General features: G+C 45.6%; 1 protein-coding gene across 17 annotated transcripts; it reads right to left on the bottom strand.

The window, feature by feature from the left end:
• Positions 1 to 32035: 32035 nt before the first annotated feature.
• On the bottom strand, positions 32036 to 69391 carry TPM1 (tropomyosin 1). Of its 17 annotated transcripts, none has more exons than XM_038746293.1 (10): positions 69125 to 69384; positions 67712 to 67837; positions 67367 to 67492; positions 50871 to 51004; positions 47764 to 47881; positions 45477 to 45547; positions 44582 to 44657; positions 43969 to 44031; positions 43559 to 43628; positions 32036 to 32933 (listed from the first exon to the last, which is right to left on the bottom strand). In XM_038746293.1, exons 1-10 carry the CDS (start codon positions 69236 to 69238, stop codon positions 32851 to 32853), a joined length of 981 nt encoding a protein of 326 aa, XP_038602221.1. In that variant the 5' UTR covers positions 69239 to 69384; the 3' UTR covers positions 32036 to 32850. The 17 variants fall into 17 exon arrangements, with proteins under 17 accessions (XP_038602221.1, XP_038602212.1, XP_038602209.1 ...); XM_038746278.1 differs by lacking the exons at positions 32036 to 32933; positions 67367 to 67492 and adding exons at positions 39979 to 40206; positions 41838 to 41916; XM_038746279.1 differs by lacking the exons at positions 32036 to 32933; positions 44582 to 44657; positions 67712 to 67837 and adding exons at positions 39979 to 40206; positions 41838 to 41916; positions 45124 to 45199 and having other exon boundaries at positions 69125 to 69380.
• Positions 69392 to 71667: the final 2276 nt, after the last annotated feature.

The following is a 71667-nucleotide window of genomic DNA, read 5'->3' as shown; positions in this document are numbered from 1 at the left end:
TACTCTCCAAAACTCCTGGGGGAATAAAACAAGACTGTGAGCCCACTGTTGGGTAGGGACTGTCTCTATATGTTGCCAACTTGTACTTCCCAAGCGCTTAGTACACTGCTCTGCACACAGTAAGCGCTCAATAAATACGATTGATGATGAACCCTAGAAAATCATTCATAAATTCATTTAGGTAGTGCTCAATCACATTTTATTCACTATCAACAAAGGGAAAATTGTATTTACTAACATCGATGTTAGCAAATGTGTTCAGATCTAAACTATCAGAGTCATTGACTTTTTCACATGGCTTTTATTCTGGTAAAGTTGAAAAAAGTTGATATTTGTTTAGATGGTACAGCTGCAAACGGAATTGCTTATTTAGGAGACTGAAATAAAACCATTCCAAACCTGACCATTTCAATGGCATCGATCATACAAATTGGTCTGGTGAGTGAGAAAGGATTGGCAGTGAGAGAGGAAATTGTGGATCAAAATCCTGAACTAATTTTCTCTTGTTTTGGCTGTGTTCTCAGAAAGGTAGGGGTGACAGCTCCCAAGTAACGAAATAATATCATACCAATATCCTAAAGGAGCAACAGGCCCAAGTAGGGCTGCTTTATTCACTCAATTAGTGGTATTTATTAAGTGCCTGTGAGGGATAGAGCCCTACGTAGAGAGATACAACTGAGTAAAAGATACGGTCTGGCCCCTAATGAACTTCCAATCTTATCTCTAGGTTGGAAAGATAGCTTCCCGATGCCCTTGTCATTAGAAGCAGTGTGGCTTAGTGGCAAGAGCACGGGCTTGGAAGTCAGAGGACTTGGGTTCTAATCCTGGCTCCGCCACTTGTCTGCTGTGCCTCAGTTACCTCGTCTGTAAAATGGGGATTAAGAGTGTGAGCCCCATGTGGGACAACCTGATTACTCTGTATCTATCCCAGAGCTTAGAGCAGTGCTTGCCACATGATATCCCAGTGCTCAACAAATGCCACAATTATTATTATAATTATTATCCAGCAACTGTGCTTTGCACATAGTAAGCACCTAATAAATACCATTATTATTATTATTGTCATTGGAGAACCCCACCTGAGGAACCCCTGCAGTCTCCCCAAGATTAATAATAATTGTGGTATTTGCCAGCACTTAGAACAGTGCTTTGCACATAGTAAGTGCTTAATAAATGCCATCATCATTATTATTATTATTAAGCACCTTACTATGTGTCAAGCACTGTCTAAGCACTTGGGAAGATACAAGATACCTCCTCCAGGAGGCCTTCCCAGACTGAGCCCCCTCCTTCCTCTCCCCCTCCTCCCCCTCCCTATCCCCCCGCCTTACCTCCTTCCCCTTCCCACAGCACCTGTATATATGTATATATGTTTGTAAGTACTTATTACTCTATTTATTTTATTTGTACATGCTTATTCTATTTATTTTATTTTGTTAATATGTTTTGTTTTGTTCTCTGTCTCCCCCTTCTATACTGTGAGCCCACTGTTGGGTAGAGACCATCTCTATACGTTGCCAACTTGTACTTCCCAAGCGCTTAGTACAGTGCTCTGCACACAGTAAGCGCTCAATAAATACTACTGAATGAATGAATGAATGAATACTGGAGAATCAGGTCAGTCCCTGTCCCACACAAGGCTCACAATCTGAGTAGAAGGGAGAACAAGTATTGAGTCCCCATTTTGCAGATGAGGGAACTGAGGCACAGCCTAGTTAAGTGACCCACCCAAGGTCACATAGCAGGCACTGGGTGGAGTCAGGATTAGAACCCAGGTCTTTCGACTCCCAAGCCTTTCTACTAGGTCATGCTGAGCCTCTCTCTGCCCCCCAGTCTCTTATTTTTGCACAGAGTGCCTTAGAGCTAAAAATAACCCCAGTGGTGGGGTTTAATGGGTTTGGATCTTTTTGGGTTTTCATCCTGAGACCTGTTCTGGAGCCCTATTCCCTCTGAGCCAAGCTCTGGCACATCTTATGGATAAAGCCAAGGTGGGAGTGCCGACTGGAGCTTGGCGGGAGTGAGAGCTGGAGCACCTGAGTGACCTGAGGAAGACACAAGGCAGGGCAAAATGGTGCAATTTATCCTCTGCAAACTTGGCATTTTGGTAAAACCAAATGTCCTTGGCAATGGAAATGCTGTTGGTTTGCTAGTGTTTTGTGCCCTGGCACCTCTCTTGGTATAAATTATAAGAAACTGGTGGGGTTGGGGTGGGGAATTTGTGCTCGGAGATGTCCTTGGGGAGGGAGAAAAGGAGTCAATGTCTGAAAAGGGTCTCCCAGATTTCTTCTGTCCTGGACCTCCAGACCCTTAATCTAGCTCTGGATAAGGATGCATTTTCAGAAATTACTAGTTGATGCTTTCCTCAAATTGTTCCCATCATCTAAGAAAACAACCCATCCCAATTTGATTTGAGAACCATCTTGGCTTAGTGGATACAGCGCAGGCCTGGGTGTCAGAAGGACCTGGGTTCTAATTCTGACTCTGCAGCTTGTCAGCTGCAGATGACCTTTGGCAATCACTTAACTTCTCTGTGCCTCAGTTACCTCATCTGTAATCAATCCATCAATCGTATTTATTGAGGTTTTACTGTTTGTGGACCACTGCACTAACTGCTTGGGAAAGTACAATATAACAGAGTTGGTAGACACATTCCCTGTCATTCATTCATTCATTCAATCATATTTATTGAGCGCTTACTGTGTGCAGAGCACTGTACTAAGCACTTGGGAAGTACAAGTTGGCAACATATAGAGACAGTCCCTACCCAACAACAGGCTCACCCTGTCCACAACAAGCTTAAAGTCTAGATGGGGGCGACAGACTTTAATAGAAAATAAATAAATTACAGATATGTACATAAGTGCTGAGGGACTGAGGAAGCGGTGAATAAAGGGAGCAAATCGGGGCAACACAGAAGGGAGTGAGAGAAGAGGAAACAAGGGCTGTAAAATGGGGATTAATACCATGAGCCTTGTGTGGGATATGGACCATGTCCAACATGATTAGTTTAATCACCCCAGAGCTTAATACAGTGCCTGGCACATAGTAAGTGCTTAACAAATACCATTAAAAAAAAATCCTTGTTGAAAGTATATTTTCTATGTTGCCACAAAGAGTCTTCATAAGCTTAGATGACCTATTCTTCATTCCATTTCTTTCTCCTGCCAGCGGTGAGGCAGTCAGTTTGTTCCTGGAAAACACCCCTCCCCACTACAGAGAAGCGCCACAACTTTCAACAACTTACATGGTTCTGAAACGAAGGGTTGTCTACTCAGCTTCCTCCACTTTCCAATTGGAAACTACAGAATTTGAAAGCTATTTATTTTTGGGAACTTTCACAACCTGATTAGCAGATGACTTGAGAAAGCAGGAACCATCCAAGAAACTGCTTGAGTGGCTACTTCCTGATTTTGAGAGGAGAATATCCACATGCGGTAAGGCCAGACAATTTGACTTCGAAGTCTGAGGTCTACTTTTAGGAAGGGTGATTTTCAAGAACTCCTCTTAGATGAGAAGTTCCTTTAGCTTCCTGAGCATCTTTTACACCAAAGACTCTCTTGAGGTTCAACTACCATCTCTATCCGGACGATTCCCAAATCTATTTCTCCAGCTCTGACCGCTCTCCTCTCTGCAGTCTATCATTTCCTCCTGCCTTCAGTTCATCTTGTACTTAGATTTCCTGTTGACACTTCAAACTTATCATGTCCAAAACAGAACTCCTTGTCTTCCTACCCTAATCCTGTCCTCCCCAAGACTTCCACCACTGAAGAAAACACCACGATCCTCCCTGTCTCACAAGTCTGTAACAGTCAATCAATCAATAAATCAGTTGTATTTATTGAGCGCTTACCGTGTGCAGAGCACTGTACTAAGTCCTTGGGGGAGTACAACAGAGTTGGTAAACACATTCCCTGCTTACCTTGAGCTCACAGTCTAGAGGGGGAGATGGACATTAATATAAATAAATAAAATGTGGATGTGGATGTGCTGTAGGGTTGAGAGAGGGGTGAATAAAGGGAGCAAGTCAGGGCAACGCAGAAGGGAGTGGGAAAATAGGAAATGAGGGCTTAGTCAGGGAAGGCCTTTTGGAGGAGATATGCCTTAAATACGGTTTTGAAGGTGTAGAGAGTAAATGTCTGTTGGATATGAAGAGGAAGGGTGTTCCAGGCTGGAGGCAGGAGATGAACGAGAGGTCGGCGGAAAGATAGATGAGATTGAGGTACAGTGAGAAGGGTAGCATTAGATGAGAAAAGTGTGCCGGCTGGGTTGTAGTAGGAGAGCTGTTGATCCCTTGCCCAAGTATTCCCTCTGGCTTGGAACTCCTTCTCCCTCATTTTTGGCAGCCCCATCTTCAGAACTCTACTAAAATCAAATCTCCTCCAAGAAACCTTCCCTGACTTAAGTCTTCACTTCCTCTATTTTCCCTCCCTTCTGCATCACCTAGTAATAATAGCAATAGTATTTATTAAGTAGTTACGTATTTGTACTCGCCTGAGTGCTTAGTACAGTGAGAAGTAGCATGGCATAGTGGAAAGAGCACGGGCTTGGGAGTCAGAGGATCTGGGTTCTAATTCCGGTTCTGCAGTTGCCTGCTGTTTGACCTTTGGCAAGTCATTTAACTTATCTATGCCTCAGTTTCCGCAACTCTGAAATGGGGATGAAATACCTGTTCACTCTCCTCCTTAGACTGTGAGCCCTGTGTGGGACAGGGACTATATCCCACCTGATTATCTTGTATCTACACTGGCACTTAGAACAGAGTTTGACACATAATAAATGCTTAGAGAAGTAGCATGGCCTTGTGGATAGAGCATGGGAGTCAGAAGGTCTTGGGTTCTAATCCCGGCTCTGCCATTTGTCTGTTGTGTGACCTCAGACAAGTCACTTAACTTCTCTGTGTCTCAGTTGCCTCATCTGTAAAATGAAGATTAAAACTGTGAGCCCTATGTGGGACAGGGACAACTGTGCATGTACCCTAGTGCTTTGAACAGAGTCTGGCACGTAGTAAGTGCTTAACAAATACCATAATTATTATTTATTATTATTAATAAATGCCATCATAATCATCACAGTGCTCTGGACACAGTAAATGCTCATTAAATACCATTGCTTGCAAAGTACTATTCTAAGTGCTGGGAAAGGGTAAACAAGTGGGAATTAGACATGGGCCTTATCCCTCAAGGAGTTCACCCTAGAAAAAAGGGTTGGAAGAATATTTCTCCTACCAAAAACACATATCTCCTCACTTCCCCCGATTGCCGGAGCAGTCACAGAGTTCCCCTTGTGGCAGGGCTACCAGATTAATGCCTCTTTTCCCGGTGGGCAAGTCCAACCCCCAATAATGGTGCAATTTTGATAGATTCAAGCAAGGGGAAGAGACCCAATCAGCATTATGAGCAATGTAAGCTCACCGGTGGGCAGGGAACTTGTTTACCAACTCTGTTATATTGTATTCTCCCAAGTGCTTAGTATAGTGTTCTGCCCACAGTGAGTGATTGATGATAACTCTGGTCCTATCTCTAGATCACCTCTGTAACCTCCAGTCTCAAATGCACAATGAAAATCCATGCTACGGGAAAACTGACTGCATTTTGAAGAATATCCTGCGATCCCCACATGGAAGTTCAGACTGTCTTCACTTTTTCTGATTCACTCTGAAAATAAATTCTTCTTGTTGACAAATGCCCTTTTCCACCCTCACATTCTGACCTGAGATATTCTTAGTATGTCCTAAGAAAACATAAATGGGAATTTATTTCTTATTTTGGCAATGTCCATGTTCTTTCACTTTTCTCCACCACATTTGGGAGAAAAATACAACTGGAACATTTTCCCAATGTTTTTTTTTTCCTGTGTAAAATAACCAAATGATTATTATTTATAATAATTGCACTTGTTAAGCGCTCACTATGTGTCAAACACTGTTCTAAGCCCTGGGGTAGGTACAAGTCAATCAGGTGGGACACAGTCCCTGTCCCAAATGGGGCTCACAGACTTAGTAGGAGGGAGGACAAATATTTAATCCCCATTTTGCAGTTGAGGAAACTGAAGCAAGGACACGTTAAGTGACTTGCCCGAGGTCACACAACAGACAAGTCGTGGAACTGGGATCAGAACCCAGGTCCTTTGACGCCCAGACCCAGGCTTTTTCCACTAGACCACACTGCTTCTCAGATCTGCTAATGGGTCAAGAGAGCATTAACCACTTGGGACTGCTTTAATCATTACCTATTGTATTAACACATTAAATGTTAAATATTTTACCCATTTCTTGTTGGTGGGTGGTTGTAGGAGCTGATGGAAAATGCAGACACCCTTCCTTCTTGAAGCCAAAATTTTGGAGGAAAGATCTGTGGACTAATAACTCCTCTCAGTTTGTACTTCAAATGGCCTGGAGCAGAAAGGCTACCCAGGCAAAGTACAGTGTTATGTGAAAAGGAAGTGAGAGAAAGTTTTGGGCCCTTGAATGACTATACAGTAGGTGGCAGCAATGACTTTACAGTTTTATTAAAATGCTTGAGGAAAGCAATTTTTTCTGGCAGCCTCCAAGTAGTACTACGACCCCATTTCACTGGAGCCACCGAATAGCATTTGCCATTTTCTTTATTTTGAGGGGGGTGGGTGGCCGGGGGAATAGATGCCGTTAAAAGTCTGGTCATGTGATCGGCCCCACAGAGGGTTTCTGGAGGACGGAGGGCAAAGCTGAAGAGGAAAGCCAGCCAACCATGGTAGGCCCAGCTGCCAGGCTTCACGCTTGGAAACACGGCCGGGGCAGAAATTTGACTCTTTCTGGATAGAAAAAAAAAAACCAAAGGTGTTTTCGTTTCTCCCTGGGGTCAGTTACGGAGGAAGACTAGGGCAGTTTGAACGGCCTTGGATCGTTATCGTGGGGTTAGACGTTTCCTTCTTCCTTGGTGGACTTTTAACCATATGCTCCGGTAATTAGATCTACTTTGTACAGTATTGCCGACCATTATTTTCTTGACTTCAAGGGGCTGAAAGAGAGCTGGTTTCTGAATTCTACGAAGGTGGCCTGGTTGGGCTGCATTTGTTTCAGAAATCCCAATTGGCCTTCATCTATGTAAGAGGAGGCTTTTATGTTGATGACTACTTTAGTAGTATTGGTTTAGCACTAATGCTATGTGCTATGCATTCTACTAAATATTGAGGTAGACACGGGGTGCACAGTCTAAGTAAGAGGGAGCATGGGTATCTTAATCCTATTTTACAGAGGAGGAAAGCGAGGCACAAAGAAAAATTAAGTGACTTGCCCAAAGTCACAGAGCAAGTAAGTTTTTTTCTTTTTCAAATTTTATGGCATTTGTTAAGTGCTTACTAGGTGCCAGGCACTGTACTAAGTGCTGGGGTAGATACAAGTGAATCATGTTGGGCACAGTCCACGTCTCACTCTTAATCCCCATTTTACAGATGAGGAAATTGAGGCACAGAGAAGTAAAGAAACTTGTCAAAGGTCACACAGCAGACAGGAGGTGGAGCCAGGATTAGAACCTAGGTCCTTCTGTCTCCCAGGCCTGGGCTTTATCTACTGGGTCATGTTGACAGAGTTAGGATTGGATCCCGGTTCTCCTGACTCCCAGCACTAAGCCATGCTGCTTCTCATAAAATAAAAATGGATAAAAGCACAAGATTGACAAAACTCTTAATTGCTCTTTAGCATACAGAGAGGATTGGATTTTTGTGTAGGATAGAAGGGTGGGGAAGAACGTCGAAGGAATAGAATAATAAATTTAGTTTTTCAGTCCAGAGGAAATCTGGAAGATAAGACATACCTTTGTAGCAAGGGATTATATGAAACTTCAGCTATTCTTGACAGATTTCAAGCAAATGAGCAAGTTGCGAAGTTTCTTATTTGATTAAACTTTTGAAAGAAAATTGGAGATGGGGATGAAAGATTGCGAGGGAGAAGAGGAAGGCAAAAGACCATATTCTGAAGGCGCACCAAGGCATGAAGTCATATTATCCCCTCAGCCAACTCAATTAATTGATCGGTCCATGGCATTTATTTAACACTTCTCGTGGGCAGAATATTGTACTAAGCATTTGGCTCTAGGACTTAATTTATTTCCATCCTCTTCAGCTCTCATTTATTTTATTTATTTTATTCTATGGTGTTTGTTAAGCACTTACTATGTGCCAGGCACTAGTCTAAGTGCTGGGGTAGAGGCAAGCTAATCAGGTTGGGCACAGTCCATGTCCCACTTGGGGTTCAAAGTCTTAATCCCCATTTCACAGGTGAGATCATTGAGACGGAAGTGAAGTGACTTGCCCAAGGTCACTCAGCAGACAAGTGGCAGAGCTGGGATTAGAACTCAGGTCCTTTTGACTCCTAGGCCCAGGTTCTATCCATTAAGCAATGTTTCTTCTCATTTATATAGGTTTTATTAATTGTGGCCACTCTGTTTGAAAATATTTTGTATCTGCCTTCCATGATAGATTGTAAATTCCTTGCGGGCAGCACCCATGTCTGTTTGCTATTCCATACTTCCCAGTACCCAATACAGTGTACCTTACAAAGTTGGTGCTCAATAAATGCTTCTACTACTACTATTACTGCTAGACTAAAATACTGTAAAACAGTATTACAGAGCAGTACTGGCTGCTTTCAGATAGGCAGTGTGATCTAGTGGAAAAGAGCACGGAACTGAGTGCCAGGAGACTCGGATTCTAATCCCAGATCAGCTACTGCTCTGCTGGGTGACCTTGGCCAAGTCAGTTAATCTCTCTGTGCCTCCTTTCATCCTATGTAATATACAGAAAGTTAATACTTGCCTCTCCCTCCCACACAGAAGTATTGGGAGAATAAAGTGAGGTATTTGATGGGGAAGTGATTTGGGAATAATAATAATCATGTACATACCGATAATTCCACTTATTTATATTAGTGCCTATATACTTGTTCTGTTGGGTATATGTGCCTTCTAGACTGTGAGCCCATTGTTGGGTAGGGATTGTCTCTCTTTATTGCTGAATTGTACCTTCCAAACACTTAGTACAGTGCTCTGCACACAGTAAGCACTCAATAAATACGATTGAGTGAATAATCATAATAATAGTAATTATGTTATTTGTTAAGTGCTTATTATGTGTCAGGCACTGTTCTATGTGCTGGGATGGGTACCAGCAAATTCGGTTGGGACACAGTCCCTGTCCCACATGGGACTAACAGTCTTAATCACCATTTTACAGATGAGATAACTGAGGCACAGAGAAGTTAAGACATGTGGCAGACATTCAGCAGAGCAGGGATTAGAACCCAGGAACTTCTGACTCCCAAACCTGTGCTCTATCCACTAGTCCATGCTGCTTCTAAAAAAATATGTGTCAAACAATTGAAGGTATTATGGAAGCCATGAATGCATTTAAAGCAAGTGTAGTATAATTCCCTCATTCTACCTGGGAATGTAATTCCATGGTGAGATCCCTGTACATTAATCCAGTGATTTTATTTAGGATTTGGTAACTATTAGTCCAACTAAATCCAGGAGAAAACTTGAGACTTTTTGGCTGAAACTAGCTCCGCCATTAGATTTTAAGATCTGTGAGGGGAGGGACCAGGTCTTCTGTTTTAACAGTTTGCTAATGAGTGCCTAGTACAGTGTTCCGCAGACACTTAGGGGCTCAATAAATCCTCATGAGGCTGAGGATGATGAGGCGAAGGCAAGAGATGGTCCAAGGCTCAAGCCAGGGACAGAGCTGGAAAGAGAGCACTCATCTTCTCTTCCTTCATGGTCTCCCTCAGATCATAGAGTGCAGTGGATGCTTGAGCTTGCTAAGTCTTGCTAGCTGATGAGCTGCTCAGAGAATGTGGTGACAAGATAACTTTGTTTTTAGCTGCTTTCCCTCCTTTGCCCAATGAAGGTCTAAATCAGGGATTCTCAAATTTCTTCTTCCAATTATCCTCCAACTGGATTTTTAAGTACTGTTCAAGAACCCTCCCCATTTTCATTAGGGCTGACCCTCGCTAAACCATTTTGAGCATCATATGCAGAGGTGACTTACAAACTGTTTGAGAGCACAGGGGAATCTCCTGCTGTTGAGTCTCAGAATTATTATGTTCCATGACTACAGTCTACCTCATTTTTTTTTGCCAACCATTTTGAAATTTGTACCGCTGACCACTGGAGAACGAGGCGAGAGAGTGTGGATGGTTGGGTGCAAACCATCACCACAACTGCAAAACCCACTGCTGCCTGAGCAATGATGAAGCAGAATGACGAGGGGGCAGAAAAGATACACTACTGCAATTCCATTAACATAGTATGCAAGAGAGTCTTTCAAATATTACGTTCACGGATACTGTCTGGCCAACAGCTGTGTTATCTCTGAACCGAAGGATATCTCTATAAGTGCACTACGTTTCTGAAACAATTATACGTGCTCAATTGTCAACATTTTCAGAGCCGAGAAATTCTGAACAGCCCATTTGTTTCTCAGAAATAACTTGACTTGTGGTGAAGAGCTAAGAGGAAAAGTAGACCTAGATAAATAGAAGGGAAAGCATGCAAGAGTGTACTCACACTCCTGAATACAAAGGTCACCTTCAGTAGTGTGGTCTTGGAGCCAAAGGCAGCTCTACTAGGGACAGGTAAAGGGAATGGTTACTTGGGTGCTGAAGGGGACATCAATGCATCAGTCTGTCAGTCAGTCAATCATATTTATTGAGCACTTACCATGTGCAGAGCACTGTACTAAGCGCTTGGGAGAGTGCAATATAACAATATAACAGACACGTTCCCTGCCCACAGTGAGCCTATAGTTTAGGTGGGGAGGCAGGCATTAATATAAATAAATAAAATTACAGATATGCACATAAGTGCTGTGGGGCTGGGAGGGGGATGAATTAAGGGAGCATGTCAAAGTGACGCAGAAAGGAGTGGGAGAAGAGGAAAGGAGGGCTTAGTCAGAGAAGGCCTTTTGGAAAAGATGTGCATTCAATAAGGCTTTGGAGGTGGAGAGAGCTGGATACGAAATGGGAGGGCATTCCAGACCAGAGGCAGGACGCGGATGAGAGGTTAGCGGCGAGGTAGATGCGATCGAGGCACAGTGAGAAAGGTGACATTAGAGAAGTGAAATGTGTGGGCTGGATTGTTGTAGGAGAACAGTGAAGTGAGGTAGGAGGGGGCAAGGCGATTGAGTGCTTTAAAGCTCATGGTTAGGAGTTCCTGTTTGATGCAGAGTTGGATGGACAACCACTGGAGGTTCTTGATGATTCAGGGAACACGGATTGAACGTTTTTGTAAAAAACTAATCTAGTCAGCAGAGTAAAGTGGGGAGAGAAAGGAGGCTGGAAGGTCATCAAGGAGGCTGATACAGTAATCAAGGTGGGATAGGATAAGTGCTGGGATTAACGTGGTAGCAGTTTGGATGGAGACGAAAGTGATGTTGTGAAGATCAAACTGGCAAAGGTTTAGTGATGGATTGAATAGGTGGGTTGAATGAGAGAAAGGAATCAAGGATAATGCCAAGGTTATGGGCTTGTGAGACAGGAAGAATGGTGGTGTCGTTGACAGTGACGGGAAAGTCAGGAGAAGGACAGGGTTTGCGTGGGAAAGTAATGAGTTCTGTCTTAGACAAATTAAGGCTGAGGTGATGGCAGGACATCCAAGTAGAGCTATCTTGAAGGGAGAAGGAAATGTGAGACCGCAGAGAGGGAGAGAGATCAGGGCTGGAGATGTAGATTAGGGAGTCATCTGTGTAGAGGTAGTAGTTGAAGCCATGGGAGCAAATGAGTTCTCCAAAGGAGTGGGTGGAGATGGAGAACAGAAGGGGACCCAGAACTGACCTTTGAGGGACCCCCACAGTTGGGGGTGGAGGCAGAAGAGGAACACGCAAAAAAGACTGAGAATGGACGGCCTGAGAGATAGGAGAGGACAGTGTCAGTGAAGCCGAGGTTTGATAATGTTTCCAGAAGGGCTTAGTCGACAGTACTGAAGGCAGCTGCCTTCAAAGCCTCTACCATGGTAGAGGAGGATTGGGATGGAGTAGAGGCCACTGGATTTGGCAAGAAGGAGATCACTGGTGACCTTTGAGAGGCCAGTTTCTATGGACTGAAGGGGACGGAATTGGTATTAATTGAGTGCTTACTGTGTGTAGAGCACTTGAGAATCCATTCTTCCTCCACTGCCTACCGTTTGGCCAAAGAGGCCCTAAAGACCACCCCCCTGAGATCGTCAGCTGTCCCACTCTTGCTGTTGTGGCCCTTAGTGTTTTGGGGTCCAACCCTCCCCCGCAATCTTCTGTGGAGGCCAATAGACACTAGGAAAACTTCCTGGCCTATCACTGGAGTGTAGTCCTTCCATCATCTAGCAAGTGGCTATTTTCAAGGGACATAGGGCTCCCCTGTAATCAATAACAATTTTCTTGCTCCCTATGAATCCAAATAACCAAAACCAATACCTAACGTATATTTTTAGTGGAGAAAGTGGACAGATGGATGGATGCAGTGGGGTGACTGATGGTCTGTTACCTAGGCCAAATATTCAGGTTAATCTCTGAGTCTGAGAACTTCCTTCCCTGGGCTCTGGTAGTTGAGAGCAAAGTTCAGTGAACTGGATCCCTGTAGTTTTGGGGCACTTCCCAGTGGGGAACAAGCCTGTTGTTTGTTTCTTTTTCTTCCCCCTTTTTAGTTCTCCATGTTCATTAATGATTAGCCAGCTTGCTTTTCCCCCCATCATAAACTCTGAGTAAAGCTGGGAGTGAGGCAGAGGCCTCTCATCCCAAGAAACTGTGGGAGGCAAGCTGATTGGGAGCAGTGTGACAGGAAAGATAACACCAGGCCCAGTGGCTGCTTTATAAACCTTCCTGCCAGGCTGGGAGGGCAGGGCCCGGGATGTGGCAGTTGGCCACAGAGTGACGTAGCCAACTGCACAGTCCTGCCAAGAACTTAGCACCACACCTCCCTAGGCAACCTGCTCACAGGATGCCACTTCCTTAGCAGATGGACCAAAGGGTGAAAGGAGAAACACAGGTGCTGCTGACAATAGCAGTGTCACCCCCGCCAAACACACCCTCCCGCCCCCCTGGCCTTCCCCAGAGAAAGTGGAAAGAGCCAGGCTGAAAGAAAAAACAATATGCCGCTTCTGACCATCCTGCTTTTTCTGTCTCTGGAGGAAGCCACAGATGGGCTGTGGCTACAGAGAAGCCAATTCGGATCCCGAACTTTCTTAACTCTAGCCTCAGTTCCCGGGCTAAACCAGGGCAGAAGCAAGAGGCTTCCCTTGGTTTCAGATCATGTTGCTGACAGTGGGTGGTGATGATCTGACTCTCCTAAAAAACCCTCCAAATCAGTTGTATTAACAGAGTACTTACGGTGTGCAAAGAACTGTATAAGAGCTTAAGAGAGTGCAGTACGAAATACCTTATATGCAAGGGCTGTTTTTTGCTGGGGGCTCCGAAGTCTCAGACATTGGCAACATCTGGTGGGAAAGACCCCAAAGCCACCCAGAAAAGATCAATGAGGGGAGGCTCAAGGAGTGCTGCTTCCAAGGAGTGAGAGAGACCTGCTGATTTGGGCTCCTCGTACCCAGATTTTACGCTCAAGTGTTTGCTTTCCTATGGCTATTTTTGGTTCTCCATGGTCATTTTTATAAATATCAACTGTTTCATTGTGCTCTCCCAAGCAGTTAGTACAGTGCTCTGCACCCAGGTAAGCTCTCAATAAATGACTGCTTGCTTGCCTCTTGTGTACTCAATTCCTACTTCTCAAGGTTTCGCAGGGCACCTTAGGACATGTTCTCTCCCCTCCCTCCCCCAATATCCCTACTTCCCTCTCCTTATCTTCATGATCCCAGGCACAGAGATCTCTTTAAGCACCTGAGCTAAATTTTAACAGGCTCCAGGCTGCTTAGTTCAAGAAAGAACAATTTAAAAGGCAAATGGGAACTCCTTCCCTCTCTCCCTCTGTTTCCCTCTGTCCCCCTCACTTTCATTCTCTTGCTGGCATTCTCCCAGTGCCCTGTATTCACACTGAAAATTCCTCTTTCCCAGAACTGAGGCAAGCAGTACAGACCTTGCTTTCAGTCAGTCCCCTTGCAGCCACCTCTTTGGAAGAGACCGCTGGCTCCACAGGCATTTAATCAGACATTACTCCAGTACATGCTGGAGTATATATACTTTGAAGCTTCTAGTGGGCAGGTATGTTTTGAATTTGCTGTAGAATTGACCTGGGAGAGGAAAGAAAAAGAAGAATCAAGAATCAATCGGAGGAAGAAGGAGAGAGGGGCTGGGGAAGATTTTTTTTTTTCTTTTTCAAATGTAAAAGAAAGTGACAAAGAAAGCATCACTCTAAAGGGGAAAATAGTTGGACTGGAATGAGATAAGTAACTCTGGGTCTTGGCATCCAAGTGTGTGGGAGTGCACGACTGCTGCCACCAAGAATAAACCTTCACCTGCTGAGGATGAAAAAAAGCACCCAAGACTCTTCCATTCTGTGACTTGAGACACATTTTGGAGCCTCATGCTCAGCCCAGTTGTCTGATTCACATGTTTTGATCAGTCAAGAACAAAGCCAGAGAAACCTCCCCGTTTACAGAGAATGACTTCCCCAATCCCCACTTGTCTCAAGCCCCTGTTTTCCAGATTCCACAAAGCCTAAGAATTGTGCTATTCGTACTATTTGCCAAGTGATGTACTAAGCACTGGGGTAGAGGCAAGATAATTGGGTGGGACACAGTCCCTGTCCCAAATGGGCATCACTCTCTAAGTAGAAAGGGGATATTCAAGTAGGAAGGAGAAGCAGTGTGGATTAGTGGAAAGAGCCCTTGCTTGGGAGTCAGAGGTCATGGGTTCTAATCCCCGGTCTGCCACTTGTCAGCTGTGTGACCTTGGGCAAGTCACTTCACTTCTCTGTGCCTCATCTCCTTCATCTATAAAATGGGAATGAAGACTGTGATCCCCACGTGAGACAATCTCATAACTTTGTATCTACCCCAGCGCTTAGAACAGTGCTTGCCTCATAGTAATCCCTTAACAAATACCATAATCATTATTATTATATCAGGTATTTTACAGATGATGAAACTGAGGCACAGAGAAGTTAATAATAATAATAATAATAATGGTATTTGTTAAGCGCTTACTATGTGCCATGTATTGTTCTAAACACTGGGGTAGATACAAGGTAATCAGGTTGGACACAGTCCCTGTCCCACATGGGGCTCACAGTCTCAATCCCCATTTTACAGATGAGGTAACTGAGGCCCAGAAAAGTTAAGTGACTTGCCCAAGGTCACACAGCAGACAACTGGCGGAGCGGGAATTAGAACCCATGACCTTCTGATTCCCACCTTGCTGCCTAACCAAGTTAAGTAACTTGCCCAAGGTCACAGCAGGCAAGTGGTAAAGTTGGAATCGGAGCCCAAGTTCTCCAGAGCAGGTAAGGGCCCAGGAGACCCCTGGAAAGGTTGTGAGGGGGTGAGCAGCTATTTCTCATGTTGGCTTCAATTTGATTTGGTGATCGGACTTTCCCAGTGGAAGCAACCATACACCCAAATGACTCCCTGTTTTCTGAATCCAAAAGAACTTTGTGCTGATCCAGTTAAATGGTGCTACTTGAGGTTTTCTCATCAACATCTCCTGATTTTTCAAAGTGAGCTTCTCAAGCTCATTTCTGTTTGTGTAATGGTTGTCTTGCTTTGCATAAAACAGATGAACCCATAGTCCAAAGCATCAAACGACCCAGCCAGATAGGGTTGAGAGCCAGACACATTTGCTCGATTAATATTTATCAAATCCAACCAGTCCTGAAAATGAAAATGTTTCCATAGAGGAAGCGTCTGTTGTGGGCAGGGAATGTGTCTGTTTATTGTTTTATTGGACTTTCCCCACCTCTTAGTACTGAGCATTGCATACAGTAAGTGCTCAATAAATATGACTGAATGAAGGAATGAAGAGTATCTGGGTACGTTCTAGCATTCATGGGGTTATCTCTCTATCTCTTTTTTGATAAATTAGATGGGACGTCGACACACGCCAAACTATGTTGACTTACTGACACACGTGAGCTCTGGAAGACCTAGCCCTGGTTACTTCTCTAGGGGGATTAGGGGATGATTCGTGCAAAGCACAGACCCTCTCATCCCTGGGGGAGCAGGTAGGGCTGCATTCCACCTGTCTCCTTGGCCCAGACAGCTGGGGAGAGGCCCGGCGGCTCAGAGGGACAGGCAAGGAAAGAGAATGGTCAGTGAGCAAAGGAAAAGGATTGTGAGAAGTGGGGAAGGCCGAACATAATAATAATAATGGCATTTGTTAAGCACTTACTATGTGCCAGGCACTGTACGAAGCACTGGGGTAGATACAAGATGATCGGGTCAGACACAGTCCCTGTCCTACATAGGGCTCACAGTCTTCAATCCCATTTCACAGATGAGGGAACTGAGACATAGAGAAGTGAAGTGACTTGCCCAAGGTCACAGAGCAGACAAGTGGAGGAACTGGGATTAGAACCTAGGTCCTCTGGCTCACAGGCCTGTGCTCTTTCCTTTCAGGCCATGCTGCGTCTCAGGAAAAAAAAAAACCAACAAAAAAACAAAAAAAAAAAACAAACAAAACAAAGAGCAGGGAAACACAAATGGCAGGACAAGAAAAAAGGGGGAGAGGGACCGAAAGAGGGACAGAGGTCTGGGCAGGCAGGGAAAGGCAGGATAAAGAGGACAATAGGAAATCAAAATGAATTAGAGAACAAGCACGAGATGGGATCTGGGATAACAGAGAGAAAAGTGCTTTGAACACAGTAAGTGCTCAAACCAGAAGTAGGAGAGGAAGAGAACAGGGAAGATGGAAAATGGGGAGCAGGACAGAGTAGTGTGGTATTTGTCAAAGAGGAGAAGAGCCACGGAGGAAACTAGAAGAAAGGTGGGAGGGAGAGAAGTGAGAAGGGCTGAGATAGAAGAGGAAGGGAAGTTTATAGTCTAGTTTGCTTGGCTATTAAACTATATTTCTACTATCTATCCAAATTTGCCTACATATGTGAAAGAAAACATTATAAAGTTAAAAAAAGCATCAGGATCAAATTGACTTTTAAGATCATTTTCCCCCAGTTACATTTAGGATAGTAATTTTTCACTGTCGCTTTGATTCTAATGAGAGTATAACATGTATTTACCTATATTCATTCATTCATTCATTCAATCATATTTATTGAGTGCTTACTGTGTGCAGAGCACTGTACTAAGCGCTTGGGAAGTACAAGTTGGCAACATATAGAGACGGTCCCTACCCAACAGCGGGCTCACAGTCTAGAAGGGGGAGACAGACAACAAAACAAAACATATTAACAAAATAAAATAAATAGAATAAATATGTACAAGTAAAATAGAGTAATAAATATGTACAAACATATATACATAGATACAAAAACCTGTACTACAGTATTAGTGAGGTTGAAACCTTAAGCCCAAGTGGCTGGGAAAAGTATAAATTTCAATCGCTTAGTTCAATAAAATATACAGCCTAGCTAGCAGTTCAAAGTATAACATGAGGAACAGGGAACAAATCTGTTATTTGTTTCTGAAGCATTGACACACAACTTTACCATTTGTTTAACTCATGCAAGAAGGGGAAAAGATGCCCAAATTCCCTTTCTGTGATTCTACAAGGGAATGCAATTATAAAGGATCAAAGAATAATTGCAGAAATTTAGACTGTCCATTTTTACAATGTTTTTGAGTCCCATGAAACTTCTATGTTGATGTTTGTGATATAGGTTTCGTTCTTCCTCCAAAACCACCCAACTATGAATCTGCGGTAGAGCCAGTTACCATGGTCAAAAACAGGGCCAATCTTAAATTTACTGATAAAAATTGCAGACTATTACTCTCCCCATCTTCACATATCTACTAAAATAAAATCTCCTCCAGGAAGCCTTCCCTCACTAATCTCTCATCTCCCACTTTATTTTCCTCACTACTGCACTTGAGTCTTAAATCCCCTAAGGACTCATGTATATATCTTAAAACTCAGTTGCCTCCCCAATCTAGGGGGAAGCAGCATGGCTCAGTGGCAAGAGCCCGGGCTTGGGAGGCAGAGGTCATGGGTTCTAATCCTGACTTTGCCACTTGCCGGATGCGTGATTTGGGGCAAGTCACTTAACTTCTCTGTGCCTCAGTTACCTCATCTGTAAAATGGGGATGAAGATTATGAGCCCCACGTGAGACAACCTGATCACTTTGTATCCCTCCAGGGCTTAGAAGAGTGCTTTGCACATAGTAAGCGCTTAACAAATACCGTAATTATTATTATTTAGTGTCTGACTTCCCTGCTAGATAATAAATTCCTTAGGGTTAGGGACTGTGTTTACTCCCATTATTGAGCTCCCCTATATGGAACCAGATTATGTTATATCTACCCCAGGACTTAGTACAGTATGTGACACATAGTAAGCACGTAACGAATACCACTATTATTATTATTATTATTATTATTATTATTTGGGACTGTGCATCATCTGATTATTTTTTATCTACCCCAGCCCATAGCACAGTGCTTGGCTCATAGTAAGTAGTGCTTAGTATAGTGCTCTGCAGAGATAGTATTCAGGAAATACTATTGATTAATAGTAGTAGCAATACTACTTCAATCAATCAACCGTGTTTATTGAGTCTGCAATGAGCTTATAGTCTTAAGTATAGTCTTAAGTATGTGATGTCGAATGGCTATCTCCTGGTGGGCAAGATGACAATCGAACAAGTTAAAGGACTTTACTGATGTGTGCAGTGAGGAAAATTGGTTTCAAAGTGACAGCTTTCCCTGGGGAAGGGAAAGGGAAAGGCTGTGGCTGCCTTTGCTTATTTTTCATTCGGACAGTGAGCCCCATGTGTGACAAAGACCGTGTCATTTTATTTTGTTACTATGCTTTGTTTTGTTGTCTGTCTCCCCCTTCTAGACTGTGAGCCCGCTGTTGGGTAGGGACCGTCTCTATATGTTGCCAACTTGTACTTCCCAAGTGCTTAGTACAGTGCTCTGCACACAGTAAGTGCTCAATAAATACAATTGAATGAAAAGTGCTTACTGCGTATAGAGCACTGTCCTAAGCACTGGGAGAGAATTCCCAGGTGGGAATTAGACATGGTCCCTGTTACTCAGGGAGTTCAAAGTCTAAGAGGAGGGTTGGAAATATGGAGATGTAGGTCTGCAGCTCCCAGCCCCCACCAGGCCCCAGACCTATTAGTAGCACTCAGGTCATTCCCAGGAACCCCAACAGTTTTCTGAGTAAATCACTGCCTTTCCTACTACTGGGGAAAAAGCCTGACTCTTCCTTTCTCATTGACATCAAAAGAAATCTAATTCAATGGGCCTTGAATTTTGAGACTGAGCACAAAAATGATCAATCCGCCACCCCCCAGCTCCAAGAAAGCAAGCTACCAGTTGGTGAGCTGAGAGACGGAAACAGCGATGTGTCTGTTTTTAAGAAGCGGATGCCCCACCTCTAAGAATCCACTTACCCACCATAGCTGCCTGCTTCCAGGGCTGGCTTAGCACAGGGGCAGGGAATCATGCTTTTGTGTGTGTGGGGGGGTGCGTGCATATGTGAACCAATCAATCAAATTTACTGAGCACTTACTGTGTGCAGAGCACTGCATTAAGTAATTACTGAGCACTTACTATGTGCAGAGCACTGTACTAAGCGCTTAAGTACAACACAAAAAATATAACAGACACATATCCTGCCCACAATGAGCTTACAATCTAGAGACGAGCCTAAACGCATGTGCACACAAACTTGGGGAATGACTCGGTTGCCAGCGTAAGAAGGGCTACAAAGGCAAGATAAACAGAGTCCTGATATGACCCCCAAACAGGCCCGGTTAAGTCAACCCCAGGCAGAAACTGGACAAATATCATGGCAGGCAGAAAAGACAGCATCTGTGTTTCTGAGCATTTCTTGTATTTACTTGGTATGGGTGTTTATCATCTCAGTTCCTGGGCAGAGATACATTAAGCTGCAGTAATAATAATAATAATAATTGTGGTATTTATTAAGTGCTTAGTATATGCCAGGCACTGTACTAAGCATTGTGGTGGATACACGTAAATCGGATTGGACCCAGTCCCTGCCTGACCTGAGACTCACAGTCTTAATCCCCATTACAGATGAGGTACCTGAGGCACAGAGAAGTGAAGTGACTTGCCCAAGGCCACACAGCAGACTAGTGGCAGAGCCAGGATTAGAACCCATGATCTTCTGATTCCCATGCTCAATCCACTACACCATGTTTCTGCAGTGCAATACAGAGTGGAAAGAAATCTCTTTCTTTGCTGGACACCCAAGCCCTTGTAGGCTCAAAGGCTATTCAAAGGCCAATGCCAAGAAAAACCTTGGGGAATTGTCAAACTGTGTTTGCTTAGTACTTTTTCAGGTTAAAGACTCCCCAGCAGCAGTATGGCATAGTGAAAAGAGCATAGGACAAAGAGAAGCTGACTGGGAGTCAGGTTCCAAACCCAGCTCTGCCACTGGCTTACTATATGACCTTGGGTAAGTCACTTAACTTCTCTGAGTCCCAGTTTCCTCTTTAGTAAAATGGAGATAAAAAACTGTCATGCCTTCTTCTTAGATTGAGGGCCCTGTGTGGGACTTGGTTATCTTGTAAATGCTCCTGTGGTTAGTACAGTGCTCAGTGAGAAGCACTGTGCCCTAATGGAAAGAGTGTGGGCCTGGGAGTTGGAGGTCCTGAGTTATAATCCTAGCTCTGCCACTTGTCTGCTATGAGACCTTGGGCAACTCACTTAACTTCTTTGGGTCTCAGTTCCCTTATCCTGAAAATATCCTATTTTCCCTCCCACTTTGACTGTGAGCCCCATATGGGACCTGATTATCTTATACCTATCCCAGTGCTTAGTACAATGCGTGGCACAAAGTAAATACCACAGTTATTGTTATTATTAGATTGTGGGGTCTGTGTGGGACTGTGTCTCACCTGATTATTTTGTATCTACCCCTAACCCATAGCACAGTGCTTAGCTCATAGTAAGTACTTAATAAAATAGCAGAAGTAACTTGCTAGGTGCACAGGCACTTAATTTAGGACATTAAATGTGCCAAGGAGCTCAATTGTCACTGGCTTCTTCCCCATCTCCCACCTTCTGCATTCATCTGCCCATTTTTTTTTATTGGTGTTTGTTAAGAATTTACTGTGTGCCAGACACTGTACTAAATGCTGAAGTGCTAAGTGATGTACTAAGTGCTGAAGTAAATACAAGATTCATCATGTTGGACACAGTCCATGTCCCATAGGGGGCTCACAGTCTTAATCCTCATTTTACAGATGAAGTAACTGAGAGAAGTTAAGCGACTTGCCCAAGGTCACACAGCAGACCAGTGGCAGAGCAGAGATTGGAACCCAGATCCTCTGACTCCCAGGATCATGCTCTTTCCACTAGGCCACGCTGCTTCAATATATTGCCCCTCCCCTACCATCGCCTTGCTTTCCGAAATCCTAAAAATAGAGTAGCACCACACTGCTTCAACCAATAGAGGAAATGATGGTAGTATTAGAAAACAGCAGAAGGGGAGTACTTCTATTGGCCCTAAACCTGTGACTCCGTGGAGACCTATCAGGAAATATTTACTTATGGTCTTTATCATCATCATCATCAATCATATTTATTGAGTGCTTACTGTGTGCAGAGCACTGTACTAAGAGCTTGGGAAGTACAAGTTGGCAACATATAGAGACAGTCCCTACCCAATAGTGGGCTCACAGTCTAAAAGAATTTTAGAAATTTTAGAATTTCTTTATGAAATGCTATGTGCCTAGCACTCCTGGGATAGACAAAGGATAATCCCATCCTGCCTCTTATGGGCTCACAATCGAAGAGGTAGGGATTGCAGGCAATTCATCCCCGTTAAAAGGTTGAGGAAACTGAGGAACAGAGAGGTTAAGTGACTTACCTGTGGACCCGTGGTTGGCCAGTGGGTGAGCTGGGCTTAGAAATCAGATCTCCCGTGCATCGTTGCTATTCTCTTCTCATGAGGCCATGAAAATGAAGGGGTAGAATAGTAAACAAATAAAACGAATAAAACGCTCTGAGGCACTGAGCCAGCTTGGCTAATAACAGCTGATCTTTCACCTTCAGACTTTTTCTGAGCTTTTGAAAACATTTTTTTCTTCACAAAAAAAAAAATTTTGTTTCCCCACTTTAGAAAGTGAGCAACTTGAAGGCTGGGACTGCTAAAATTTCCATTATACTTTCCCCAGTGCTTGGTTCAGTGCATGAGTGATGATGATAATGATACTAAACAGAGTCGGGTGCATGGGTTAGAAGTAGTATGGCTTAGTTAGATAGACCATGGGCCCGGGTGTCAGCAGGCCTGGATTTTAATTCTGGCTCTGCCACTTGTCTTCTGTGTGACTTTGGGCAAGTCAGTGAACTTCTCTGTGCCTCTGTTCCCTCAAATGCAAAATGGGAATTAAAGCTCTGAGTCCCATGTGGGATTCGCTTGTGTCCACCACTGTGCTTAGTAATAATAATGATGGCATTTGTTAAGTACTTACTATGTGCGAAACACTGTTCTAAGCGCTGGGGGGATACAAGGTGATCAGGTTGTCCCACGTGGGGCTCACAGTTGTAATCCCCATTTTACAGATGAGGTAACTGAGGCCCAGAGAAGTTAAGTGACTTGCCCAAAGTCACACAGCTGACAAGTGGCAGAGCTGGGATTAGAACCCATGACCTTTGGCTCCCAAGCCCATGCTCTTTCCAATGAGCCATGCTGCTCCTTGTTACTACAGTGCTTGGTACATGGTAAGCACTTAATAAATACGATTATTATTAATATGGCCTTCCGCCTAGGAAAGTCATCACACTATTATTATCACACAGTAAACAGAAAGATCTAAACTAGATTGAGGGTTAAACCCAAGAACAATAATTATTTACATTTATAGAGCAAACAGCACTGACCTTATATTGACCATTAGCCTGGAATCTGGATCTCAAGGTTCATGAGGAGACTGCCCTTTCCGAAAGGACTAAGGTGAGATTGCTTTTTTATTCATTCATTCAATCGAAATTTATTGAGCGCTTCATATGTACTGTACTGAGCACTGTACTAAGCATTTGGGAGAGTACAATACAACAATAAACAGACACATTCCTTGCTCACACCAAGCTTACAGTCCTTCCTTTCAGAACCAGCTAAAATCATCTTTGTGCAGAAATGTTCTGGGCATGTTACTCCCCTCCTCAAAAATCTCCAGTGGCTGCCAGTCAACCTACGCATCAAGCAAAAACTCCTCACTCTCGGCTTCAAGGTTCTTCATCACCTCGCCCCCTCCTATCGCACCTCCCTTCTCTCCTTCTACATCCCAGCCCGCACCCTCCACTCCTCTGTCGCTAACCTCCTCACTGTACCTCGTTCTCTCCTCTCCCGCCGTCGACCCCCAGCCCACGTCCTCCCCCTGGCCTGGAATGCCCTCCCTCCACACATCCTCCAAGCTAGCTCTCTTCCTCCCTTCAAAGCCCTACTGAGAGCTCACCTCCTCCAGGAGGTCTTCCCAGACTGAGCCCCCTCCTTCCTCTCCCGCTCCCCACCCCCAGCCCTACCTCCTTCCCCTCCCCACAGCACCTGTATGTTTGTACAGATTTATTACTCTATTTATTTTACTTGTACATATTTACTATTCTATTTATTTTGTTAATGATATGCATTTAGCTTTAATTCTATTTGTTCTGACGACTTGACACCTGTCCACCTGCTTTGTTTTCTTGTCTGTCTCCCCCTTCTAGACAGTGAGCCCGTTGTTGGGTAGGGACCATCTCTATATGTTGCCAACTTGTACTTCCCAAGCACTTAGTACAGTGCTCTGCACACAGTAAGTGCTCAATAAATAAGATTGAATGAATAATAATAATAATAATAATGATGGCATTTATTAAGCGCTTACTATGCGCAAAGCACTGTTCTAAGCACTGGGGAGGTTACAAGGTGATCAGTTTGTCCCACGGGGGGCTCACAGTCTTTATCCCCATTTTACAGATGAGGTAACTGAGGCCCAGAGAAGTGAAGTGACTTGCCCAAAGTCACACAGCTGGCAATTGGCAGAGCTGGGATTTGAACCCATGACCTCTGACTCCAAAACCCGTGCTCTTTCCACTGAGCCACGCTGCTTCTCCAGAGTAAATAACTCTGAGGGGGTAGGGAGCATGGCCTAGTGGAGAAGGCCTAAATTGGGTTTCAGAGGACCACTGAGCTTCCAGTTCCTGCGTATCAAAGTGTTTGATAAATATCACTGATTATTGATTGGTTGATTACAACAGAAGCAAGATCACTAATCTCCAGGAGCTTTTAATCCAATGGGATTTACAAATTTTGGGAGCAGGAGGAAGAGCAAGGATGAAACAAGAAGTAGTGCAAATGAATCAGGATGAAATAAATACCTGCATATACAAATAAATATACCAAAGTTCTGAGAATAGGAATGAATTATATAAATGCTAAGGGTGGGGTTGGTTCGGCATGACTGGGATTTTATGAATTAATTGGGGAAGACTGCCTGAAGGAGATGGGATTTTAGGATTTTAAAACAGTTCTGCTCCTGGCCTGCTGGGTGGGCTTAACCTCAGTTTTCCCATCTGTAAAATGGAGAAATAGTATCTGCCTCTCTTACCTTACAGGGATGTTGAGGGGAGAAAATGAGAACAGTAATATAAAAGCACCGTGGAAAAGAAAAGGGCATTATAATTTCAAGGTAATAGTGCTTAAAGCTTGAGGAATTTTTATATTCCAAATCACTGATGCCTCTTCCTGGTGATTGTATTTGCCTTTCAATGCCACACCCAAAAGTGGTAAGTTTACACCTGACCTTGCAAATTGCTCTATGACATTTACATCTCATTTTATTTACACTTGTTAACTGCTGGTTTATACGATGGAATGAACAATCTAGCACTCTCCTATAATCCAGCTCATACACTTCACTTCCTCAAATGCTAATCTACTCACTGTACCTCCACCTCCTCTATCTTGCCACCAACCTCTCACCCATGCCCTGCCCTTGGCCTGAAACACCCTCCCTCCTCAAATCCAGCAGACAATTACTCTCCCCACCTTCAAAGCCTTATTGAAGGCACATCTCCTCTAAGAAGCCTTCCCTAAGCCCTCCTTTTCATATCTCCCACTCCCTTCTGCATTACCTTGACTTGCTCCCTTCATTTATCCCCCTCCCAGCCCCAAGCACTTATCTACATATCTGTACTTTATTCTTTTATATATATTGTCTGTCTCCCCCTCTACACTGTAAGCTCATTGTGGGCAGGGAATGTGTTTGCTTATTGTTGTACTCTTCCAAGAGCTTAGTACAGTGTTCTGCGCTCAATAAATATGATTGAATGAATGATTCATGGTATTTATAAAGCATTATGCTAAGGGATACAAAATGTATTGTACTTTTCCAAGCACTTATTACAACAGTTTGCACAATAGTAAGTGCTCAATAAATAAATAGTGTTGATTGATTGATTGAAGGAGATCAGCTCAGATACGGTCCCTGTCCCACAGGGAGTTCACATCCCAAGACGAAGGGAAAGCAGATATCTTATTCCTAGTTTACAGATGAGGAAAATGAGGCCCAGAATGGTGAATTGACTTGGCTAAATCACCTGACAGGCCTTGTGCAGGGCTGGGCCTGAAACCTGTGTTTCTCGACTCCGATCCCAAGTTCTTTCCATTCGGCACACTATCCAGAGATTTTCTTATCCAGATTTTCTTACCGGGGTCAAACAATTGCACTTTAGCACTTCTCTGCCCACTTCAGGCAGCTAAAACATGCAAAAGGAGGGATAATTATTTCTGCCATGTGAAATCCTATCTCCTCATACGCTGTGCCACCTCTGGTCGGGAGAAGGCTTGAACAAGAAGAATGGCATAGCTAGAGTTGAAAGGATTTTCGTTGGAGGCAGCAAAGGGCTTTCGACCTCGACTTACCCCAGGGGGGTTGAGCTGCTGAGGCTTTTAGGAAGCAGGTTTGTCGGCTGTGGGAACAGAAGCAGACAAGGTCAGTGCCTGCACTGATTACTCACTAGTAGCTTTTGGGAGTTCTCACACAGAGAAAGCGGATGGTTTGTCAGGGAACGCTTGGCCCACTCTCCTTCAGGGAAATCGAACACGCTGATTGGGATCCTCATTCATTACTACCAGGGAGCTGATCTGCTGTTCACAAAACATTTACAAACCTGCAGGTTTCGTACTTCAAAAAAGAAAAGTCAAGTGCATGCGTCTGGAGTTCTTTGGTGAGGGAGGGGGAAAGGAGGGAGCTGAGCTTCCCTGGAACAAAGCCAGATCAAACCAGAGAGTCGATACCCACCTCTGGCGATACCCACTTATGGTTTCCAGAGGGTTTTCCTAGCTCAGCTTCTGAAAGTTAAACATTTGCCAGTGACTCCTAAGCAAACATAAAGTTTCCTTCTCACTTTCTTCAGCCTGATTTAATGTTCTTCAGGCTCAGTTCTTTTGTTCTTCACTCTCATATCCATAGGCAACGAGGAATTCAAATCAAAGTCTCCCTCTACTTAACAGAAGGTTGAGGAAATCAAAATTCCAGGTAGGAGTTATTAAATGAGCACAGGGTGGCCAAGCAAGAATAAAAGCAACCAAGGGTGTTGTCTTCTGGGTGTTTCTTTGGCAGAACATTTCTTCAACTAAACTGGCAATAGAGAACACAAAATGCCAGTATGATCTTCCAAGTCTTCGCGTGTATTGCATACAGATTCATCTGCAAAGAGACTTGGCCACAGCATAGGGCACTGGGTGCCTGCCTGTGAAGTTCAATTAGCTTAAGGACAAAGGAAAAGTTTTTCCTTTGAGGAAAAGCAACAAAATAATATTAAGGGCCACTGCTGGATTTCCCAAAGCATGGCTGATATGAAATTAGGTAGGGAGTTTATGGGAATTGTAAAGCTTAATACTACTACTAATTCTAGACTGTAAGCCCGATGCGGGCAGGGATTGTCTTTCAATTACTGAATTGTACTTTCCAAGTGCTTAGTACAGTGCTCGACACACAGTAAGCGCTCAATAAATACGACTGAATTAATGAATAATAATATGGTACTTGCTAAGCACTTATTATGTAACAAACACTAAGTGCTGGGGTAAAGTTAATCAGGTTGGATATAGCCCCTGTCCCACATGGGGCTCATACACTTATCCCCATTTTACAAATGAGGTAACAGGCACAGAGAAGTGAAGTGACTTCCCCAAGGTCACTGAAACTAAGGTCACTGTCCTGAAACTAATGCAGGAGCATTACATTAGGACAAATAAGTAGGAATATTACAGATAGGAACCAGGAGGAGAACTTTCCCATGTACTCGGAGGGAACATGCTGGGAAGCAGCATGGCCTAGTGGAAAGATCACGAGCCTGGGAATTGAAGAACTTGGGCATGGAGAAGTACCCAGAAGGAAAGGAGGACAGGGAATATATTGGAGGGAAAAGAGCTGGTGGGGAAAGAAAGGCAACATTTCTAATGACGCGTATAAGCTCTAATTCCTCTTTTGTAATTTCTCTCAGTAGTAGTAGTAATAGTATCTATCCATTAAGAACCTTCTTGTGTGCAAAGCACTACAATGAACACTGGGAAGTAATACACTGGTGAGAATTAGATACCGGCACTGACTTCCAAGGGATTCCCAAAGAAAAAAGAGGGGAAAGAGGAATTTTTATAGTATTTTTTTAAGTGCTTATTATGGGCCAGGTACTGTTCTAAGCTAATCAGTCTGGACACAGTCCATGTACCACATGGGGCTTACGGTCTTAATCCCCATTTTACAGTTGAGGCAACTGAGGCACAGAGACATTAAGGGCATTTGCCCAAGGCCACAAAGCAGACATGTGTTGGAGCCAGAATTAGGACCCTAGGCCTTCTGACTCTCAGGCCTTTGCTCTATCCACTAGGTCATGCTACTTCTCAGCGATTGACTACAGACACTAGGAAAAGATGAAGCAAACACAAAATCAATATAAAACACGAGGATAAAGATAGAAGAAAAACAATTGGGACTGGTGGCTAACGAAACAGTTCAGGCCCTTCAAAGATCAGAGTCCATCAGTCACAAAAGCTCCACAAGCAGCAGCAGCTACAACCATGACTTCCCCCAAATTCTCAAAGTTGAGAAGGCCTCGTTGCTTATGATTTCTCATTCTACCCAGACTAGGGTAGGGGCTGATGGAGGGGAGGCATCTAGAACACTTCATGTGCATGGTGTGTCCACCTTTGACTTCTTACCTGAGAGTTGCTGGGTTCTGGCGTGTTACCATGAAATATATTTTTTTTGAAGGGGAGATAGTTGGAGAAGAGAGAGACAACATTGGAGAACTGGTTTGGAAGAGACTCAGGAACTGAATGAACTTTTCCAAAAGCTCTATGGAAAAAAGTAGGCCAAATCTAAGATATATACAGTGGTAAATTCAAGAGTGTCATTCATTTTCATTTGCTCTTCTTCATAATTGTGTTACAGATAGAAATTAGGAATCTCCCAGATGCTGAAAGTAGTTTAATCCTTTAGGAATGGTGCCCTTGTGTCAGTTTTGGGCATAAATCATACTCAAATTAGCAGGTATTCAACAGACTTTATATTCCTTTTCTTGACATAGAATTTATGACATCTGCTTTAGACATGTAACGGAAAATTCCTTAATGTCAGACAGTATAAATAAGGGAAGGAACACTTCTCAAATTGCCTGGCACTTTGAATTTCTATCCCAAGTCTCCAGTTCTGAATGCCAAGAATTCTATATTGTGCTTCTAACATTTCAAAAATCTGCCTCATTTAGTTGAGAAGTTCTGAAGAGTACATTTTCCTGAAAGCTAATCAGTACTTGTGACTCTAAGCCAATTTGTATCTGTTGCCCCATTACACTGTAAATTCCTTGAAGGCCAAGATAGTGTTTCCTACCTTCCAAGACTTATTATAGTTCTCTATGCACAGCAGATGTTCAATAAATATTGACTAAAGGCTTAAAGAAGTAATTTTTCACCAGACAGCACACAGCCCTCACAGTTGTAAAAGTATGTATTCAGAAGCAAGCAATAGAGTGAAGTATAAAAGGAAAAACTTCAAATAAGTTAGATATTTAATATTTTGAATATGTGGCTATTGTACACATTTTATACTTGAATTTCAAAGCAAAATAAGCTCACATTTCAATACTTTATTTTAGTATTTCAAATATATTAGCAGACTCCTTAAGCTATGCCTTTCATTTTCCCCTTTCAAACTGATGTTTCAGGTATCTATTTTTCCTTTCCAATTTGATTAATTTCATTTAGAAAGGATTTGTAGAAGAAATATATTGAGGCACCAAAATCAGAGGGCAGATCATGTTATTTATTTATTCATATTAATGCCAGTCTTCCTCTCTCAACTGTAAGTTCATTGTGGGCAGGGAATGTGTCTAATTCTGTTGTGTTGCAACTGTCCCAAGCACTTAGTATAGTGCTCTGCACATAGTAAGCGCTCAGTAAATACCATTGATTTGTGATGCTTCCAGGTTCTGACAGAAAAATCAGAGAAGAGACAAAGGTGATCAGAATTAAAAAAACCAAAAACACAAAACTGATGGAGGAAGAGGATATAGATTATACTTGGAAATTCACATCTGAGGAGAAGGCAGAACTTTAAAAGAGACTCAAGAATATACCTCGACTTTAGACGTAAGGCAATTGCAACATTTCTGAAATTTACACCTTGTTTCAGCTTTAAAATCAATGATACTTGATTGCTTACTGTGGGCAGAAAGCACTGTTCTAAGGGCTTGGGAGAATACAACAAAGTAGAAACAACCCCTGACCTCAAAGACCACACAAGACACCGATTTCAACTTTACAACTGCAACACAATGTCTGAGACACAGGCAGTGAGTGTGTTGGTAGGCAGTGGGGAGGCCCATGAGAGTGGCAGAGAACTGGAGAAACAATTTTCAAAGACGCACCTGGGTCAGAAAAGTTGAAAAGTTTAAAGAGGGCGGACAAGGCAGAGTGAGAGAGGCTAGAGTAGGAATCAGTAAGTCTATTTTACTTCTGATGAAGTAAAAATCTGCTGCCCTATTGTGGAACCTCTCTGATCTCATGAAAAATCATCAATGCACCTATCTTATGCATAATTGCCTGAGTATATAATGCAAGATAATTTTGGTAAGAAATGATTTATCTGACTGTGGTCCAAGGACCAACCCCCACTTTCTAGAGATTTATTCTTATGGAAAAATTAGTTCTGATTTATAACGACCTTGGGCAAGCACTTCACTTCTCTGGGCCTCAGTTACCTCATCTGTAAAATGGGGATTGAGACTGTGAGCCCCTCAGGGACTCTGTCCAACTCAATTTGCTTGTATCCACTCCACCACTTAGTACAGTGCCTGGCACACAGTAAGTGCTTATCATCATCATTATTATAATGCTGTTTTCAAGGACCAATCATGTTATGAATTCTGTAAATTTGCCCAGTCATGGAAAATAATAGATTTGGTATGAGTATGAAAAAAGTATTTTTTATGCTCATGTCATTTGTATATTTACATATCCTCCCTCCAGACTGTAAGCCTGTTGTGGGCAGGGAACATGTCTACCAACTAAGTTGTATTGTACTCTCCAAAGCACTCAGTTCAGTGTTCTACACATAGTAAATACTCTGTAAATACCACTGATTTACTTACACACATACACAACTATATACAGCTTACATAGTCACCCCTACAGAAGAGCAAGTATTACCCCCAGTTCTCCAATGACATATGCTTTCGTTATACATCTTGGATATAAATGCAATGGAAGAATTAAGGATCAGTCTTCCTCAAACACGAGTCTGCTATAACGTAATAATGGCCAGAAGTCAGTGCAAGTAGATTTTGCATAAGAAGGAATGGTCCTTGTGGGCATTTTTGTCATTTATTTTAATGTCTCCCCACCTAGAATGCAACTTCTTGTGAGCCAGGAACATGTCTACTTTAAACTCTGTCTACCAACTCTGAGTACAGTGCTCTGCACACAGTTAGTGTTCAATAAATAAAATTGATGTACTGCACTCTCCCAAGTGCTTAGTACAGTTCTCTGCACTAAGTGATCAATAAGTACTTTTGCTTGGTTGAAGCATTTGCACAGCACCAGCCAAGACATGTGTTTCCTGGCCAACACTATACAGTACTTTTTAGTTTCCGAAAGCTGTTTTCTAGTCTGTAAACCCCTTTTCAAATTTATTAAGTGCTTATTTAAGCACTTAGTATGTGCTAGGCACTGTACAAGCTAACAGGTTGGACACAGTCCATGTCCCACGTGAAGCTCACAGGCTTAATGCCCATTTTACAGATGAGGGAACGGAGGCACAGAGCAGTTAAGTGACTTGGCCAAGGTCATACAGCAAGTAAGTGGTGGAGCCGGGATTAGAACTGTGGTTCTCTGAGTCCCAGGCCCCCGTTCTTTCCTCTAGTCCATGCTGCTTCACAGCTTCCTTTACGACAGGGATCATGTCTACCTACTCCATTGTACGTGCTCGTCCTCTAGACTTTAAACTTGTGTGGGCAGCAAATGTGTCCGTTTATCAATCAATCAATCAATCATATTTATTGAGCGCTTACTGTGTGCAGAGCACTGTTGCATTGTAGACTGAGCCTGTTGTCAGGTAGGGATTGCCTCTGTTGCTGAATTTTACTTTCCAAGCGCTTGGTACAATGCTCTGCACACAGTAAGGCGCTCAATAAATACAACTGAATGAATGCCAGTCATGGTGGTGTCTTGGAACCACTGAATCAGTGGCTACTATGATTTTCCCATTCTTCAAAGTTCCTCAGGACTGTGTTATAGAACACCATCTATTTATTTTAACTTTCAAGGAATTTTCTTGCTGCAGTAACAACTTCATGTTTGCAGAGCTATCGCCCCTAGAAAAGAAGAAAATGGAACCCGCTTTTGCTCTTAAACTGTGGAATAGTGTTTTAAGTGAGAGAAACAATACAAAATGTGAATACAAGGTCACCCACACCAAATAAATTCACAAGACAAACAAATGACAGGGAGGCCAAATTTAGAAAAGGTCCTAAAATGTGCGTTTTATTCCATATCATTATACAATGTTTACATAGTTATATATTTTTTTAAAACTGCGCAAGAGTGTGTAAAATAAAGTGAGGCAAATACCAATTGTTTTGTTCTCCCCAAAACAAACATTTTCAATTTTACCCTATTTATGTAGTGCCTTAAATGGATTGAATCTTTCATTTTAACATGAAAAACTGAATCAAGTGGATACTCATCTTGAAATGCTGTCCTACAATTTGTAATGAGCTGCAGGTGTGCTGTTAGAAAATGACTGAAGTCATAAAATAGCCGTGTTGAGTACAAGTCCTTTGTTTCCCTTGAATTAGGGCACAGAAAGTCCAAATTTCACAATAAAACTCAGATAAAATAAATTACTGTGCTGGAAAAAGTTTGAAGTTGTACAGTAGCAAACAAAAGACAACATCAGTACCTTTTGTTCAGAGTAGCACCAGTCCACACCTGATTGTGTTTCCAACGTTAATCTTCTCGTTCAATATAGAGTTGGCACTTAAAGTGGAAATCCTTCTGCTTCAGCGAAGTTTTCTGGACTGACTAAGCCTTCTGCATTGCTAAACTCTCTACAAAGTGTAGGCAACATTACACAGGGAAATGGCACATTTAAACCATCACCGCCCTAACCCGTGTATGGCTTTTGCCGGTTTTTGGTGGCTCCCTAACCCCTGTTCGGAATATTGCCAATGTTTCCTGTGACAGTGGTGAAACTAAATAAAAAACAAGATCGAAGGGGCTTCATGGCAAGGAGGTGTTAAAAAAACAAGTGATCGCAGCTAAGGAGGGTTTCACATGTTGTTTAACTCCAGTAAAGTCTGATCCAGCATCTGATGCATACTAAGGTTTTCTTCTTTGGCATGTGCCACTTTCTCTGTTACGGGATTAGAAAATTAAGACATGAGTAGTAGTTCTTTAGACATAACTTTTGTCTCTATTCTACAGCATGCAACACCACTCAAACACAAGAAACATTTACATGATTAGCATCACTCATGCAACCCAAGACATTTATTTAGTTATATTTTCTGTCTCCCCCTCTAGATTATAAACTTGCTGTGGGCAGAGAATGTGTCTACCAACTCTGTTGTACTCTCCCAAGTGCATGCTTAGTACAGTGCTCTGCACACAGTAAGTGCTCAATAAATACCAATTCATTGACACGATCACTTTCCAGATCTGACATGGCCTTAAGAAAGGGCATAGCAACGTTGGGTAGGGATTGTCTCTGTTGCCGAATTGTACTTTCCAAGCGCTTGGTACAGTGCTCCGCACACAGTAAGCGCTCAATAAATACGATTGATTGAATGAATGAATGAACGTCAATAAAAAGAAACTTCGGGCAAAGCAAGTGCTATATGTTGCACCTCCATTTGCAAGACTGTACTGAATACGTATAGGTCGATTTAGTTAAGGGTCAGTAATCAAATGCCGTGGGAATCGGAAAATCTACAAACCAAAACCACTGCCAATCCATCACCCCAAATAAAATGGAGACTATGTTAATAATGAGGTACTCGTCTGTTAGCATTTTGCAACTGGCATTATAACTTAAAACTCAATCTTGCAGAAAACGAGAATGAAATTCACATGACATTTTAAATAAACCATCTCTGCAGTTAAATCTCAAGCAGTTTATCCCCAGTGAAAGAGTTTTATGTTGCATGCAGCCTTATATGACATTCACTTAATACTCAGAGGAAGCGCATTACGTAAGCCTGGCATTCTTGGTCTGACACTACCCGATTCCAACGACACTGTAACGCTGAAGCAAACGTTATTGTCAATCAACTACGGATTCACACCTGGGCTCCCATTTCCAGGGCTGCTTCATCCTAACCTGGGCCCGTTGTATCGGAACTCTAACAGGGCACCAGATCCCAGATATGAACCAACGGGAAAATCCCTGTACTTTTGGCATCGGCGTTTGGGAGCCGACAACCTGGCTCTCCTCCTGCAATTACTCCTATAAATTTCAGATCCCAGTTATGACATCCCTTAAACTAGAGGACTGACTACAATGAAAAGGTGTCCTCAGTTCAATTTGGATTATTGTTAGCAAGACTCTGCATTTAAGATTGTAGTGAGAGGTCTTTAACACTCCGAGATACACCAGAAAGGACAGATAAGACCTGCCTTTTACCCCCATCTCTCTCACTTTTGTTGCTCCAGAACTGGCCAACTCAACCTCTAATGAAGGCGCCTTATCAAGAATTAATCAGAAAATAGACTAAATAGGTTTCTTATGATTAACACACGGGACTCCGTTTTTACAATTCAACCTTCGTGGATTGTATAGATACGCTAGAAAGACTATGCTGTTCATTCCCGCTAAAGCTTAATCCTCATTCAGGGCCAGCTTTAGTTCGTTAGTTAGACGGCGGTTTTGCTCAAGTTGTTGGTAGAGCTGGTCTGCAAGGTCAGCAAGCCGTTTAGAGGAAAGAGAGAGGCAGAAGGAACAGAGATTAGCCAGAGAAACAGTTCAGCAGGTGTTTATATAGAAAAAGCAATCATTCTGCAGAAACTTCTGTAGCTAGTACCCCAACAGCACTCGTTCTGTGGCTGATGACTAAAAGCCCTACAAAAATCCTTAAAAACAGTGGGGATGCCAAGGTGGAAATGGGCAGAGGGCCAGGACACTTTTTTGGGGGGTGGGGGGTGAGGTTGGGGTGAACAGGCCGGAAAAATGAAAATCCGTTACAGTGTCTTAGCAAACCGACTGTACAAGACCAGACAAAGTAATGTGCAGATTCTCTGGACATTCCTTGGCTCGCCCAGGTCTCTGCTTTCTCCTCTTTAAACAGTTTCAGGGGGGTGGAGGTATTCTAGTCAGGCCACTTGGGTTTCCTGTCACTCCTCTATGCCCATCTACTCTCTCAACCTCTCTTCCCTGCTCACTGGGACCACCTCCAGTCCAAGAAGAGCAGATGGGTAAGGGGGTGGGTTGGAGTGGAGGAAAAGAATTCTTATTCGGCTTGGGCTGTCACATGGAAATCTGAGAGAAGACGGCCCCCCCCGGCTTTATCTTTCTTAATACCAATTAATACTAGTAATAACTGTGGCCTTTGTTAAACGGCTTACTATGTGCCAGGCACTGTACTAAACGCCAGAGTGGATACAAGCAAATCGGGTTAGACAGAGTCCCTGTCCCCCATGGGGCTCAAAGTCTCAATCCCCATTTTACAGATGAGGTAACTGAGGCACACAGAAGGGAAGTGAATTGCCCAAAGTCACAGAGCAGACAAGTGGCAGAGTCAGGATTAGAACCCATGACCTTCTAACCCAGGCCCAGGCTCTATCCACTACACCATGCTGCTTCTCTAAGATGAAGAAGCGGCTTAGAAGCTGAAGGTTGGTTCACCTACCAGCTAATTACGGCTGTGCGTGACAAAGTCTGGCCCCAAAGCTCATAAGACAGTCTACTAGCGGGGTTTGATTGGAAACAACTACATCAGTTATTCTCCATCCCTCGAAAGACAAGTTTAGTTAGAAGCCAATTTTAATGCTCAGTGAATATAAGTAAAACATTGCTGGTAATCCGGTGGCTCGAACTGGGGAAGCAGAGTTGCCTAGTGGAGCAGGCCATAGAGCTAGGTTTCTAATTGCAGCACTGCCCATTTGTCTGCTGGGTGACCCTGGGCAAGTTACTTAACTTCTCCGTTGCCTCAGTTCTGTCATTTGTAAAATGAGGATTCAATGCCGGTTCTCCCTCTTACACAAGCAGCGTGGCTCAGTGGAAAGAGCACGGGCTTTGGAGTCAGAGGTCATGGGTTCAAATCCCGGCTCCGCCACTTGTCAGCTGTGTGACTTCAGGCAAGTCACTTAACTTCTCTGTGCCTCAGTTACCTCATCCGTAAAATGGGGATTGACTGTGAGCCCCACGTGGGACAACCTGATCACCTTATAACCTCCCCAGTGCTTAGCACAGTGCTTTGCACATAGTAAGCGCTTAATAAATGCCATCATTATTATTACACAGACTGTGAGTCCCATGTTGGACAACGACTGAGTCCAACCTATCTGGAATCTACCCCTGTGCTTAGCACAATGTGTGGCACATAAAAGGCACTTATATACCATAATTATTATTATTGTTATAATTAAAGAGGGATTTGGGGGACTCTGGGGATTCTAACACTGAAGATCAATCAATCAATCGTATTTATTGAGCGCTTACTGTGTGCAGAGCACTGTACTAAGCACTTGGGAAGTACAAGCTGGCAACATATAGAGACAGTCCCTACCCAACAGTGGGCTCAAGATCACAGGGATCTGCAAAGTCTCACAGAACGGCTGCAATAGTAAGATTCAGTAAACTCTCTAAATTCTTCCCGACATTCTGACCTGTGAATGGGCTTTTCTTTACACACCTGAAAAATAAACAAGTTCAAATTCCTGGAACACTCCCGTCTGGTCACTCCCTTTCTGAAATACCTTGCATTCTCCCCTCCTAAGAACTCCTGTATTTGGATGGGAGTTAAGGCTGCGTGGCTCAGTGGAAAGAGCCCGGGATTGGGAGTCAGAGGTCATGGGTTCTAATCTGGGCTCCGCCACTTAGCTGTGTGACTTTGGGCAAGTCACTTCACTTCTCTGTGCCTCAGTGACCTCATTTGTAAAATGGGGATTAAAACTGTGAGCCCCACGTGGAACAACCTGATTACCTTGTATTTCCTCCCAGCGCTTGGAACAGTACTTGGCACATAGTAAGCGCTTAACAAATACCATCATCATCATAAAGAAGGAACAGGACCTTGGCAACAAGAGTCAGGCTAAGGTAATGCTGCCAGAGGTTCAAAGGTCGGCCCCTGAGAGGAGTTTCCGTGCCTGAGAATTGGCCCGGCTTTTCGCACATGAACTCTGAATGCCACTCAATTCCGGAATTTAGTTTTTTCCCTTATCTGCAGTTAGAGATCTCCGAATTTAGTGTGTAGGTTTTCAGGAAATTTTTAGTCACGAAAATTAGGCTCTCCCTTTTCAAGTGAAAAAACAAAACTTGTTTGTGTGAGCCTGAGTCCCTCTAGACTGTAAGGTCATTGTGGGCAGGGAATGCTTCTGTCATACTGTACTCTCCCAAGCACTTAGTACAGTGCTCTGCACACCTTAAGCACTCAATAAATATGACTGACTGACTCTGTAGCCTGGCTGTGGGTGTCAGTGGTCTTTGCAGTGTTGTTGATCTCTGTAGCTCGTGACCCCATGGGGCAGGAGAGGTAACAAAAGAGGGTCAGAATTCGTTTTCAGTGTCTAGGAGTCCATGAGGAGCATGGATACAGAGCGGCAGTATAAACAGGTTCAAATTCTTAACCTGTTGCTGGCCTCATGTGTGACTGTGGGTAAGTGGCTTAACCTCTCTGTGATTATAAGCCTCATGTGGGACAGAGTCTGATCATCTTGTATATATCCCAGTGCTGGGTGATCTCAGTAAATACCGTAATAAAAATCCACCAGGAGACGTGAGCTCAGTCCAGGCTCAGAGTGGATTCAGCAGCTCCTCCCAGGGAGAAGAATCCACATGGCCCTCTCTCTGGACACCCTCTGTGAACAATTACTGCAGGAAGGAAAGGTCCGATCTGGTCATCTGCCCATGGCCTCCCAGAAAAGTCTGAAATGCCAGTTCTTGTCCAGAGGGACCCTTGGAAACCTACAGTTTTTAGGTGCTTTGGGCAAACTGGACAGCAAGAGTCTTCGGGAACTGTTCTACTTTCTGCTGCCTCAAACTCTGTCTTCACCCCTCAACCTGGAATTTTGGTCCCCAGGAAGTAATGGCAGATGGGGGTGGGTATGGTGGAGGGGTTAGAAATCCTAACCCCTTATGGGTTATTTACGGCAATTTGGGGGCTTGGCACCCAACAAGAGCTACCCTCTGCTCACTGTAGCAGAGATACTCAATTAGCTGGTTAGATTGTTCCTCCAGGCATGGATACAAGGAGAGGCTGCCACTTGACCTCCCCTCCAGGGAGCCAATGCCAAGCCAGGGAAATAACGCAACATGCTATTTTGGGCTCCACTCATTCTTGGGCTGCCCCCGACACTGGCCACTCAACCCTTTAGCCTTGCCTCCCCTCCTGGACACTGAATATTAGAGAACGCTAGTGAGTCTGGGGATCAGCTTCCTAAAAATAGATGCACCCAAGAGCCGGCCTTGACTACTGGAGACAGCATTCAGGGGATCATGCACATAGCGTTTGCTAGGAAAGTGTACTGTTTACTGACAAGAGGCCCAAAATGTGTTGCTAGAGGTCTAAATGGGGATGCAGGGGAGGAAAGTTAGGGATATTAGGTGGTCCCACTGGAAGGGATGAACTATCGTACCATTCCCCCAAGCATCCAATTGCCACTGTTAGAGAAAGAAGAATGGACTTGGTACAACGCTGTCCTGAGTTAACAACAATGTGGCCTTGTGGAAAGAGCATGGGCCTGGGAATCAGAGGACCTGGGTTCTAATCCCAACCCTGTTTCTTTCCTGCTGTGTGACCTCGGGAAAGACACTTGAATTCTCTGTGCTTCAATTTCATCATCTGTAAAATGGGGAGAAAATAGCAGTTCTCCCTTACCTAAGACTGTGAGCCCCATGTAGGACAGGGCTGTGTCCAACTTTGATTATCTTGAACCTTTTCCAGTACTTAATCAATACCATAATCATTATTACATTGCATAAGGTTGAACATTATGTGTTGAGAAACTAAATTTTCTTGATCAATTTGCCTTTAAAACTAATATTTGGGGCCCCCAAATTTGAAAAGATATAAAAGCTTTACTGAGTCTACATTTAATAAAAATCTTCATGAGTGTTTCTAAACAAATAAGACTACACCTTATACTTACAATTCTAGATAAGGTTTCACATTTTATCGTCGGCTACCTCATAGATTTCCAAAATTATGCTGCTATTAATGAATTAAAGTAGGATGGAAATGGATATTTAGATTCATGAAAAAGGCAGAAGATTTTTTAAAAGTTTTGTTCATGGCAACAGCCTTCTAAAAACAGGTTGGGAAACGGTCACACTTAGGGGGTGAGGGAAATTGGACAAAAGTCGACAATTAATAAGAAGTTTCTTTTTCAAACTGCTAAAGTTAATGAGCTGGAAGTTGGGGCAAAAAGATAATTGAGGATAAGTGACTCAACAGTTGCTCATGACGTGGGAAAAAGAAAAGCCAAGTTTGTCCCGTCTATTTTAATGAGCTTCAATCTAAAAAGTGAGAATCTGGTGACAATACTTTGAAAAATGACAAAGTTGGAAATAATGCTACAGTGAATGTGACCTCCATTTGAAGACAAAATTCATAATGTGTTAGATTCATCAATACCGCAGACATCCTGTTAAAATTAATCTTTCTTTTAAATCAATTAACTACATATTAGAAAAATCAAAGAGCAGTCTCAGTGAGAATATATCCAGCTGCATTTCTCCAATAGTTTTTTTTTGTTTTTAAAGAAAAAAAAAACTTTTAATTTTTAGGACAAAAAAAAATATCAGTATCTAGCCTTGGCCACTGAATTCCTTTGGTGGGACTACCCAAACCTTTCAAGCATGCATTCTTAAACTTTAGATTTACAGAAAAATTGAGGCTATGAGCATGCCAGTCACAAACTCTCTATTTGTGTGAGTTTAACTTCAACTCCATTGGAGAGTTCCGTGCACCATGCTGAATGTAACCTCCACACTGCTGTTTTTATTCCAAACTAGTTCTGTCTGCTTTCCAGCTCCATATTGGACCACTCCCACCAGCACCGTAATGGTTATGCTCACCCAGAATTTTGAATTTTTGAGTGTTAATCAAAATGTTCAAAAAAGGGGAAAACGAGAGCTGGCAGCCAAAAATAAACCCCTTGTAGCAAGAAGCAGATAGGTAAATTTATTCAATGTTTCAAATGGTTATTTCAATAAATAGGAGGTAAAGGAATAGCAAAACAGATACAGCTTACACACCAGGGTGTTTATTTTACATCCAGAGAAAGAGCTTCTGTACAATAGAAGGCACAATTAGAGCCAGGCCCTGAGATGGGGTTGCTAAAAGGGGAAAAGGATCAAGGTCAGCCGAAGGACAGGACAATGAACCCAAGAAAAACTGCAGAGCTCAGAAAGGTGGAACACATCCAGCTTGATGAAGGTATCTTGGGAGAGGTGAAGCAAAGAAATTTATCTGCATGAAGATAAAAGGTGGAAAAAAGGAAAGTGGCACAATGGAAAAATATACAGAAGCAGCTGCAGCAGCAAAAGAACTAAGCATGCACAGTTACTAGAGTCATATCACCTGACACATCTGTGGCAGGATTTACATAAATGCCCTAAACCACGCTGCCCTTTACTACAGGGACAGAAGCCGGAAGATCCGTGGAGTTGTTTAGTTCCATTCACACAGGACCTACGCCCTGGCTTTTCCAGGCTGATTTTAGAGTAAATGAAAACCAAAATCAAAATGGACATAATCATTTGACACTGTCATAGAAACATCAACTAGAATAGGTAGGTCCTATTGCAAATTCTATGGTACTTTCAGATATGCAATGTTCCAATGTTTTGCTGAACTTTAAGCAAGGGGATTCTGGGGGCATTAAATGGACTACGAATACAACCATACGGCAAGACGCTTATTTTCTAGGAAAGTAAGGAGCTTATAGAGCAATATGTTATGGTATTATTAGCCATGATAAGCCTTGGTATTGCTGAAGTAAACATTAAGGACCATAAAATATTGTTAGATCACAGCAAGCCATTGTAAGAATTCCACATAAATTAGTAATGAAAACTACTTCTGACTGTGCGTTGGAGGCTTTTCTCTTTCCCAAAAGAGGTAAATGCAATCCACACTGGTGGCGCTAACAAAACATGCACAAAAATAGCCTCTTCCATCAAAATCTCAGTGAGGCTGTCATCTAGAGACAATAACGTATTTGATGGGGGAGGGAAGAAGAGGGAGAGTTCCTCCAGCATCCAAACATCCGATACAATTGGTGTGCACAAAAAAATAGAACATGGGAGGCCAAGTGGCTGTAGGTCGATCACTGTCTAGAAATTTTAGTTTACTGAATAGTCAATCCATAAATCTGTAGCATCACATGCAAAATCATGTCAGATGATGACACATCTTTTGCCTCTCTGCAGCCTGGCTTTTAATTGATGTCTCCGTTTAGATGTAGGATCTGTTGTACAGTGCCGATCTTTAAGAAAGCATCTGCTGCTTTGAGCTCAACTTAACTGCTTTAAAAAGATTGTGTTCAAAATGCTAACACTGCCCTGCTGAGGGGGTGAAGACGTGGGACTAATTGGATCAGGGGCTGTAAGAAATTCCATAGGGAGGAAGATAAATACATGTATTAGAATATTCGTATTACATAACATACATATCCTAAGATAATGTAAGTATCCTAAGATAGCAGCTTATCAGCTTTACTGTCCTCTAGACAGTAAGCTCACTGTGGGCAGGGAATGTGTCTGTTAATTGTTGTACTCTCCCATGCGCTTAGTCCAGTGCTTTGCACACAATAAGCACTCAATAAATACGATTGACTGATGGATTTTACCTTTATGGCTAAGGGAGTTGAAAAATCTAACAACGGGTCTTGTAGAGTTATGTAAACCAAAGTGATAAGAAGGGTGAAAATTGCAAGTACAGTTCGAGGCAGCGAGGGATTAGAGCAAACCAGCTGCAGAGGTGGGGAGGAAGGAGAGAGGGGGCCGGGTTTTCTGGATGAGAGGTAAGGGAGTGTGGTATTTATCTGGCAATTTAAAAAGGGCACACAAAGCAAGCAGGCGGAATAGGAGAACATTTACATTGAAGTCATATCGTTGAGAGCGTGGTCCAGCTCCTCGCTGATGGCTTTGTACTTCAGTTTCTGAGCGTACAACTCATCTGCGACCGTGAAGGAGGCAGAGGCAGGAGTGCATAGGCATGGAGAATGATCAGGAGATGGAAGGTGTAGAGGGAGGCATGGATCCGGAAACAGCAGCAAGAAAGGGAAAATGCAGGAAGTAAATGCAGCAGGTGGCCAGCGCAGATGGAAGAGGAAGTTTATAAACAATAAAACAAATGCCAATTAAAGAGAATAAAGAGAGAGAAGAAAATAATTTCAGTGTGGAAAAATCATAAATATGGAGTCAGCAAGGCAGGTCAAACCCCAAATGAAAACCAAAGAAAACAATGTATTGGGTGCCTATGATAGAATTACCCTGAAGAAGTCAGAATCCTGCAGCCAGAAGGACTGGTAAAAAGAGAATTCTAAGTCTTGTAAGAATTCTTCTAAATAAGGCAGGTAGCTGAATATCTGAATAATCAAATGACCAGTTACCAGAATGAAAGCTTAAATAATTGAACAGGCACCTGAGATGTATTTTAACTTAAAATGACCTAAGTTGTCTTAATTGGTTCTTACTGGATTATACACCTTACTTTTTCTAGTCCCATCTTTAAATCACTAACCCTCTGACTCCCTAGAGGCACAGAGAAATGCTGCTTTTAATACCATATTCTACTTTGGTGAATGCTCTAAAATCATCTGCCAGTCTCTTCTTCATACTCTATCTCTCTGCTGCCTGCTCCATCCTCTCATTTCCTTTTAACTACGATACTATAAACATTTTCTAGAGCTGGCTCCTCCTAATCTTCATAATTCAGCTATCCACCCAGAAAAACCTAACTGATAGTCGGTTCTGCAGCAACCTGAATTTTCATTACGCCACAGAACTCTTTAACAGGATTAGGGAATGCTCTCCCCATGATGTGCCTCTTTTCTGAGTGTAACACGATCCGCAAGTAGAAATTGTATGAGAAGAAATGGTTGTGTGCATGCGTGTGACGTCTGTTGAGGCATGCTACAGCTACGCTTCCCAGACTCTCTGCTTCAGGCTTACTGTACTGTAGAGTGAGTTTTTGAACTTTACAATATTTAAAACAGTAAAGCAACAATGAATGGCCAGAGTGTCAAGCATTTGGTAATGGAAACATAGTTGTCTGCATTGAAAGATATCAGTCTAGGTGGGATTTTTGAACGAGCTACCCACTAACACAAGAATTTCCATCGCTAAAGTGGCTTTCCACAGCATGAGGTTTCCTTAGGTACACAATTTCTAAGTTAGAGCAGGAATGACTACACTCAAACTGAACTGAAAGTAAAGCATCGTTAGAACAAATTTCAAAAGCACAAAGCCCCTGATTCTTTGTTACCAAGAAAAAAATTCTTAATAAAGCCATAAAAGATTTATGGTGCCCTAGATAAGCTATCTGAAGCTATATGCATGCGCTCTATTGCAAACCATAGCCTGAGACAATCAGAGATAAGGATGTGTATATATTACTCTCCTGAGTGCTTAGTACAGTGCTTTGCACACAGCAAGCACTCAATAAATGTGATTTTAAATAATAATAATAATAGGAAAACACTGCCTAAGAAATGCATTAAAGTTGATAAGTCTGAGTGGGGAAAAATATTTTTTACCATATTGGCATTCTTCAGGAAGGCTAAAAGTAGAAACAGAGATTTGTAATGGAGTCTTACCTTCTAAGTCATCGATACTCTTCTCCAGTTTGGTTACTGACCTCTCAGCAAATTCAGCTCTGGTCTCAGCCTAGAATGATTAATTTATTCAAGTAAAAAACTGTACCTGTGAATATGGGGACAGTGGGGACGATAAAAGCCAACATGTACTGAACGATAGCCCAACACAAAAGAAGCGTAAAGTGACCCCCAATGATGTGTATCAGAGATACTTGATATCACAAACGTGGCTCTGTGCACCAGGATAGGGAAGCCCAATAAATATTAATGATGATTATCAACCACTATTTGGGCTTGCCAGCGCCAGATAATCTTAGAATAAAAACATACATGCCAAAGTTATCTCCATGACTACTTCTCAATTTAGATTAGTAAAATTGGACTTCTTTGCACAGATGATCTTATTTTACCTCCTTCAGTTTGTCAGAGAGGACCTTGATCTCCTCCTCATATCTGTCTTCCTTCTGCGAGTACTAGAATTAGAAAGCGGATTCCAGATGTCAGGTCAAGGTTCAATGCATGCCTGTTTTCCAGTACGTCAAAAAAAACCCTCACTGACAGATGTTATGGATATACTGTGTATACGAGTAAATTGAGGCTCATATTGAATAGCACACTCTAGAAATGCTCTCACTTGTTTAGTCAATGTATTACATGGGGAAACAACCGACAATAACTTTCCCATATGGCTAGTGTTTTAAGTTACAATGCTGAATATAAAACCTACATATCCAATATAATATATTCATCTGAGAGAAGCATCGGGTTTCTGGTGGTCACCAAAGTAATAGACTCAAAATGTTACCATTTACTAAAATTCCCACTGAATTGTGGTTTTCATTTGTGGGGATTCTGGAAAGAAATTCAAGACCGGCTGGTTTTTCTTACTCGTCTCTGAAAAATGTTTTTCTCTAATTGCATTGCATTCTCCCAAGCGCTCAGTACAGCGCTCTGCACAGAGTAAGCTCTCAGTAAATATCACTGACTGACATTTTTCTTCCCCACGTAATGCTTCTGGCCTACCTTCTCAGCCTGAGCCTCCAGTGACTTCAGATTGTTGGTCACAGTTTTCAACTCTTCTTCAAGCTCGGCACATTTGCTATTATTTCGGAACAGAGGCAGGAAGGGTGGGGGCAGGAGACCAAATCAAGCAAAGGAAATGGAAGAGAGAGAAAAAGAAGAGATGAAGAAAAATGAAAACTGAGTTCCAGAGACAAAGAACAGCCTTAAAGGAGCTGAACCATCACATATTAAAACGCCAGACTTCTCCTCAAATGTTGCCCCCGGGTTTGCAACAGCAGCAGGGAGGGGTTTGGTTTGAAATGCTCCTAGGGCTTTTAAAGTGTGATCGTTGAGCTCATTTTCAGCCGGACCAAAGATTGTTTGGGAGGGAAACAAAGGATCAAAAGTATCAAGAGGAAGCACTTAAAGCGAGATGTGAAAGAGTGAAGAGTGTAGCGAAGGCCCAGTCATCGTTACCAAATGAACCAGTAGGCGACGGAAGCTGAAAGATTGGTTGGGGTTGCTGTTAAACCTAAAAACCGCACATCAGCTAACAGTAGTACCTTATCCTCTGCAGCCATTAATGCTTTCAAGGTCTGATCCATTATTCTTAACTGTTCTTCCAGCTGTCGGACTTGGCTGTTAGTGGACACATGAAATGCACAAGGCCATTCACAAAATCAGTGTGCGAGTACAGCATGCAGTGACGAGTCAACACGCAGACACCCAACACGCATTCCCTTCGAGTTCCACGCTAGTGGTTCATCCCAGTCAGAGGAGCGAATAGGGAGCTCAGCGCTGCAAACAGGTAAATGTGGGCTGCCAGTAGGTCATGCTGTTTAGCCACTGCTCTGCAGTGGCTCACACACACACAAACACACACATAATCACACTCCGTGGCAGGAGGACCACTTACCCTTCCGAGAGCTCTGCGCGCTCCTCTGCACGCTCCAGGTCACTTTCAATGATCACCAATTTACGGGCCACCTGCAGCCAAAAGCAAGTGCAACGCGCACGCATTGTTGCATTGGAGATTTCTCGGGATCACATTCTTTTTTTATGGCATTTGTTAAGGATATATTAAGTGCCAGGAACTGTTCTAAGCACTGGGGTAGATAAGCACTGGGGAAATCAGGTTGGACAAAGTCCATGTCCCACATGGGGGTCACCGTCTTAATCCCCACTTTATAGATGAGGGAAATGAAATCCAGAGAAGTTAAGTGATGTGCCTAAGGTCATCCAGCAGACAAGTGGTGGAGCCAGGACTAGAACCCAGGTCCTTCTGATTCCCAGGCTGGTTGCTCTATCCACTAGACCACATTGCTTCCTACAAAGGGAGCTGAAGTTTGCAAATAAGTCTGATCTTAGGAGAGCGTGGAGAGAAGCGATGCACGTCTACTTTGATTTACCAAGATAAGGGAAAACCACTAGATGCGCATAATAGGGCAAGATATGGTATTCTGAGAGAAGCCTCTGGCTAGAACAGTGTTGGGGGACTAAGGACTGTTCATCTGCGGACATGAGCCTTTATGGATCTGACACACCGTGGTGTCACTGGCTCTGTGCGTACACCCTGGGCTTGGTGCTGGACACAGGGTGAGTACTAGAGGGTGGCTTTTCCATGAACGCAAGCCCCGAGTCTTAGAGGAACTGGGTGTACTGTCGATTTCAGGTCTTTGACACTGATGCAGCTTGTAATTCTCTAGCAACCAGATTCAAAATATGTAGGGTGGGCGGGACACCAGACTAAGTGTGCCTAAGAAAGGAAGACATGCAGTGCCTGCAAATCATCACACTGAAACGTGAGGCTCTTTCTGGTTTTACCTATACCTTTGGACAACTCATAAGTGTCTACAATAGCACCCAGAGCTTCTGGAAGGGGTATTTCTGTTCTTTTCCCTTTTGATATTGTTAGAGATTTCCAAAGACAGAGGGTAAGTGCCACATTTCAGGCACTTTCAACTAAGAGATGGCTAGTGCTTGAAAATGCACTTCAACATTAAGAACTGTTATTGGCCTGTTAACCCCCAAGGCTGAACTACACAGGTACATAAATCCATTTTTAAAAGAAAGTTATCCTATTTCCTCCTTTAAAAAAAACTAAGAAGAACAGGGTAATACATCCAGTTCTGCTATAACATGAGGGGATACTGAAGAAATGTTCATCCCACACCATGTGCCTGTTCTGGTACAATGTGACCCAAAAATTCATTTGTTATGGGACAGAATAGTTGTGTCAATTTGGGTAGCATCAACAATGGTGTGTTGCGGCTACACTGCCCAGCCTCCTCTCAGCTTCTGTCTCAACCTTACTGTAGTGTGCTTTGTTTTTCTTGGTGGTTTCATAACTTTGCAGTACCCACTGCAGTAAACAATAATGAAATGGCAAAGGTGTAATGCTTCGTGCCAGTGATGGACATAAACTAAGACATTTGGTGTTATCTTTGAACCTTCAACCCTCTAACCTATTACTTCCCATTAATTATTAGAACATGATTTTGGGTTTTTTTTCACCCTGTACTTTGAAAGAGGTTGACATTTGGGAGCCAGAATTCATACCCTAAATGGCAAAATCTCCTTCAGCTTGGCAAGAGGGCCATGTCAGTAAACAATGCAGGTTTTAAAAATGACAGCTCCCACACCTGGAGGCCAATTATGGTTAGAGTGTACAACTGTTAAAATAGCTGGGGGTGACAGCTGCTACTTGGTTGCCTTCCACTCACACAGTTTCTTCTAACTCCTCCAACTGTTGGGGAGATGAGACCAGGTCGAATGGAAGGAACACTTCGGGGTGACTCCCCCCTGCTTCAAGTGTACACCCTGGGGGACAAGCTGCTTCCTCTAGATTGTAAGATCCTTGTGGCCAGGGATTACATCTACCAACTCTATTGTAGTGTACTATCCCAAGTGCTTAGTACACAGCTCTGTACACAGTAAGTGCTCAATAAACACCACTGATTGATTTTGTCTCACCAAATTCTACTGCGGGTTCCAGGCCCGAAAAGTCAGGCACAGCCCCCAACTAAGGAGTTTTGTGTCCCCCCACCCTTTCCATATCCTAAGTGTCCCATTTCTCCTAGATTTCCTCTAGGGAAAGAGCTGACCTCTTGTCAACTCTAGCTTGTCTGGCAGTCAGGCAGTACATATGCGGCAGCTCTGACTGGCAGGGAATCAATCCCTCTGATTGATCCTTGGAAACTGACCTCTTCATACTTGCGGTCCGCATCCTCAGCAATGTGCTTGGCCTCTTTAAGCTGGATCTCCTGGATTTCCATTTTCTCTTCATCCTTTTGGGCTCTGCTTTCAATGACCTTCATTCCTCTGAGGGGAAAAGGCAAGCGGGATACAAAAACAAGTTTAGCATCTGGCTCCACCCATCACCCCTCCACTGCCTGGAGAAATAGCCTCAGTCAATGTGCCTCTGATAACCTGCATATGACAACAGGCAGAGCAGAGCAGAGGGGCGCTTTCATTTGTCAAACTGCACGGCCTGATGTTGGTGGGCTGAGAAACAAATGGAAGACTGTCAATTTGCTCTGCATGAAAATTGTTCTTTGGATCTGGAGATAAAACCATAGTGATGTCAGATGTTAAGTTTCAGCATTCTCCTCGAAGCTATTATGAACAGAGATGGAAAGGCAGTCAGTCAGTCAACAGGACTGATTTGAGCATTGGGCCCTGCTGTTGGTCTAATAGTAATAATAACACTTATGATACTTGTAAAACACCTAGTTTGTGCCAAGTGCTGTTCGAAGCACTGGTATAGATACAAATTAGGTTGGACACAGTCCCTGTCCCACATAGGACTCACACTCTTAATCCTCATTTTACAGATGAGGTAACTGAGGCCCAGAGAAGTGAAGTGACTTGCCCAAGGTCACACAGCAGACATGTGGTGGAGCTGGAATTAGATTCCGTGACCTTCTGACTCCCGGGCCCATGCTCTATCCATTAAACCACGCTCCTTCTCCACCAGAAAAAATGTTATGGCTGCAAGAGACAAGTGCAATTTTCGAGGAATAATTTATCATAGAGAACTTAGAAAAAAACAGTAAAACAAAACGTAAATACCCTCGACAATAGAGCTGGCAACCTCTGGTGATATACTGTTCTCTGCTTCCAAACCTTATTCATACAACTTTCAAACACTGATAAACATCTCATTTTTCAGGTTAGAGATAAAATGCAGCGAGTTTACGGGAATCAGTACTGGATTCTAGCCCCGGTTCTACCTGTAACTGGCTAACAAGGGTAAAACCTGCACATGCCCATTGCAACTGAATTCCATAGCCCAGAGGGAACACGGCTGGGAGGGGAGAGGGCTTGAGAGTGGTGCCTTGCAAGCCACAATCAATTCCTGTGCCCGAGCTCAATCAAAGAACACATAATCACATCAGTTCAAACCCAAAACACATCAACAGCATTGACAGGAAAGGACCATGGTTTGTCCGTCGCTCCCGATGGGAGATGCCAACGTCACTGAGTGACACAATGCCCTGAACTGGGGCTCTGGGAGAGTACGCCAGGAGCAAAAAGACACAGTCCCTTCCGTCAGTGGGTTTGCGATCTCAGGGAGGCCAGCTATTTACAAATAGTGGAGCAGGAGGAAGGGCGAGCAGAGAACGGATGGTAACGTGGACGCCAGGATGAATTAGCTGGATAAACAGTTGAAATTTATACCCAAATATACACAAGTGCTGAGAATGGGTATAAATATATGTGCTAAAGGAGGGGATGGGGTAAGAGATATAGCCGTTCTCTAGCTTAATTTTAAGAAAAGCTCGAAGCTCAAAGGAAAGATCTTTGACCTTTTCTCTCGGAAGGGAAAAGGTTCCCTTCCCCTACACCACAAGAGCGAATAGCCTGTGATCTAATCCAAATTCCAAATATTTGCGGCAGCGCCACACATACGCTGGCCTTGAGTTGTAATCGGCCCGGCCTCGCGGCAGGAAGAACGCCACAGAATAAGAGATTTTATTTATTGTGTCTATGGCTGACAGGCACCGAAATGTTATGGGCTCCTGCTCACCAAATGGCTGCAAGAGAGCAAGTGCAATTTTCAAGGAATAATTTATGACCATAACGAAACAGAAAAAACAATAAAACAAAATGTAAATGCCCTGGACAAGGGAGCAGGCAACTTCTGGTGACAGGTAAAGCGTTCTCTGCTTCCAAACCTTCTTCATTCAGCTTTCAAACATGGGGATAAGCACCTCGTTTTGCAATATAGAGATCATAAACGCAGTGAGTTTGTGGTTTGTGCCAAAGGTCCCTCTGCAACTCGGTGTTAACAAACACAGCAAGGTGGTCTGCACTGCCAATCCACTGTTCTTTCCATGCAGCCGTGGATCCTTCTCTGTGGTAGTCTTTTTTTATTGTTTTTGGTATTTGTTAAGCGCTTACTATGTGTCGACCACTGTCCAAAGCGCTGGGGCAAATACAAGCTAATCAAGTTGGACACAGTCCGGTTCCTACATGGGGCTGTCTTAATCCCCAATTTACAGATGAGGTAACTGAAGTCCAGGGAAGTTAAGTGATTTATCCAAGGTCACACAGCAGACTTTGGTGGAGCCCCAGTTAGAACCCAGGTCCTCTGGCTCCTAGGCCTGTGCACTTTCCCCTAGGCTGTGCTACTTTCTAGTCCTTCTGTTGAGATGCCTGAGAGTGTGCCCGAGAAAATACTTCGGCGCAGGACGTTCTTCTAACAGAACATCCAAGGTCTGGCAGATTCTACGTTGAAGCTTCAAGACTAAAAAAATACTGGAAAACCACTGCCACAGTGTCATACACTACTATAATTTAAAAATTCGTCACTCTATAAGCATGACAACAAAGACTGCAATTATTCCATAAATCCATCCCTACAACTTAGCCCCTTCCCTTCTCCAACCCCAGGAGCAAAAAGTAGCAAGGCCTAGTGGCTACAGCACAGGCCTGGGAATCAGAAGCTCATGGGTTCTAATTGTGGTTCTGCCACTTGTCTGCTCTGTGACTTTGGGCAAGTCAGTTCCCTTCTGTGTGCCTCAGTTACCTCATCTGTAAAATGGACATTAAGACTGTGAGCCCATGTGGCTCACGTGATTAGCCTGTACCTACTCCAGAACTTAGTACAATGACTGGCACAAAGTAAGCATTTAACAAATACCATAAAAAAAACCCCAAAACCAGACCAATAATTGCTGCAGGAATCCAAAGAATTTCAGGATCTCTGGAGGAAATGGGTTACCATCTCTGGTTCCATCTAAGAGCGAGCTGCCCTCAAAGGGTGGGAGGGGGCTTATATAAGAAGGAACGGACTCTAAAGCCTCACCTCTCACTCTCATCCGCTGCCTTCTCTGCCTCCTCCAGCTTCTGAAGTGCAGTGGCTAGACGCTCCTGAGCTCGGTCCAACTCTTCCTCAACCAGCTGGATGCGTCTGTTTAGAGAGGCTACGTCGGCTTCAGCCTAGGCAATGGACAACAGGAAAGTAACTCGCACGCCAATGCTGAAGAACACCTCTTCAACAGAGCCAGAAGGGATGAATAGTGTCACACGGGTCATCTCATTTTCTCCTCAACATCCCTGAGTGATGGGGAGATGAGGTTTTTACCCTCCATTTACAGAGGCAGGGAAATTAAGGGCCACAGATTTTTATGTGACTTGATTTGGTGATACTAAAAACTCCATAGTTTAGCTGCTAGAATTGTTGTTATAATATCCTTTAAGAATGAACACGTTCTATTAGTACTCACCACCTCCTCTATGTTCAGTGAGAACCATTTACGGTAAAGTGTTCGGGCAGTCACGTGGACAAAGAGGAAATTCAATTGCAGAAGTTCATGCACTTGTTTGTTTTGTTTTTCTTTTCTTGTTCTTTGCGAGAAAGTAAAAAAGATTCCCTTGATCCTTGCAGTGCGCAAGAGATTCTTAGTGTGACACTCACTCATGGACATAATCTCACCAGCATCCGTGTTCTCTTTGAACTGCAGGACAACTTTATGGACTCACACAAGTTTTTTCATCTTCACACCAACACTTCCAACCAAACAAGTCTTACATTCGTTTCGCCCATGGGGACACTGGGGCTTGAAGGAATATAAGCGACTGAGGCTCAATCACAAAAAAACATCAGTTGTACTGCCAGAAAGGGACAACTTTAACTGGGAGCCATAGTATCCTGGCAGAATTAGCACCATGTGGAGTCAGCCCGAGTTCTGACTCCGCATCTTCTGGGGGACGGGCAGATGGTCGTAGCTAGCCCGCCCAGCCTCTTGGAACCAAATGAGAGCTGGAAGAGGAATCCAGCAGCTCTCCTCCTTGCCTGGCTCCCTGCCAGCAATCGGGGCCGAGGCAGGGGTCCCCTCAACTCCATCTGGCTCTGGGGCTGTAATTTATTTATTTATATTACTGTCCGTCTCCCCCACTAGACCGTAAGCTCGTTGTGGGCACGGAATGTGTCGGTTATAGTGTACTCTCCCAAGTGCTTAGAACAGTGCTCTGCACACAGTAAGCGCTCAATAAATACGACTGACTGACTGAATCAGTAAGTGTTCAATAAATACGAATGACTGACTGACTGAATCTCGCTCTGGCCTAGGCTGAGACTCCATTAGGGGCTCCTTGTGGCCTTACTGGGTTCCAAGGCCACGGAGGCTGAGCTCATTTAGCAACTTCATAGTGTCTGGACATGCCTTTGGAGTTTGGGCTGGCCACTGAGTCTGGAAGAGGCTCCAGGGAGACCAGTGGGTTCTCTCCCCTGGGCCTCATTAGGGGGTCTTCCAGGGGCCTTGAAGACAAACCGGGGACTCCTTTTGCCCCAGCTCGGGTTGAGTTTTGGGGGCTCCCTCTGCCCCACCAGTCTCGATGGCCAGGCTGGGGTATCCTCTCCTTCGCCCTGGAGCCCAGTGGGAGAAATTCTGTCACTTCCTTTTACACAAAGAAAAATGAGAAAATCCATGGATAAAAAGCCCTCTTGAAAGGACGCACGGTATTTAGAATTATTACCTTCAATATACAATATTTCCTTCTTCACAATATGTATTACTACAGAGTCTTCTTTCCATTTCTACACATTTGCAAGAATCTTGAAGTGAAATATGTGCGTTTCAGTGCACTCAGTTTGTGAGCACGGCACAAAGGGTGGAAGGAAAGCGATGAGAATTTTCACTGCAGTAACACTTGCTTCTCCCTGCTTTCCCTATATTATCACAGCGATGTGCCTTTTCAGTGCTTGAATCTTTTAAAATTAGCCTGCCGTTGGTACCGATTTAGGAAACTAAGCTTATTTAAATTACTCCGCAACTGTGGATATGGTGACACCTTGTCATCCCAAGACCAGAGGGCCCCACTGGGAGGGGCACCAGTTTGGAGAGGATTTCTCGGGGTTTGTGCTGATTGCAGAAAATGAGGGGACTTATGTTTTCCCCCGGTTACATTGCTGCTTGCCGCCCCCCTTACCTCCTGTTCTTCTCCATCCTCCCTCCTTCTCGCAAACCCATACAAGCCCCCTGAAGCCAGAAAGTCCAACCAAACTACCACCACTGCTATGGCTGACACCGCAGCCCCTGCCGATTCCATCACACCCAACAGTCAAATATCCTCCACTGGCTCCTGAGCCAAGATCTATAATGCACTTAAAATCCATGGAGAGGCTGAAGAGGCTACCACATTACAATCTGAACCAGACCGGAAGGGATGAAAACACGGCCAGATATGGACATTTCTTATATTAGGACTAAGAAGTTTCTCTCCAAAGACCCCAGCCAAGGTGAGTGTGGAACCACGGTATGTACTTTTTAAAGGCGCATACCTACAGCAAGGTCCAGAACTAGTCTGATAGATTAAAAGCACTCTCCTCCCCAGTGAAGCACATTTCTGAAGGCATCCGTATCCTCTTTTTTCCCCTCCCAAAAGTAAGCTTCTTGAGGGGCTCCTGACTTTAAAGAAACCCAAAGAATTCCAGGCTTTGCTTAGTTCGTTGTCATGTGCCCGCCGAAACTCAAACATTTTTTGAAAATGAAGATAAACATACTTTCTCCAGTTACCACACCAAGTACGGGAGAAATGTCAACACATTTTTCAGAAACTATGACAGCCACCAAGATATTACATGTGCCCAGGTGCCAGAGGGCAGGATGAGGACTAGAACATTTCTTCGCCCACTGTGGAGAGGACCGAGGCTGGAGGGGAATAGAAATCTAGGAGCAAGTTTCACCCTGTGGAGTTTTTTTGGGGTGTTGAAAGGGGCCCTCCACAGGTCAGAGGCTAAGAAGTAACAAAGAAAGACAATAGACTGGCTCCAGGGTTGTTACTATTACAGAACAGTATTAATATTTAAGATGTTAGTCATTGTACAAGACAGACAAAAAAACCCAACAAAAAACAAAAAAACCCACAGCTTCTGCTCTCCTGAAACTTTCACGGGCCATAGAGCTATGCTAAAAAGGTCCCTGGTCAGTGCAGGGACGAGCACCCCTTAAATGTAGAGTGTCTACTGGGGGGAAGGGGTGGGGGGAGACCCCCACTAGAGAATGGGGGTCTCTTAAGGAGCTGGGTCTTCTCCGCTTCCAGGCTGTTACTGCTGGAGGGAGGCAGGGAGAGGGGCACAAAGGCATTGATCTAAACATATGCGGCTGAATGCATATACACCTGAGGCCACCTGCCAACTCCCACACAAAGCAGCTCCTAGAAGTTTCCTTCTCACCGACAAATCCGGCTTTGGCTACGGCATTTCCAACAGATGTGACTATTTTTGACTGAGAGCCTCGTTTCTCTCTACTTTTCTTCTTGTAGGTTGCTTCACTGCTCATACTTGGCATACCTTCCTCTCACCTTTAGAAATATCTAAATGTGTATGTCAAAATAAAAAGCCTATAAAGTTCTCTTTAATCCCACAATGCTCTCAAATATCAACTGCAGCCCTAGCAACACTGCATTCCTACATATTTGTGTTAACAATCAATTCAAAGGTAAGAGTAGAGTTTTGAAAATGCAAGCTATTTCCAGACAAGCAAATGACCTAAAGTTTTGCTGGGTTAAACGGCTTTTTAACCATGAGAGAGTGCAGTAGGGGTGCTGGCTGAGCCTTCCAGTTTATTTTATTTTTAAAGTGTCACTGTAAAGCACCTTGAACTGAAATGCTTTGAAAAATAATGGCTGATTTAATAAAAGCTTCTAGAATTACATCTGTTTCAGTGTTGTGTCTTGTTGATTTGTTAATGCCCCCTGGCATTAACGGATATGACATTTCATCTGCATAAAAAAAAACCCACTATGCCCAAAGGTTTACAAGATGAACAAAATTTACAGTTAAGTGGAATGGGGAAAAAATTTTGATTCAAGCCAGATGTTTCAGGAAAACACACACACTCTGCTGAGAGCTTTCACACACAAACCCCAGCAGACATTAACTTTAAAAACAACTTTTCTAGTAAAAACTCCAGCAGAAGCTACTCGTGAAAATGAACAGTAAAGAAGACAGTACTGAAAACTCATAATAATCCCTTTAAAAGGGGATACTGTACTGGAGAAGGAGGAGCGGGCAGGATGATGCAAGGTTGAATCTCTATTCCCTGCCTTAAAGATGGTTAAAGGCTGGGAGGAGGGCTTCCCTCAGCTTGCTGTATGCGGCCTAAGTGACTCTGCAGCCAAGTAAAACTTCTGCCCTTATATGGTAAGGAAAGGGGAAAAAATACTGATGACATGAAGGGGCACTCCCATGAATAGATAAACACAACCTTCTTACATTTGTGCCAGAACCTTTAATTTATAAGCCATATTTGTATAATAAGAGAGATGACATGAACGAGCTGCAGTAATGCCTTTGCCTCACTTTACCCAATAAAAAAGGAAAGGAAATAAAGTTAACACATTCCGGGGAGAACCGCACTGGCGGTGCAGAATGCAGGAAGGGTAAGCGCTTGGAAGCCGTACAAGAGCAATGTAAACTCCAGAAGGAAAAATGATAACTGGGAATTTGAAGAAACTCGTTTCCATGACAAAAAGCCGGTGAGTTTTGTGAAGTCAGAGAGGTATTAAAATGGTGATGCTTTCTGGCTCCAGAACTTCAGCTTTTCTTATTTAGAGAACGTTTGAAACAAGGATGGTTCTCCCTTCAGCCCAACAGAAAAGTGGGTGACAAGACCTACACCTAGGGAAAATTGGTGTATTCACCCAAACTTCTTGCTAGGCTGCCCAGCGGGGCAAACACAAGTCAGCAGAAAAGTAGGGATAAAGACCCCAGAACTACAAGTAATCTATATTAGAAAGAATTGCATTTAGACCAGTCCAGGCCAATATGAGCTCAGAAGTTCACCTTACAGAAAACTCCATCACTGTTGGAATTATTATGGTATTTGTTAAGCACTTATTATGTGTCTAGCAGTGTTCTAAGCGATGGAATAAATACAAGTTAATCAGGCTGAACCCAATCCTCGTCCCACATACGGCTCGCAGTCTAGGAGGGAAGAAGAGGTACTAAATCCCTGTTTTAAAGATGACAAAACTGAGGCACCAAAAAGTAATGTGATTAAGTCGAGGTCAAATAGGAGACAAGTGGCAGAGTGGGGATTAGAACCCAGGTCCTCTATCTCCCAGGCCCTTGCTCTTCCCACTAGATCATGCTGTTTCTGTTGTCAAGGAAACAATATTTGCACCTGCAAGCCTGACAGCCTCACCTGCATTTCTGCAGTTCAGGGTAGGCCATGAAATCACTCTGGTGTCTTCAATTAGTAGTCAGTGATTGTAACTCTGTACATCCTCATGATCAATGCTATTAGGGATTGGAGTTTCAACTTCAGAGGGTTCATTCACTGCAATGCCCTTTTGCGGTTGTCAGATGCACCCAAATTCCCCGACCGGGCACTGGGCCGAAGACTTTGGCTCAGATCAACACGTACAAAAAGACAGAGGTGGGGCTGTTGCTACTTTAAGGTGCATTAGATTCTTTTTTGTAATCTGGACTCTTTTAAAAGTGAGTGTTCAAACAATCAATTGACCAATCAATTGGATTTATTGAGCATTTACTGTGTGCAGAGCACTGTACTAAGCACTTGAGAGAATACAATATCACAGAGTTGGTAGACAGTTTTTCCGCCCATCTTGTGGTCAAATGATGTAGAATGGTACATCTATAATAAATCTGCCTGCAGAAGCAGGAGCGCCTAGTGGAAAGTACACGAGTCTTGTCAGTCAGGGGAAACAGGGTCTGTCTAATCCTGGCTCCATCCACTGTCTTCTGTGTGACCTCGGGCATGTCGCTTCACATCTCTGTGTGCCTCAGTTTCCTCATTCATAAAATGGGGATTAAATACCTGTTCCTCTTTCCCATTAGACTACGAGCCTCACGTGGGATGGGGATTATGCATGATCTGACTACTGTAGTGACCCGTGCTTAGCACATAGTAAGCACTTAAAAAACACCACAATTATCGCTATTAGTCTTACTTAGCAGCCAACACTGTTCTCCCCTTCTTCATCCCCATCTGCCCAATTTGCTTCAGGCCCATGGGGATAGGGAAACGTGGGATCCACCCAGGCCCAGGGCAAGAGCTCTCAATTAACAAGCACCCCTAGTGCTTGCAGGATGAAGTCACTCCACCTCCAAAATGCAAAACAGCATCCCTTAATCTGCTCATGCCCTCCTCTCCCCCCTTCTAGACCCTGAAAGAGGAATTCCCAATTAAACAGGACCATCAAAAGACGAGCCAATTAGTGAACCTGGCACCGTTTCTTAAACCTCACTTGCAAAGGAAAAAAAACTAATGCAATGGAAATGGCTTTGAAGGGAACAAAGTGAACTTTAAGAAGTTCTGATGAGCTGTATAACCCCCATTTTGAGGTTTAGGTATTGAAGATGAGGTCGTGTGGGGCAAAGGCATCATGAACGAGAGCATGCCTTGTTTGTAGTCAATGCAAGCCTATTGTTAGAGCTGAAATCACACAGCCTTCACCTAGGAGAAAGTCAAGATCAGCGGGCCATGACTATGGAAAGGACCTCCAGAACTCTGGGATGGGATGGGAAGAAATTCAAGCAGAATTTCTCTCCTCCTCTCCCCATCAGGAACAAGGAGGCAGCAGGTTTTCTCTGTTGAGCTCCTTTTTCTCTCCCTGCCTTTCACCCAACAATTTCTCTACCTGTAAATTTTCAGAGATAACTTTCATTATTCCATACAAGATTCCTCTTCCTTTAAAGCTCCTACACTGTCACTCTTATTCGACAAGAACTGTTCACTTTATGCAGAATTAGAAAACCGTATACTTTTAACACAAACCTCCCATTTACTCTAGTCGAAACGTTCCCAAAGGTGTTTCAAATCTCCCATTTTTTTTGAAAAGAGGAAGCATGCAGTCGGTAAATCCAAGTGGCCTCCATTGCCACTGAGGCCCTTCTTCTCCTATTTGCTATATGCTGTTTGCTTTGGGAGAAAAGAATGAGGCCTGGTGTTCCGCTAAAGGGGGGGTGGGGGGTGGGGGAAATGCACCTAATAATTGCTGGCACTTATCACAAGTTACCCAACTCAGTCAGGTCTCAGTAACAATGAGATATCTGTGTAAGAGGATTTCATGAGGAGGGGGAAGGGAGGGCGGGAGGAGGAAGCAGGAGAGGAGGTGGGGGGCTTATTGAAATGGTCTCAGCTGGTTGCACATCCCTGGTCCAAGACCCCACGGGGCAGGATGCAGGGTAGGGGTGGCCAAGGGGGGGTGGGCTCGGCTGGAGACCCTTTCCCAGAGAGCTTCCTTGGGTCCTCCCATCTGCGTTCTCCCTTCCAGGGAATGAGGTTTCCAAAAGGAGGGGATATCCTGCTCCACCCGGCCAGCAGAGTAAACACGGGAGCCTGCCCAAGCCCACACCGGAGGGGCCTGAGGCCCAGAAGAGGACAGGGAGGACGTTAAGGGGGGGGGACGATGGGGGTGGGGAAGATGCTAGCCCCCTAGGCCAACCTGTCCAGTGCCAACTGGTCCGAGAGGCCAAAGCCCTTCCAGAACCTTCACCTCCTCCTCTGCAAAGACACTCCCTGCCTTCCCTGAGACAGCAGGGAAGGGGAAGGGGAGAGCCTGGGGGGCTGGGGGAGGAGGAGAGAGCCTGGAGGACTGTTGGGAGGGGAGAACCTGGGGGGCTGGTGGGGAGGGGTTGGGCTGGGGGGAAAGGGGAGAGTTTGGGGGGGGAGGAGGAGGAGGAGGAGGAGGAGGAGGGGAAAGGCTGGGGGTCTGGTGGGAGCCCCCGGCCCCTGACAGGAGGCAGGAGACAGAGGGGCCCGGGCCGGGCATGGGGGCTTGAAGGTTGGTGGGCTTGCATCGTTGGGGTGGAGACAGGGGAGGGGGGGACGGGACTTGGTGGGCGGGATGCGGGGGGCTGCTACAGGCCTGGGGGAGGACCAGGGGAGGGGGGGATCGGTTGGGGGGAGAGGAGGAAGGGTCGGTGCAGGGGAGGGGTCGGACCAGGGGAGATGGGGGCCGGTTTGTGGGGAGAGGAGGAAGGGTCGGACCAGGGGAGATGGAGGGGGGGGGGGTCGGTGTAGGGGAGATGGGGGTCTTGGGGTTGGTGCCCGGCTCCTTACATTTTCCCTCAGTTTCCTCTCGTGGTCCAGTTGTCGCTGCAGGCTGCCCGCCTGCTCCTCGGCCGCGTCCGCCTGCTCCTGCAGGCTCTTGATCTTCCTCCTCACCGCCTCCAGGGAGCTCAGCCCCGCCATCCACACCCGCACCGAGGGCCGGGCAGGGCAGGGCCGGGCCGGGCCGAGCCGGGCCGAGCCGAGCCGAGCCGAGCCGGGCCGAGCAGCCCCGCCTGCACCGCCGCCCCCGGCAGCAGCCCCCGGCAGCAGCTCCCGGCAGCAGCTCCCCACCCGGACTCCGCTCCTACTGCAACACCCTCCTCCTCCGCCGCCGCCGCCCCTCCTCTTCTCCTCCTCCTCTTCCTCTTCCTCCTCTCCCCCCTCCTCTTCTCTTTCTTCTCCCCCTCCTCCTCTTCCTTCTCCTCTCCTCCTCCTCCTCTTCCTTCTCCCCGTCCTCCTCTTCCTTCTCCCCGTCCTCCTCTTCCTTCTCCCCCTCCTCCTCTTCCTTCTCCCCCTCCTCCTCTTCCTTCTCCCCCTCCTTCTCTCCTCCCTCTTCCTCCTCTTCTCCCCCTCCTCTTCCTTCTCCCCTCCTCTCCCTCCTCCTTCTGTCCCCCTCCTCCTCTTCCTTCTCCCCCTCCTCCTCTCCTCCCTCTTCCTCTTCTCCTCCCCCTCCTCCTCTTCCTTCTCCCCCTCCTCTCCCTCCTCCTTCTGTCCCCCTACTCTTCCTTCTCCCTCCTCCTCTCCTCCCTCTTCCTCCTCTTCTCCTCCCCCTCCTCCTCTTCTTTCTCTCCCTCCTCTCCCTCCTCCTTCTGTCCCCCTCCTCCTCTTCCTTCTCCCCCTCCTCCTCTCCTCCCTCTTCCTCTTCTCCTCCCCCTACTCCTCTTCCTTCTCCCCCTCCTCTCCCTCCTCCTTGTCCCCCTCCTCCTCTTCCTTCTCCCCCTCCTCCTCTCCTCCCTCTTCCTCTTCTCCTCCCCCTACTCCTCTTCCTTCTCCCCCTCCTCTCCCTCCTCCTTGTCCCCCTCCTCCTCTTCCTTCTCCCCCTCCTCCTCTCCTCCCTCTTCCTCCTCTTCTCCTCCCCCTCCTCCTCTTCCTTCTCCCCCTCCTTCTCCTCTGCTCCTCTTCCTTCTCCCCCTCCTCTTCCTCCTCCTCTTCCTTCTCCCCCTCCTCCTCTTCCTTCTCCCCCTCCTCCTTCTCCTCTCCCCCTTCTCCTTCTCCTCTCCCCCTCCTCCTTCTCCCCTTCCTTCTCCCCCTCCTCCTTCTCCTCTCCTCCTCTTCTTTCTCCCCTTCCTCCTTTCCCTCCTCCTCCTCTCCCCCTCCTCCTCTCCTCCTGGTCTAAGTCCCCCCGCCCCTCCGGGCCCTGCCCAGTCCCTGCCCACCGAGCACACACATACACGTATGAGGTCAACAATTCCGTTGCCTAATTGTCCTTTCCAAGCGCTTAGGTTAGTGCTCCGCACAAAGCCCCATGTGACCCCGTTGTTGGGTAGGGACCGTCTCTCTATGTTGCCAACTTGTACTTCCCAAGCGCTTAGTACAGTGCTCTGCACACAGTAAGTGTTCAATAAATGCAATTGAATGAAATACCACCGAATGAATGAATAATAATGATGGCATTTGTTAAGCGCTTACTATGTGCCAAGCGCTGTTCTAAGCGCCGGGGAGGATACAAGGTAAGCAGGTTGTCCCATGTGAGGCTTACAGTCTTCATCTCCATTTGACAGAAGAGGGAACCGAGGCATAGAGAAGTTTAGTGACTTGCCCAAGGTCACACAGCTGACAAGCGGTTGAGTCGGGATTTGAACCCATGACCCACGAATGAATGCCCAGCACTGCCCCGCCGGTGGGGGCAGGAGGGAGTCTGCCAGCCCCGGGGACCCCCATGCACAGTGCTCAGTGCAGTGCTCTGCACATGGTAAGCACCCAAGATATACGATGAGAAGCAGTGTGGCTCAGTGGAAAGAGCCCGGGCTTTGGAGTCAGAGGTCATGGGTTCAAATCCCGGCTCTGTCAATTGTCAGCTGTGTGACCTTGGGCAAGTCACTTCACTTCTCTGGACCTCAGTTCCCTCATCTGTAAAATGGGGATGAAGACTGGGAGCCCCCCGTGGGACAACCTGATCACCTTGTAACCTTCCCAGCGCTTAGAACAGTGCTTTGCACATAGCGCTTAATAAATGTCATTAAAATTGTTAATCAATCAATCAATCATATTTATTGAGCGCTTACTGTGTGCAGAGCACTGTACTACTACTAATTATTATTATTAGATGAAGTTGAATCGAATCAATCAATCGTATTTATTGAGCGCTTATTGTGTGCAGAGCACTGTACTAAGCACTTGGGAAGTACAAGTTGGCAACATATAGAGACGGTCCCTACCCAACAGTGGGCTCACAGTCTAGAAGAATGCAATCGAATGGTGGGCAAGGCGCTTAATAAATGTCATTATTATTGTTATTATCAATCAATCAATCGATCGTATTTATTGAGCGCTTACTGTGTGCAGAGCCCTGTACTACTACTACTACTAATTATTATTATTAGATGAAGTTGAATCGAATCAATCAATCGTATTTATTGAGCTCTTATTGTGTGCAGAGCACTGTACTAAGCGCTTGGGAAGTCCAAGTTGGCAACATATAGAGACGGTCCCTACCCAACAGTGGGCTCACAGTCTAGAAGAATGCAATCGAATGGTGGGCAAGGCAACACCGAAGCCCGACACGGATAAGGCAATAAGTAGGCGGCGGCAAGGGAGGCCCGACCGTCCCTCGCCCCTCTCGGATACATTTTCCGGGCCGGATCCCGATCCCAATCCCGATCCCAATCCCGATCCCGCTCCAGCATCCATAGCGACCAGAGGATAACGGAACCCGGTTGCGCAGGGCAAGCGCGCCTCCTGGTGGCCGGCCAGGGAAGCGCCGCAGAGCCCCTGCTCTGCAGAACGGTGCCCACCAGGAAACTCCCCTCATTCATTCATTCATTCATTCATTCATTCATTCAATCGTATTTATTGAGCGCTTACTGTGTGCAGAACACCGTACTAAGCTCTTGGGAAGTACAAGTTAGCAACATATAGAGATGGCCTCGTTGCTCAGGGTTTGGCACAGGGATCCCCCATCCCCCCCGCCTTACCTCCTTCCCCTCCCTACAGCACCTGTATATATGTTTGTACAGATTTATTACTTATATTAATATTATATTAATAATATTAATAATATCATATATAATATATTACAGTAATATTAATATTATATATAGATATTTATAATCAATCAATCGTATTTATTGAGTGCTTACTGTGTGCAAAGCACTGTACTAAGCGCTTGGGAAGTACAAGTTGGCAACATATAACTATTATAAATAATAAATATTATTTATTTATTTTACTTGTACATATTTACTATTCTATTTATTTTGTTTTGTTAATATGTTTTGTTTTGTTGTCTGTCTCCCCCTTCTAGACTCTGAGCCCGCGCTGTTGGGTAGCGACCGTCTCTATATGTTGCCAACTTGCACTTCCCAAGCGCTTAGTACAGTGCTCTGCACACAGTAAGCACTCAATAAATACGATTGATTGAATGAATAATAATGATGGCATTTATTAAGCGCTTACTATGTGCAAAGCTCTGTGCTAAGCGCTGGAGAGGTGACAAGGTGATGAGGTTGCCCCACGGGGGGCTGACAGTCTTCATCCCCATTTTACAGATGAGGGAACTGAGGCACAGAGAAGTTAAGTGACTTGCGCAAAGTCACACAGCTGACAATTGGCAGAGCTGGGGTTTGAACCCATGACCTCTGACTCCAAAAAAGAATCCCGACGAGACTACGGCCATCATTAGAGAAGCCTCCGCCTCTACCAGCGCTTAGAACAGTGCTTTGCACATAGTAAGCACTTAATAAATGCCATTATTATTATTTATTATTATTATTTCTACCTTTTCCCCAGATCTCCCCCACCGCGCTAGGTGACTCAGGTTACATTTTTTTTTTAAATGGTATTCATTAAGTCCTTACTGTTTGCCAGGCACTGTACTAAGAGCTAGGGTGGGTACAAACTAACCAGGTTGGAAACAGTCCGTGTTCTAAATCCCCGTTTTTCAGATGAGGTAACAGCACAGAGAAGTGAAGGGTCCGGCCCAAGGTTGACTTGTACTTCCCAAACGCTTAGTACAGTGCTCTGTGCACAGTAAGCGCTCAATAAATACGATTGAATGAATGAAGGTCACACAGCAGACAAGTGGTGGAGCTGGAATTAGAACCCAGGTCCTTCTGACACCCTGGCCACTAGACCACACTGTTTCCCATTAAGATGCATTATTTTCACCAAAGTGCATTTCTGATCCCCCCACTGCTCCTGAAAAATAACAAATCTGAGATCCGGTAGATACCAACTAATTTAAGTCGTCCTGCAGCTACCCGAATCAAGCTTCTGGAAAAGACCTCTTGCTTTCTGACCTGAGCGGTGGCCCCTTTCCCAAATTTCCCTTCCCAATAGTTCTCTCATCAGGACCATTCTAATGATTCATATCAGAAACAGCAGAGCCCAGTGGATAGACCAGGAGTGTGGGAGTCAGAAGGACCTGGGTTCTAATCCCAGCTCCACCACTTGGCTGCTCCGTGACCTTGGGCATGTCACTTCACTTCTCTGTGTCTCAGTTACTTCATCTGTTAAATGGGGATGAAGACTGTGAACACCATGTGGGACCTGGACTGTGTGTCCAATCTGATTATCTTGTATGTACCCCAGCGCTTAGAACAGTGCCTGGCACATACTAAGCGCTTGACAAATACCACCAATGCTACGTTGGGTCTGGAGTAGAAATTAATTCTTTCATTCAATTGAATTTATTGAGCACTTACTGTGTGCAGAGCACTGTACTAAGAGCTTGAAACGAAGACAGTGTACTAAGAAATGAAGAGAGTGGTGGAAAACTAAAAGCAAGAACATTGCCTTTCTCCTAAACTGTTAACTGTGAGAAACTTGGATACATTTCAGTAAGTTCCTAGTCACAAAAAAAGGAGTGTCTGGGAATTCAGGCCCTAAAAGTCTTCTCTCTCTCTCTCTCACTTTGTTCTCCATTCATCTGCTCAGATTCCGCAGGATTCCAACTCCACCCCTAAACACACATCCCACCTCACAGCACACTTCGGGCCCCTTTAATGTAAACTATCTGCCTCAAAGAAGACACAAAGAGTTAGGGGAAACAGCTGGGCTGGACATTGACATTTATAAATACCTATGAGTTAAGTTGGCACTTCCCTGATTCTCAACACAAGAGAGGACGGCAACCCATAAAAACCTTTCACAGTCAAGTTTTTTTTTTTTAGTTTGTTTCTACCTTGGGCTTTGCTTAGCAATGGACCACCAAGTAAATAGTCAGCCCTGAATAATCAGACTCCATCAAGACTCCTGGGGAAGGAGAGGAGAAGCTTAAATCTTTCTCTTTTCTTCTACTTAGAAAATGGTGAGGGAGGGAGGGAGGGCGGGAGAGAGATGTCAGGCTGGCAGACAAATGGGGAGTGGTGGGAACTTAAGGCCTTTTTAGACTATTATTTATACAGTCCAGTGGGGCTGGGGAAAAGCAGACTCCTCACTGAAATGTGGGTAGAATGTAAGCAGGGAGATGACTAGCAATCTATTCAACCAATCATTGGTATTTATTGAACACTTACTGCGTCCAGATCACTGTAACTAAATACTTAGGAAAGTACAACAGAGTTGGTAGACACATTCCTTGCCCATAAGAAGCAACGTGGCCTCGTGGATAGAGCATGGGTCCAAGAGGCAGAGAAGGACTTGGGTTCTAATTCTGGCTCTGCCACTTGTCTGCTGTGTGACCTTTGGCAAGTGACTTAACTTCTCTTTGCCTCAATTACCTCATCTGTAAAATGGGGATTACAACTGGGAGCCCTCTGCGGGACAGGGACTGTGCCCCAACTGATTAGCTCGTATCCATCCCAGCACTTAGTACAGTGCCTGGCACATAGTAAGAGCTTAACAAATACCATTAAAAAAAAGATTACAATTAGTTGTATTTATGGAGTGCTTACCGTGTGCAGAGCACTGTAGACTGAAAGCTCCTTGTGGACAGGGAACATGTCTACCAATTCTATTGTACTCTCCCAAGCGCCTAGTATAGTGCTCTGCACAGAGTTAGCGCTCAATGCATAGGATTGATCAATTGTACCAGTAGAGAAGATCCCTGATCTCAAGGAGCTCACATTCTAGCTGGGGAGACAGACACTAAGATAAATTACAGGTAGGAGGCCTAAAACCACAATTTCAGGAATGAATCTTGCATTGGTGAGTAACATCTTTGAAATGTCCTAATCCCACACTGTAATATGATTCCTCTCCAGGGAGCTGACCTTCCCTCTCCCCACCTCCTTTCCTTCTCTGTACTGACATATGTCCCTTCCTCTGAATTGTGAAACTATTTTCTCTTGTGGGAGCAATGCTATTCACTCTCAGGATCCAAAACTCTTCCTCCAGCTTTCCCTGTGTTCCAAAACAACTCTATAGGATTGGGAGGAAAAAAAGAAAAATCTGGGGGAAAAAGCTGATTTGAGGGGAAAACAATGACACTTGACCGGCCATCCCTGCCTGAATTGATTATCTTGCTCCTCTCCCTCCCAACACTGGTCCTTGGCCTTATAAATTAGGCTTTTCAATAAAGAAATAACATGCCAGAAGCAGTAGTTATAACAACTGCTGTCTGCTTTTTTTTTTCAATGAGAAATCTAGTAGCATTTTTCCTCTTCTGCCTTCAGCCTGGGTGAGCTATTTCCAAATACTCCACATACTTTTCCTTATAAGGAATATCTCCCCTGGATCTATAAGCGGCTCCTTTGAAAGGGCTAAATAAACGTTCCACTGGAGAACTCAGGGTAGACGTGCATCCATCCATTTAGCCATACCCAAAGAAAGACATCTGATCTGCATTACGCATGCACGCGTGCAAGCACGCACATACGCACACACACACACAGAGTTTTAAGGGCTTGCTGGTATATTTTTATATTTCTATTTTTCTAAAATTAGACAGTACACAGCTTGATTTCTAAGCTCGAGTTGTACTGACTTTTTTCTCCCCAAACCTCAAATTTCATAGTTGGGAAGTTGTTATTGTCAGAGATCAACTTTGCCGCTACCTGGATTTTCCATTTGAAAAGTTCAGGGCTTTCATTTTACAAATGGTCTCTTTCTGATTCCACTACAGATCCCCATTCCTGCATTTGTGTTCTCCCTCAAACAGAATTCCATCTTGCCAATCAACAGTTCACCAGACAAGCGCATTTTCCTTCTGTTTTCAAAGGCTCAGTGCTATTACGAATGTCTCAAGGAACTCTTTCTTAATTGAGCCTCTTTAAGTTTTAATCACCCTGTATGAAGATGAAATCAGTGCTTTGGAAGTCCTCTATCTGCCTGGGTAATGGAAAGAAGGAGAGAAGAGTTTCCTTTATAAAGGGAATTGAAACCTGTAAGGGTGTCCAGAAGGACCTGGATGCAAACTTGTCTGAGCTTTAGAAATGTTAGCTGTTGGGGTGTGAGACTTTGTAATGCTGGTCAGAGAGCTGGACAGGTGTGGGGGGTGGAGGGGGAGTAAGGAGAGAGCGGGGTGCCTATCTTGCTCTATACCATATAAAGAGCTGAGCTATATATAACCCCCAGCTTACTTTCTGGATCTAACATCTACAGACTGCCGACTCAAGCAAGTATCATCTTCCAACTTCAAGATGGTTGTTGGACCAACTGGGGGGTGGGGGGAAGGGGTGGAGCAAGGAGGATGAAGAAGCCTAAAAGAGGAGTTTCTAATCAAAAGCCCCAGTCAGGGGGGTCAAAGCATCAACCACCGCATGGCTGGGGCAGCCTTAGACTTTTTCAGACCCACAGAGGGAGCCTGTGTGCTGATCAAAAACAAACAAACAAAAAATCACACCTCAAGTCAAAGGACACCCACTCACTCTCTCAAAGTCCATTTCCCCGAATCAGCTTGGGCCTTTGGCCACCTCCGTCCCCACCTCCCCACATCCCCAGCCCCAGAGGTAGAGAGAGACTTGGACAGATAAATGAACATGTGCTGAATGAGCGGGAGACGCTGGGTGGGCGTGAGCCTCATGCAACGGGAAGGCGTGAGGGGAGAGCCGTTCCGATGACTTCTCCTGGGCCGAACCCGGCCCCTTCGGGTGGGCGGGCATGGCTTGGGCCAAGGCCCTGGGACGGGGCGGCCGGTCGGCGGCTCCGTGGGTGTCTGTGTGTGTGTGGGGTCACTTACATCCATGGCCTTTTTCTCCGCCACCTCCAGCTTCTCCTGGGCATCTTTGAGGGCCTCGGAGTACTTGTCCAGCTCATCTTCCGTGCCCTTGAGCTTCTTTTGCAGGGAGACCAGCTCGTCCTCCAGCTGGGAGCGTGGGGGCGGGGGGGGGGGGGGTGGTCGAGGGCGAGGGAGGGCAGCGTGCAGCAGGCAGCGTGACCGTGCCCGGGATGGGGGTGGTGCCCAGAGACAGACCAAGAGGAGGAGGAGGGCAGAGGGACAGACAGACGGACAGAGAGAGAGAGAAGGAGAGAGAAGGAGAGAGAGTTAGGCATCTGTGGGCGGGCGTGTCGGCCTTGGGCCTACCTTGGCGGCCGTGTCGTCCGCCACCAGCAGGCTGTCCTCGGCCTTATGCAGCTCCTCTAGCACCCTGTCCCTCTCGTCCTCCGACCCCCGCAGCAGCTTCTCCTTGGCCACGATGTCGTCCTCCAGCTGCGGGCACGGGGGGACGCGGGGGGCCACCGGGGCACACGTGCCCACATACGCACACACACATACACAGGGCCCAGGGGGTTAATAATAATAATAATAATAATAATAATGTTGATGATGGTATTTGTTAAGCGCTTACTATGTGCCACGTACTGTTCTAAACACTGGGGTAGATACGAGGTGATCAGGTGGTCCCACGTGGGACTCACAGTCTCAAACCCCATTTGACAGATGAGATCACTGAGGCCCAGAGAAGTTGTGACTTGCCCAAAGTCACACAGCTGACAGGAGGCGGAGCTGACCGTCTCTATATGTTGCCAACTTGTACTTCCCAAGCGCTTAGTACAGTGCTCTGCACACAGTAAGCGCTCAATAAATACGATTGAATGAATGAGTTAATTAATTAATTAGGAGCCAAGGTTTGGCATCGGGGAAGGTCGGGGGGCGGGGCCCTCCCGGAGGCCAGCCTGGAGGCGGCGGCGGCGGCCCTACCCATCGAGGGCAAGACCCTCCCTCCCTAGCGGCAGTCTTTCAGCGCTTAACACACAGTGCCCCGCACGCAGAGAAGCAGCGTAGCTCAGTGGAAAGAGCCCGGGCTTTGGAGCCAGAGGTCATGGGTTCGAATCCCGGCTCCGCCACATGTCTGCTGTGTGACCTCGGGCAAGTCACTTCACTTCTCTGAGCCTCAGTTACCCGATCTGTAAAATGGGGATGACGACTGTGAGCCCCACGTGGGCCAACCTGATCACCTTGTATTCCCCCCCCCCAGCGCTTCGAACAGTGCTTGGCACATAGTAAGCGCTTAACAAATGCCATCATTATTATAGTTAGCGCTTAACAAATACCATCATTATTATTCTTACTGGGTGTTTTTAAAGTAAAATAAGAAGGGGCAGGAAGCCCTCCCGCCCCCCTCCTCTATTTATTTTATTTTGTTAGTATGTTTGGTTTTGTTCTCGGTCTCCCCCTTCTAGAGTGTGAGCCCACTGTTGGTTAGGGATTGTCTCTATATGTTGCCAACTTGTACTTCCCAAGCGCTTAGTCCAGTGCTCTGCACACAGTAAGCGCTCAATAAATACGATTGATTGATTGACCACACGGACTGTCCAGCGGCTAGTCCAGGCCTTTGGGGGGGGGGCCCCCGCCCCATTTTCTGGGGTTGGAGCTAAAGTCCCCGCGGGGTCGGGAAAAGAGGAGGAGGAGGAGGAGGAGGAAGAGGAGGAGGGCACCGGTGCCAGGGCCCGGTCCCGGATTGTGGGGAGGGGGCCGGGCCGGGGGGTTGCAGACCTGCTTGCTCCTGTCCTCGGCCGCCTTCTTATCGGCCTCGGCCTGCTCGGCGCGGTCCAGGGCGTTCTCCTTGTCCAGCTTCAGCATCTGCATCTTCTTCTTGATGGCGTCCATGGTGGCGGGGGGTTTGGGGGCCGGGGCCGGACCGGACTGGGGGAGCTGCCGGGGGAGCCGGAGGAGGAGGAGGAGGAGGAGGAGGAGGAGGAAGAGGAGCGGAGGGGGCGTCCAACCTGGTCCGGGCGCCTTTGCCGGAGTGGGAGCGCCGGGCCTCCAGCTGCTGGCAGATATGTACTTTCCCAAGGGGGCGACCGCATTCCTCGACCCAGCCAATACTTTTTTGGAAAAGTTTTTTTTTTTTCCCTCTCCCCTCCTTTCCTCCCCCTCTCTCTTCCTTTTTCCTGCCCCCGCCCCCTTCCCCTCCCCCTTGGCGGCGGCCGTGACTATGTATGGGCCGGCCCTCGGGACCTCCCCCCTCCCCACGCCCCCCACCCCCCGACATGTCCCTTCCCCCCCTCCAAGGAAGGGGCCGGGGGTGTCGGGGGGTCGGGGGACAGGGGGTCTGGGGGACCGGGGGGTCGGGGGACCAGGGGGTCGGGGGGACTGGGGGTTGGGGGACCGGGGGATGGGAGGACCAGAGGGTCAGGGGGTCGGGGGACCTGGGGGTTGGGAGACCGGGGGGTCGGGGGACCAGGGGGTCGGAGGGTTAGGGGACCGGGGGTCGGGGGACCAGAGGGGTCGGGGGATCAGGGGGTCGGAGGGTTAGGGGACCGGGGGGTCGGGGAACCAGAGGGTCAGGGGACCGGGGGGTTGGGGGCCCGGGGGGGCCCTCCCGGAGGCCAGCCTGGAGGCGGCGGCGGCCCTACCCATCGAGGGCAAGACCCTCCCTCGAGGGTCGGGGGATCGGGGGACCAGAGGGTCAGGGAGTCGGGGGGTCGGGGGGTCGGGGGACCGGGGGATCGGAGGACCAGAGGGTCAGGGGACCAGGGGGTCGGGGGGTTGGGAGAAAGGGGGGTCGGGGGACCGGAGGATCGGAGGGTTGGGGGGTCGGGGGACCAGAGGGTCGGAGGGTTGGGGGACCGGGGGGTCGGGAGACCAGAGGGTTGGGGGTCCGGGGGGTCGGGGAACCAGGGGCCCGGGTGTTTGGGGGACCAGGGGGTTGGGGGACCAGAGGGTCGGGGTGTCGAGGGACCAGTGGGTCAGGGGGTCGGAGGGTTGGGGGACCGGGAGGTCGGGAAACCAGAGGGTCAGGGGACTGGGGAGTCGGGGAACCAGGGGGCTGGGGGACCAGGGGGTCGGGGGACCAGAGGGTCGGGGAATCGGGGGACCAGGGGGTCGGAGGGTTGGGGGACCGGGGGTTTGGGGGACAGGGAGGTCGGGGAACCAGAGAGTCAGGGCACTAGGGGCCCGGGGCTTTGGGGGACCGGGGAGTCGGGGGACTAGGGGGTCAGGGGGTTGGGGGACCAGAGGGTCAGGGAGTCGGGGGACCAGGGGGTCGGAGGGTTGGAGGACCGAGGGTTTGGGGGACCAGGAGGTTGGGGGTCGGGGGACCAGGGGACCGGAGTGTTGGGGGTCCGGGGTCCCGGAGTCGGGCGGTGGGGGAGAAGAGGGCGTCCTGGGGCGGGATGGGGGCGGTGAGGGGAGCGGCATCCCGCGGAGGGGCGGGACCGGGGGTCGGGGGGCCGGGGGGCCGGGGGCCGGGGGCCGGGGGCCGGGGGGGGGGAGGTTGGCCCCCGTCCGTTGGGAGCCTGCCTGGGCCCTTAGGTCCGATCGGAGACGCGCTCCCACCCACATCCCAGAGGATCACACCCTCCGGACCCCCAGATCGGCCCACGGTCCGGACAAAAGTGCATTGCTGCAGGGGCAGGACAGAGGCAGGGGCAGGGGCAGAGTTAGAACTGTGGGAATTGTACTTTCCAAGAGAGTTGTACTTTCCAAGCGCTTAGTACAGCGCTCTGCACGCAGTAAGCGCTCAATAAATCCCATCCTCCTGTCTCTCTCCACTTCAATCTATACTTCACACTGCTGCCCGGATCATCTTTGTGCAGAAACGCCCTGGGCATGTTACTCTCCTCCTCAAAAATCTCCAGTGGCTACCAATCAACCTACGCGTCAGGCAAAAACTCCTGACTCTCGGCTTCAAGGCTGTCCATCCCCTCGCCCCCTCCTACCTCACCTCCCTTCTCTCCTTCTCCAACCCAGCCCGCACCCTCCGCTCCTCTGCCACTAACCTCCTCACTGGGCCTCGTTCTCACCTGTCCCACCGTTGACCCTCGGCCCATGTCCTCCCCCCGGCCTGGAATGCCCTCCCTCCGCACATCGGCCAAGCTAGCTCTCTTCCTCCCTTCAAAGCCCTACTGAGAGCTCACCTCCTCCAGGAGGCCTTCCCAGACTGAGCCTCCCATTCCTCTCCCCCTCCCCACCCCCCTGCCCTCCCTCCTTCCCCTCCCCACAGCACCTGTATATATATTTGTACAGATTTATTACTCTATTTTACTTGTACATATTTACTGTTCTCTTTTATTTTGTTAATATGTTTTGTTTTG

The sequence above is a fragment of the Tachyglossus aculeatus genome, chromosome 5, assembly GCF_015852505.1.
Source record: "Tachyglossus aculeatus isolate mTacAcu1 chromosome 5, mTacAcu1.pri, whole genome shotgun sequence".
In the NCBI taxonomy this organism is placed as follows: Eukaryota; Metazoa; Chordata; class Mammalia; order Monotremata; family Tachyglossidae; genus Tachyglossus; species Tachyglossus aculeatus.
Note: the sequence above shows the minus strand (reverse complement) of the source record. Positions and strands in the feature narration are given on the sequence as shown.

Coding starts and splice junctions, on each gene's coding strand:
- TPM1 (XM_038746293.1), bottom strand. CDS start 69,238: ATGGACGCCATCAAGAAGAAGATGCAGATGCTGAAGCTGGACAAGGAG. Junction 45,548..47,763: donor CGGACCGCAAGTATGAAGAG/GTCAGTTTCCAA, acceptor TTTTGGCTGCAG/GTGGCCCGTAAATTGGTGAT. Junction 32,934..43,558: donor GAGTATCGATGACTTAGAAG/GTAAGACTCCAT, acceptor ATCCCGTAACAG/AGAAAGTGGCACATGCCAAA.